The sequence below is a fragment of the Adiantum capillus-veneris genome, chromosome 16, assembly GCF_014529385.1.
Source record: "Adiantum capillus-veneris isolate H3 chromosome 16, ASM1452938v2, whole genome shotgun sequence".
Taxonomy (NCBI): domain Eukaryota; kingdom Viridiplantae; phylum Streptophyta; class Polypodiopsida; order Polypodiales; family Pteridaceae; genus Adiantum; species Adiantum capillus-veneris.
Genome location: NC_140946.1, coordinates 133,769,046 through 133,841,134, shown reverse-complemented (window position 1 = coordinate 133,841,134; position 72,089 = coordinate 133,769,046). Strand labels below are relative to the sequence as shown.

The 72,089-nt window shown below is 43.6% G+C and overlaps 2 protein-coding genes across 2 annotated transcripts; both read left to right on the top strand.

The window, feature by feature from the left end:
- Window positions 1-15,866: 15,866 nt before the first annotated feature.
- On the top strand, window positions 15,867-58,344 carry LOC147439902 (uncharacterized). The gene is made up of 7 exons (XM_086485630.1): window positions 15,867-17,071; window positions 56,469-56,534; window positions 56,624-56,768; window positions 56,945-57,163; window positions 57,246-57,444; window positions 57,544-57,742; window positions 57,843-58,344. The coding sequence occupies exons 1-7, from the start codon at window positions 15,918-15,920 to the stop codon at window positions 57,961-57,963; spliced, it is 2,103 nt and encodes a 700-aa protein (XP_086341756.1). The 5' UTR covers window positions 15,867-15,917; the 3' UTR covers window positions 57,964-58,344.
- On the top strand, window positions 57,994-58,749 carry LOC147439901 (uncharacterized). Its single transcript, XM_086485631.1, has 4 exons — window positions 57,994-58,122; window positions 58,221-58,278; window positions 58,475-58,487; window positions 58,613-58,749. Exons 1-4 carry the CDS (start codon window positions 57,994-57,996, stop codon window positions 58,677-58,679), a joined length of 267 nt encoding a protein of 88 aa, XP_086341757.1. The 3' UTR covers window positions 58,680-58,749.
- The last annotated feature ends 13,340 nt before the right edge of the window (window positions 58,750-72,089 follow it).

Sequence of the window (72,089 nt, the reverse complement as noted above, 5' to 3'; positions counted from 1 at the left end):
GCGCGCTTCTAATTAATCTATTGTGTGTGTGTGTGTGTTAGTGTATGGCAAAGAAATTAATCTAGTGTGTGTGTGTGTGTGTGTTGGACCTTAATCTACCGTTGGGCTTCTCAGTGACCATTGGGGTCTCAATCAACATTATCGCACACCCACACGGAGGTATGTTTTGGTATGCTTGTAACTCATGTACACTAATGCTTGCATTAGTGTGTGCTCGGGCAAGCATTAGTGTGAAAACACACTAATGCATGCACAAGCACACACTAATGCAAGTGTTAGTGTGTGCTTGTAACGCATGCACACACTAATGCTTGCATTACTGTGTGCTTGTGCACTAATTAGTGTGTGAAAACACACCAATGCATGCACACACACACACTAATGCAAGCATTAGTGTGTGCTAGAGAGGTATGCACACACTAACGCTTGCATTAGTGTGTGCATGGGCGCAAATTAGTGTGTGGAAACACACTAATGCAAGCATTAGTGTGTGGAAACACACTAATGCAAGCATTAGTGTGTGTGTGTTAAACACACTAATGCATGCACAAGCACACACTAATGCAAGCATTAGTGTGTGCTTGTAATGCATGCACGCACTAATGCGGGCATTAGTGTGTGATTGTGCACAAAATAGTGTGTGAAAACACATTAATTTATGCACAATCACACACTAATGCAAGCATTAGTGTGTGTATAATGCATGCATACACTAATGCTTGCATTAGTGTGTGATTGTGCACAAAATAGTGTGTGTGCGCGTGTGTGTACAATGTGTGTGTGCATGTTAGTGCATGTGTGTGTATGCATTGTGTGTGTGTGTGTGTGTGTGTGTGTGTGTGTGTGTGTGTGTGTGTGCAATGTGTATGCATTGTGTGTGTGTGTAGAAGAACGAGAAGAAAGAGAGAGAGTTTGAGCACTTACAGTCGTGACCTCGATCGCTTGGATATGGTGGGGATGGAGATGAAGAGAGTAATAGAGCTTGGAGATGGAGAGGGAGAAGGAGAGAGATCTTGGAGATGGAAAGGGAAACAGGCCCGCGCAGAGAAGGAGCTCGTTTTTGAATTTTTGGCATTCAATTTCGCGGGGGCACGTAGGTGCCCCCTTTACATAAATAACTTTGTTGGAAATTTTACCACGTCTTTTCCAGCGCATATTACTGCGTGCATTACCGCGAAAATCTCTGATTAGACATTAAGGTTCATCGACTGGATGACCTCTTGTACCCACCTCTTTATCTTACAGTCCCCTCTATCTTTAATGAGTGTCAGTCATGTCAGTACCAACATTCTTGCTTCTTCTTTTTCTTATTTTATTTTTTCTTATTTAGTGTGTGGTCGTGTGTGCAGGTCGATTGGGATGACGTGGATCCGTCGGTTGGCACGGAACAAACTTGATGGTTGAGCGAGCAACTACCATGTCCATGTACACGATGTAAGCATGTGATTGCACGGCTTCGGCGTATATGCTTGGCTCACGTGGATGATTATGGACTATGGGACGATCCGAGAAAACGCGCTCGAATGGAAACTAGTGATCCAAGGGTTTTGGCATCCATTGATGTCGCTCCCCATTGGAGTGTGATTAGGGGCGGAGGCGTGAGGAGGACAGAAGAGCGATTGCGCCAGGAAGCAGTCATGGGAGGGGGGTCACACCCGCCGTCCGATGTGGGTGGGTCCACACGAGCGCATGCGCATCCTACATCCACCACATATGGGGATCTCCCCACCACCCCGCCCCACATGGAGGTGGAGGAAGATCATTTGCACAATATTGTAACATTTAATGGCCTAATAACTTATGTGTAGCGGAAATTAGCATGAACATAGTGGGCACTTCATTAGAATAGATTCCTAATGAGAATTACAAGAGTGCTTGGGTGGAGAGAGCAACAAAAAGCATAACACCTAGTTAGATAGCATCAACAATACTTTCAAAAGAGAGAGAAATTAAGCTATGGACAACAGTTGAGGACCGGATTTGCATGGAGCCGGTCCCCCCTCCAAAAGGCTTTGTATTATGGTTTCTCCCATCAAGAGGGACATTGTACAATACAATTCTTTGTGTTCCTTCAAGACTAGCTAGTGCAATGAAGATGGAAACTTCATGCACTAAGCAAAACACTTAATAAACACAACTTGAATTATCCCCGTTCTCAGACCCAAGACCTCACACACCTTCGAAGATGGTGAGAGCTAGCAGGGTATGAGAGTAGATTGAGAGGAAGAAGGAGTATCTTACGAGAAAGATGTACATCTCCTCACATAATCACTCATATTAGCATAGCTTAGCTTAGTAATTAGCTTGGTAGAGGAGATGAGCATGCATTGAAGCTTGGCTCTTGGTTGGATTTGCATCCACATGCCAAGAGAGTGTTGATGTAGGCTTCTATCTCACAAGCTTGGAGTAGGTGATGAGTTCTCCATTAAAGCTTGGGAAGAGATAGTCTTCTCTTTCTTCACACATGAGCTTCTGTGAGTGTGTGTGTGTGTGTGTGTAATAATGCCTTGCAAAAATCAGCCCCCTCTCTCTCTTGGGCGAGCCCTCTTGCTATTTGCTCTTGCTGAAGGCTTATTGGCCCTCCCCAAGTCAAGCCAATCACAATTAAGTAGCATAAGTGATAGCCTTCTGACATGTGTCCCCCTTTCCCCTTTTGTGAGAGCTTTAGGTAATTAAATAATTAAACTAAACTCTCATTGGACCCCTTTGCCTCCTGGCCAATAGGAATCAGGCAAGCCATGAGGCTCCTGAATGCTCATTGGACCCCTTGGGAGACTGCCCAATAGTCTTCTAGGAGACTTAATTCTCATTGGTTTCTTTTATTAAATGTTTTTAAATTAATTAAACTAGATTTACTCTAGCTTAATTCTCATTGGTCCACTTCAAGGGTCATCCAATAGAAATTGGGCACACCTTGTGGGCATCTGGCCTAGGGAGCTGACATGTGTCCCTCATTCCCTTTGTGTAAAGGGAGCCTGTGTGTGTGTGTGTGGCTTTCTCTCTCATCCCCTACCTTTAGGGCTCGCCCCCTCCCATGTAGGGATTGCAAAGACTTTTTCAGTCACACACAAAGCATCCAATTTCCCCTAGGTTTGACCTTTGGACACAACCTTTGAATTTTGGAACCTTAGCATTTTGGAAGTCTTAATGGGCTGAACCTTAGGGTCTTTTTTAGCCCATTGTTTGCACATGGTTCTTTTGCAGATGGCCCCCCCTTTGGATCCCTATTTTCCCTCCTTTGGATCCCTACTGTGGCCGGTCTGCTAACTTAACCAATATTCTAGCTTTTTCTCCCCTGGCACTTCCCCACATTAAATGATCAGTTTAATATGAGAAAATCATTTAGGAGAATTAGATATTGATTATTATGACAATATGGTTGAGGATCTTCTTGCACGTGAGGCGGCGAATGAGTGTGAGCCTGAGTGTGCATGTGAAGAAGCCGCCCAGAAAACTAAAGATTCATTGCTAGAGGCAGCACACACTGCTCTTTACGAGGGATGCTCCTACTCCATATTACGAGCGTCTCTTGAGATCTTAAATATTCAAGCAATGTTTGGATGGAGCAATGCAAGGGTCGATGCACTATTGAGGTATGTTTAAGTGTAATAAGCGTTAGTTATGAGTTTTGTTCGTGGTTATATGCAATAACGAGTGTTCTTTAATTATGTCATAGGCTATTAGGCAAGATGATGCCTATAGGCAATCATCTTCCAGAAAATCGAAGGAAGGCACGACAGGTGGTGACAGGGCTTGGGATGGACTATGATCGCATACATGCATGTGTCAATGATTGCGTGCTATTCCGCAATGAACATGCAGGGCTTGATGCTTGCCCCGAGTGTGGAGAATCAAGGTACAAAGAGGGAATACAAGGGACCACAATACCTCACAAGGTTCTTCGTCATTTCCCCCTCATTCCCCGCATCAAGCACATGTTCAGCACCAAAGGAACAAGCGAGCTTCTTACATGGCATATGAAAAATCGCTCCACCGATGGGGTTATGAGAGTGCCGACTGACTCGCCGGCATGGCAACACATCAAGCAGACATGGCCGGAGTTTAGAGAAGAGCCTCGTCACTTGAGGCTTGGTCTGGCTAGTGATGGGGTAAACCCATCTGGGCATCGGTCTACCTCATGGAGTACTTGGCCAGTGGTTGTTGTGAACTACAACATTCCACCATGGGAGTCAACCAAGAAGGGGAACATTTTGCTCTCTCTTCTAGTCCCAGGAAAACACAAGGTGAAGAACATGGATGTATATTTAGCACCTTTGATTGAAGAGCTTCAAGAGCTATGGAACGGCATAGATGTTTTTGATGTATCAAGACCACTTCGTGATCGGCGCACAATGATCAAGTGCATTCTCATGTGGACCATGCGAGAGATTTCTGGTAAGCTTATACTTTGTGACGCTCTTTAATATCTTTGCATTGGTCACTTATATGCGGTTATGTCTTTTGTTTTTGTAGGACTATCAACATCTGGACATAGTGCATGCCCAACTTGTGGACCCTCACTCGTGACAGAGAGACCCGCTCTACTTGGTAAGGTCCTCTACCCCAATAACCATCGCTTCTTGCCGCCCACACATCGATCTTATGCTCCACCGTGCAATGGGATGGAGCCACTCCATTGTACCATGGCCGATTGGGCAAGACATTGGAACGAGCATCACAACACATTGCTTTCTCCCAATGATCCACTTAGGGGTATGTCTAAGTACTCTTATTTCTTATCACTACCCTATTGGGCTTCATTGAATCCAACACCTATTGGATCCAATGCATGTGTTCAAAAATGTTGGGCAAGCTATATGGGATCACATAGTAGGCAAGAAAGATTCATTAGGGGCTAGAGAGGACATGAGGGCCATAAGGAGGCTCCCTCCTTCGGCCACACCTCACATGGGTGGTCCTCAGGGGAAGATGGTTCTTCCAAAGGCACCTTGTATTCTATCAAGGGTGGATCAAGAGCGGATGAAACAAGTCATTGCATCCATCCGTACTCCAACAGGTTATATGCGTTCGTTCAAGGGTGCCTTCATTAAAACTAAGAAAGGAGGATCCACACAACTGTATGGGCTCAAATCCCATGATTGGTACAAGATTCTTCAGGTAATGTGTGTGTGTATATGTGTGTGTATGTGGTTTAGGATTCTGGATACTAATAAGTCTTTTTGTTTGTGCAATAGTTTGTGCTTCCAATTAGCATTAGTGGATTTGCGGACATGAAGGTAAAGGCTGCAATATTCAAGGTGGGAGAAGTTGTCAGGTATAGCACATTTGATCCTCCCTCCTAAACTTTACTTTGAAGACTAACTTTACTATGAATATTATGAAGGGTTTTTTGGTTACAGGTTTGTGCATTCCAAAGAAATCGAAGTTTCAGCCATTCCAACAGCTCGACTTCTAGCGATTGAAGCAACTTGTGCTATTGAGGATGCATTCCCACGTTCTATCCTTGTTAGCCAAGTTCACCTATTGCTCCATCTTGTTGAGAAGATATCCATTTGTGGTGTGGTTCACTCCAAGTGGATGTTCTTTCTTGAGAGGTTCTTAAAGACCTTGAAAGACTTTATAAGGCTATGGTCACAACCAGAGGTATTCATCGATCTTAAGCCTTAAACCTTATTAGGATTGGATTGTATTCACAACGCTTTTTATTCGTTACTTTAATCACTAATGGTTTCATGTGTTCAGGCAAGCATGGCAGAGGGTTGGATTGTACAAGAGGCTTTTGTGTATGTCTCTCAATATCTTTTCACAATAGACCCATCATTGCCTCGTTTAAAGACGGAGGAAGAGGATCCAAAAAAACACGCAAACATTCCAAGTGGGAAAGGTTCTCTCTTGATTTTGGATAGGGAATTTCAAGCCATAGTCAACAACCATTGTCTACTCAATGCTCCCATCATGGGCAAATGGGTGGATATGTATGTGGAGGTGCATACAACGAGAGAAAGGGAGAGGGAAGCATGGAAGAGGTCGCATGGCGGTAGGTGAGCACCTCCCTTTCCTAAAGAGCTTGCCAAATACCCTGATCTAATTCCAGTTGGGTGGATACACAATGCCATGACCAAGGCCAAGGCACAAGGAGAACAAATAAGCCCTAAAGAATGGGAGTACGCGCGAGGATGTCTACCAAGGGTAATATACTCAATGTGTTTAGTGTGTGTGTGTGTGCGACTGTGTGTATGTGTGTGGGTGTGTTTGTGTGTGTGTGTGTATGTGTGTCATCTCTCTCTCTCTCTCTCTCTCTCTCTCTCTCTCTCTCTCTCTCTCTCATCTATCCTGATTGGTTTTTGCAGGCCTTCACATTCAACTCTATGTGGTCCGAAGGACGTCATTTTCGAACCCGCAAGATAGATGAGCATCGAACCACTCACGATAGTGGAGTTATGGGCAACTTTGACACGACAACACAAGAGGTGAGGGGATGTGGAACAATAGAGATGATAATCAAAGTGGATTTCAGAACATTTCACAAATATCTCTTTGACTGCCGATGGTTTGCGGATGAGGTTAAGAGACATGAGAATGGGCTCTATATGGTAGACTCCGGGCAATTTCATCACGGGAAGACCGACAACTTGGTGCAACCTAGTAGTTGTGAGCAGGTAAAGTCCATGTGCAACTCACTAAAACATTATATGATACATATAAAACTACATTCATGTTGTTGTTTGCTCTATGACCTACATGTGTTTTATGTGCCTTGTATGTATCGAAAACGACTTTGGTATGTTGTTCCAGTCACACCATGGAGCAGATCTATCTTTGCAGATACGAACATAGAGACTTTGGTAGATCCCACCATACCATCTCAAGAAGACGCTAATGACGATGATGTAGTTGAGGTTGAGGAGAACCAACCATTCCCAATAACCAACCATAGTGAGAAGGAGGATGAGGATGGAGAGGATGATGATGATTCAATAGGAGAGGCTGTAGAGGATGAATCAATAGATTTATTTGTTGATTTAGCTACCATGGGGTTGGACATGGATGTAAGCACTTGTAGAGATCTCTTGGAGGATAAAAATTATAAATATATTTTGGATTTTGTCTTCTTTCTCTACTTATGTTGTACAAAAGGGCTATTTGTTTATGAACACAAGACAATACAATTTTGATCATCGTTCGCTTGCCATTTTCATATGAATGCATAGTTGACATAAGATTTTGAGGTGGAAACAAAATATTTTTTGATATAGAATCTCATGGAGTACAAATGAGTAGAGTAGGAGAATCATACCAGTAGGAGAATCATACCAATAGATGAGGCAAGCAAAGAGAAGAGAGGCACTAAAAATCCCAATGAGAATGGGATTTCTTTACACTCCATGCAAAATCTTTTTGATTTTGTCTTCTTTCTCTACTTATGCTATACAAAAAGGCTATTTGTTTATGAACGCAAGACAATACAATTTTGATCATCGTTCGCTTGCCATTTCCATATGAATGCATAGTTGACATAAGATTTTGAGGTGGAAACAAAATATTTTTTGATATAGAATCTCATGGAGTACAAATGAGTAGAGTAGGAGAATCGTACCAATAGATGAGGCAAGCAAAGAGAAGAGAGGCACTAAAAATCCCAATGAGAATGGGATTTCTTACCAGTAAATTGGATGCACCTTTGTCTAGTCGTACTCGTTCAGGCTCTTGCCATGCATCTTATGCATCAGATTGTTATGCTTTGGCTGTGTCTAGTTTACATGATGTTGAGGAGCCTCTGACTTTTGATGAAGCACAGAATTCAGAAAATTGGATGGTTGCCATGCAATCAGAATATGATGCACTTATAGAAAATGACACATGGACTTTATGTGATTTGCCTCCTGGAAAAAAGGCCATTGGTACGAAGTGGGTTTACAAGTTGAAACGCAAACCGGATGGTGAGATCGATCGCCATAAGGCTCGACTTGTTGCAAATGGTTATTCATAGCAAAAAGGCATAGATTATGAAGAGACTTTTGTTCCCACTTGTCGTATGACTACTGTACGTTTTCTATGTGCATTGGCAGCTCATTTTGGTTGGGATGTACATCAATCAGACATTGTTACTGCTTTCTTGAATGGTGACATATTTGAGGAAGTTTATGTAACGCAGCCTCGCGGTTTTGTCATAAAAGGACAAGAGGACAAAGTGTGCAAATGTAACAAGGCTTTGTATGGGTTGAAGCAATCTCCTCGTGCTTGGTATGAGAAAGCTGACACTCATTTGGTCAAACAAGGCTTTCATAACATTCCAACAAAAAGCACATTGTATTTAAAGCGTGAGGGTGATGTATTTCTCATCGTGGTTCTTTATGTTGATGATTTGCTGATCACTGGACCAAATGAGAGACATATTGCTGAATTTAAGGCTGATTTGAATGCTACTTTCAAGATGAAAGATTTGGGGTTGTTGCATCATTACTTGGGTATACAGTTTAAGCAGTGTGATGGTGGTATTGCCTTGTGTCAGAAAAGTTACATAGAGACATTGCTATGTAATTTTGGACTTGAGGATTGCAAACCTATTGCCACTCCCATGGAAACAGGTTTGAAGTTGAGTCTACATGATGCTGGCGATCTTGCTGATGTCACTCTTTACCAAACTGCTATTGGCTGCCTCATTTATGTATGCAACACGAGGCCGGATATTCAGTTTGCAGTCTCACAGGTCAGCAGATTTACGCATAGCCCATGGTCTAAGCATTGGCAGGCTGTCAAGAGGATTTTCCGCTACCTTAGTGGCACTTTACATCTTGGCTTGTTTTATCCCAAGGGGGGATCATTGCCGCCAGACTTACATGCTTTTTCGGACTCAGATTGGGCTGGTTGTTTTGGCACGCGAGTGTCCACATCAGGTTTTTGTTTCATGCTTGGAAGTTCATGTATATCATGGTTGAGCAAGAAGCAACCTACTGTGGCCACTTCAAGTTGTGAGGCTGAGTACAGGGCAGTCTTCACAGCTACGGTTGAGTGTGTATGGCTCAGACGCCTTATGGCTGATTTGGGTGTTGGACAGGACACTGCCAACACTATCTACACTGACAGTCAGAGCGCATTGGCAGTTACGAGGAACCCAGTTTTTCATGCTCGCACATAGCATTGAGGTGCATTACCACTATGTCAGGGAGAGGCTCTCAGTAGGAGAGATCAACTTGGCTTATGTGCCAACACAGGACAACCTTGCAGATCTTTTCACAAAGGCATTGTCTCGTGAGAAGCTTGAAGCTTTCCGCCAAGCTTTGGGCTTACTCCCCTTTGTGGATTGATCGTGTCCTCAGGGCATGGCACTTCCCTTTACTCATGTGCCAGCTCTCGTTCACCGCATCACTCCAGGGGGGGATTTGTTACCATATACATGTGGTAGTGATGTGTGTGAACACACTAGGACCGCCGGGGCATTTTTTCCCTCTTTAGGAGGTTTTTTCCCCCGTGCATTGTATATACGCCCATCACTCTAGGGCTATCAATCTTTCCATTGCACACTAAGTAACACACTCTCTGTTGTGTGCCTTGAGCTTCCTTCGTCTTCTCCAAGCTGTGTGCGTTTCTCTGCAACCCTAATTCCAACAAAAAGCCATTTTGATCCTTCTCTGTGATAATAATCCTAGATAGCCCTTTACAAACTATTGAAGGCTTATTTGTCATCTTTTAGTCCACATGTCTCATGGAAAGGCTAATTTTATTCTCAGTCATGGAAAAAAAACTTAATGCATACCTCTTGATCTCTTTTCACAACATCTTTTTCATTAGAAATCATATGTTGTGGTAATTTGCGACAAATGCACAATGCCTTCCTTTTGATCACCAAAGCTCGTAAGCTATACAAAGCAGCCATGATCCATAATACACAAAACCCTCTTCGGTAGACATTGAACAACTTAAGTTCCTATGGCTAGTGCCCTTTTGAAGAGCAAGGGTTTCTATAATGTCGATCACTCCTGCTTCGATCTCTACATTCATCATCATCGTCATTGCCAACATACCCATTGTATCTATCCCTGTCTGTGATCATCATGCTCTTAGTGAGTCATGTGATCCTCATCCTTGTGGCTACAGTCTCTTCATCGTACATACCTTCTCTCATGTACCACCATTCTACTACGGTCTCCATCTTGTGTCAATCATGTCTACTATGATATCCACCATCATTTCTTCTACGCCATCATGTCAACTGTCGCGTTCACTTCTGCTATCATGTCTACCATCACCACTATGAGTAAGATCTCTCTTCAAAGCAAGGGACTTACACGGTCCTATTGGCATCCTCACAAAAGCACAAAAATTTATTGATGAAGTTGACTAAAGCAGGAGATGGCTAGAAGGAGGAAAGGTAATTAGAAGGCAAAGCAAGGAAGGCATATGAGTCAATGCCAAAAAAGCATAGGAGTATTAGTTTATATATATATATATATATATATATATATATGTAGTGCATAAATACTATATACAGTGAAATACCTCAAAGGACTTTACACTCCGATAGAGTCACCTTAATAAAGCTTCATTGTTCATTCATTAATGGTTGACGTCCTCTGAATGTTCCATGAGTTTTTTAATGTTCTCATATCTATAGAACCGATTCTCGCACTCATCATCTCGAGATCCCCCTTGATTGTTCTTCAACTGGATGTAAGCAAGAAATGTGAGCAATTGTTTGAGATTGATTCATATCTCGTATAACCTTATACATGTTGCTTCTTACCTTTTCTTGAATTGTACAAGGTCCCACCCATTTATGGATGAACGTTTCGGAATTGTTTTTCCTTCGTCGCAAAAAGTAAATGTATACTTTTTTTCCTTCTGTGTACTTAGTAGAAATACGCCCTCCATCATAACAACGTTTGTAGCATTCTTGAGCTTTTGCAAAATTATTCTAAATTGCATGTTGCAATAGTTGTTGCTTAGCTTGTAAGTGAGCATACCATTGATTAGCATCATGATATTTCTTTTCAATCTGCAAGAATGGTAATTGTGGTGGAAATATCGGATCACGTCCATAAAGTGCACGAAAAGGGCTAATCCTTGTAGAACTTTGTACGGTGCATCTATAAGCAAGTAGTACATAAGGTAGCATTTCATCCCAATTGCTTCGAAGAGGGTCTACAAATGCCTTCAACATTTGCTTAATATTCTTATTTAAACACTCACACAGCCCATTAGTTTGAGGATGGTATGGTGATGCAAACTTTTGTTCAATACCTAAGCATTTCAAGACCACTTTGAGTACTTTAGATTTGAAATTTGTTCCCTAATATGACAAAAGTTTTGTCGGGCATTCATGCCGTGCTATGATTTCCTCTAAAAATTTTGTGACTGCACCTGCTGAAGCCTCAAGTAGAGCTTGTGCTTCACACCACTTTGTGAGATATTCAGTGGCTACTATAATATATTTGTTACCCCCTGCTGAAGTTGGAAAAGGTTCGGCAATGTCCCATGAGACCATTTCAAATGGATTTCCTACCTTGATAGGCTCAAGAAGCCCTTGTGGTTTTCAAGTGGGTTATTTTGTTGTTGCACATATTTCACATGAAGTGAGAACTTCATGTACCGTCAATCTCATTTTTGGCCAATAAAAACTTTGTCGCAACATTGACAGGCACATGTGGAAGCCTAGATGTCCATATAAAGGGTGGAAATGAAAATAACTATTTCCTTTTGTAATTTTATTCGGATTCAAGGACCAAGTAACTCTGTGTTTGCGGCAAAATATAAAATCCCATCCTTAATCAAATAGCATTGCATGCTTGGACATTTTTTGCATCTTTAATCTGTTGGACAATATCTTGGATAACAAAATCAGTCGACTATGCTTGTGCTAGCTTTATCTGATTCATATCTAATGGGAATGACTGATGTGCTGCTTGTACTTCCAACCTAGACAAGGAATTTTCTACGGTATTCTTTTTTCCCGACACGTATTGGAGTTTGAATCAATAATCTTGTAATGCCAGAATCCACCTTAAAAGCCGACCAGGGGGGTGTTGTTTTCTTTTAATTGCAATTAAGGGTTGATGGTCAATTTCTACTGTTAATTGCAATCCATGCACGTATGCGTGTAACTTTTGCAAAGACCATACCACTGCAAGTAGTTCTCTTTCTCTTGTTGAATAATTCTTTTCAAACTTTGGCAGATAAAAGCAATCGGCTGCCATGTTACTTGTGCATCCTATTGCATCAAAACTGATCCCAATCCAGAATTAGATGCGTCCGTTCTCAATAAAAATGGTTTCTTAAAATCTGCATTGGGGAAAAATTGGACTCTCAAAGGGGCCCTATAAGGAGTTTTGACTTTGCCTCTCTTGTCCAAAGTGTGCAACCTGGTGAAGTACATAAACGCTTTGTCAAAACCCTATCAACCAACATATCATTGGAAAGATCTTAGAAAGTAGGTTCTAAATCCCCAAAGTCCGATTGATTTGTAAAATTTATGGCCTCCCCACTGAAGTTGAAATGTGGGGAGAGATTCCATATATAAGACGGAGTTGTCACATAAAAAAATGGAATCTTCTAAAATATAAAAAATCTGATGGCATACTATATATCAATGGATAGATCTTGATGAGTACATTTTTTACCATATAGCCATTTTGGACAAGAGGAAAAAAGTCAAAGTCCTTATAGGGCCCATTTGAGAGTTCAAAATTTTCCTAATGGATGTCTCAAGATGACTTTTTCCATGATTTGAGATTTCAGCTTCTCGGATGCTTTTTGATGCTTGTCTTCTCATTGAAACGTAGTTTTTTTCTTCAATAGTTCATGTAAGGGGTTAGCTGTAGCAGCTAGTGTGTGTATAAATCTACATGAAAACTTTAGTAATCCCAAGAATTTTTGTACATCTTTAATATTTTGTGGTTAGGGAAACTTTTTATCACCATTACCTTCTTGGGGTCCACACTAATGCCTTCCTTAGACACTATGTATCTAAGAAATCTGAGTTTTGTCTTAACCCGTTTGCACTTATGCAGCTGAATATTGAGGCTGTACTTCTGTAGGCGATGGAGCACCTCTTCCACCACTTTTGCATGCTCTTCCCATGTCTTTGTATGGATTAGAATGTCGTCCAAATATACCACAAGTACTTTCATGCCAATCAAATAAGAGAAAATAAACTTTACCAAGTGTTGAAATGGCGCTGGAGCATCTGTAAGTCCAAATTCCATCACTATGAACTCATATAATCTTCTGCTCTTTCTGAACACTGTCTTTGCTCGATCTCTAACGTTGATAGGTATTAGCCAATATCCTGAAGCTAGGTCAAATGATGTAAAGTATGACGATCCCCCAAGTTGATCCTCGGGTAGGTCACCTAAGAAAAATGTAACGTATCACGTGAGTTCAACAGAAGGGTATTTAAAGTTCTTGAAACTTACATAAATATATATACAGAAGGGATACTATTTTTTAAATTTGAAAAAAACTCACAGATTTTAAAAGAAAAGGGTACATTTTATTCCTTAAAAAATTCACAGATAAGGGGTTTTACAAACATGTTTTGAACGCACGTGATATGGTGGTTTTAAACATAGTGAACCCCCCGAGAGTTGATCAAGCAGATCATCAATTCGTGGCATCGGAAAGACATCTTGTACTGTCACTTTGTTCAGCGATCGAAAGTCGATACAAAATCTGTATTCACCTATGTCTTTTTTTACTAGATGCGGTTCGGATGCCCAAGAACTTTGTGAAGGTTGAATCACTCCCTTGCATACACTTCTTCTTACTACCTTGTTTATTATGTCATTTTCCTTCGGGGATCTTCGACGTTGTGCCATTTTGATAGGTATGGCATTACCTGTTCGTATTTCATGTTGGACTGGAGCACTTGTGACTGAAAATTGTCTGTCTTTTGGGATTAATTATGGGTATTTCTGCAATATACTCATCAACTCTTGTTTTCGACTATCATCTATCTGGTTCAACACTTGCATACACTGGAACTGCTGTGTTTTTTCAAATTTCTTCAACGGAACATACTTTCTTCCTAGTAACTTCAAACACAAACTCGAAAAATCTAGAATGGCTTTAAATTTAGTGAACCAGCCACATCCTGAAGTTATTGGAAACAACTTTTTGGGCAATACATATTATGAATGACAATACTCATTGCATCCGATCTGTAACTTATGCTCTATCACCTCATCTGTTTTGTATACTTTTTGGTGGTCACCAAATAAAACTGAGATTAATGGTGCCTGATGTTTGCGAAGCTGCAGTCTTTGTACCAATTCTTCACTTATAGATGATATTGATGTACCAGAGTCCAACAAAACTTGAACTACTTCCCCACACTAATTATCTCCTTTTCTGGTACACTGTAGAGGCCTGCAAATGTGAGTGTGTGGCATCCAAAATCCACCCGCTCAAATGTTTTTCGAGACTGATGCCAAATTAGTTGCTTCATCTACAATTTGTGCATTTTGTATTTGTCTTCTAAGGGCGCCTACAATGTCGTGATATATGTCCAAACATATTGCAATTGAAGCATCTTGGTCTCCCTTGGGCGTCCTGAGTTGGAAGTCTTTGTTGAGCGTTTTGTACGTCAATATCCATGGAAACAACTTCATTTCTTTCCACAATCCGATTATGATCCAGTATGGTGTTCAAATCATAATTACTCCCCTCGATCCTTTGAGCAATTTTGATCGTGTCTGCAAATGTTGATGGACCTTGGTGTTTTGCTAGCGTACATATGTCATGCCGCAACTGTTGCCATTAAAAATGTAACTTCATATCTTTGCGGATAAATTCGTAACAAGATTTGTTTAAGACGAACAACAAATCATAACACTAGTTCATGTTGTGATTGTTTACACCTTTGTAATTGAGATAAGGCACTTTTTTGTTACATCTTCTTGTGCAAAATCTTTAATTAAATATTGTTTGAATGTTTCCCAGTCTTGTTTAACATAACCTTCTTGTTGAACATACATACCATGTAGCTGTCAATCCCTCCAGTACTTTACAGACCTCAATGATTTTTCGTGAATTATCCCATTCATGGTAGGTAGCCATATTCTCAAAGTGATCTAACCATGATAACATATCTTCTGTCTTCAACCCAGAGAAAGACTTTAGTTGCACCCAATTATCGCGATTGTGTTGTTTTGACAAGAATTTGTTGAGTTTGCATTTGTTGATTCGCCATTAATGTCATCAACATTTGATTGCTGTGTTGAAGTTGTTGAACTAGATTAAGCACTAGATTGTCACTTGTTACAATTGAAGTTGAAGGTGTGACACCCATGAACTCCGTAGGGAACTCGGTAGTCATTTTAATGATTTAAAGATAAATATGTGATCATGAATTTATCTTTGCTGATTTGTTTTGTTCTGGACTTGCCTTGTTGTGTATCTTCCATTTCGGATCCACCATTTGGAACGGTCTATAGCCCGCCATCTCCACCAATAACTCTCTCATGTGAAATACCTCAAAGGGCTTTACACTACTAACGTGATCAGGGAGAGACAGAGTAGAGAGTTAAGCAGAGGTGTGATTCTTATTTATTAAATTGACCAGGAGGTCGAGATGGGCAAAATTAGAGGGGTGTAGGTGTGAGAGAAACGGGTGTGGTGAAGCCGTCTGGCCATGGCGTGGTGTCGGCTACAGGTTGCTCCCTGGAGCGCTCGCTGGTGGCACTTTGATCACCTCCACAAAGATGCGGAGTTGTGTCTGGTGAAGCCTATAGCAGATACGAAGGGGCGTCATTGTTGGTGCTGATTGGACATCCACGTTGGCGTCCGCACGTCATGCACACATCAATATTATAAAATTAATATTGGTAAGAAATTTCTACACACCTGTGAAACGCTCGAAATTGTTGTCCATATGGTAACTCGCATCCTATGTTTAAGCCTATTATAGGCTATCGTTTAAATTTGGAGAAATCAATCTCTGTTCGTCGCAGCGAGGTGCCATGGCTTTCAAGGAGGCAGACCCTTCTTTAGGGTTTCTAACTCGCAAAGAAACGGAGGTAAAGCTTCCGCGTCCAACTCGAGTGAAAAACAAAACGCCAGCACAAATTCAGATAACTGCGGAACAGATTCTTAGAGAAGCGCGCGAGAGGCAAGAGGCTGAAATCCGGCCACCCAAGCAGAAAATCACTGACTCAGAAGAGCTTAGAGAGTATCGACTTCGTCGCAGAAAGGAATTCGAAGACCAAATTCGTCGGGTTCGATGGAATATTGGTGTTTGGGTGAAATATGCACAATGGGAAGAGTCTCAAAAGGATTTTGCAAGGGCACGATCCATATGGGAACGTGCTATCGATGTCGAGCACCGGAACACGGCTCTGTGGCTCAAGTATGCAGAGATGGAGATGAAGCATCGCTTTATCAACCATGCACGAAATGTGTGGGATCGTGCAGTGACACTTTTACCTCGTGTGGATCAGCTATGGTACAAATACATACATATGGAGGAGATGCTTGGAAATCATGCTGGTGCGCGCCAGATTTTTGAACGGTGGATGAAGTGGGAACCTGATCATCATGGGTGGGCCGCCTACATTAAGTTTGAGCTGCGATACAATGAGGTGGAAAGGGCTAGGAGGATATATGAGAGGTACGTCGAATGCTTACCCACTGTCAAAGCTTGGGTGAGGTATGCAAAGTTTGAGGTGAAGAATGGTGATATTGTAAAGGGTCGGGCCTGCTATGAGAGGGCCATCGAACAGCTTGGAGAGGATGGGCAGACAGAAGAACTCTTTGTTGCTTTTGCCCAGTTTGAGGAAAGGTGCAAAGAAACTGAAAGGGCACGTTGCATTTACAAGTATGCATTGGACCATATTCCTAAAGGACAAGCTGAGGATTTATACAGGAAGTTTGTTATTTTTGAGAAACAGTATGGGGATACAGAAGGAATTGAGGATGTGGTGCTGGGCAGAAAGAGATTCCAATATGAGGAGGAGGTGAAGAAAAACGGGCACAATTATGATGTGTGGTTTGACTACTCAAAGCTAGAAGAGACTGCTGGTAACAAGGAGCGAATTCGGGAGGTTTACGAGCGAGCTATTGCCAACATACCACCTGCACAAGAGAAACGTTATTGGCACCGCTACATTTACCTCTGGTATGGGCAGCTCCTGTGCACTGGTTTCGTCATTATTCATTTAAAGTTCTATTTTTTATCTTTATGTATTGCTTGTAAGCTAGCTTGCTCCTATTTTTTTCACAAAAGGTGCTAGAACCAGGTTTACTATTTGTAGCAAGGTTATTTGACATGGCTGGATTTGGAGGGTTTTGTTCTTGCAAGGACAGCCGAATTCTGATGTTGTTGAGAGTGTTGCTCTTTCATGTTCCTTCTTGTCACGCAAGAACCCTGTTGTTTTTGCACGTGATAGTCCTTGTTCGAAGAGCCACACTCTCCCTCCAATCTAGCTTGACTCCGATAGGACCCTTTGATACTAGAGAACACCTGCAATGCCATGTGCATATACAATGCAATTATGGAGAAGAGAGGTCACTTAGGTAAGAAGAGAGAGACAGACGCCAGAGATGTTGAAGAGGGGGCGATCAGCCCCCCATGACTACCATGAGCAGAAGACCCAATACAATCAGATGTGTGTGGAAGTGGGTACCCCCCTGGCCCCATAATAGGTGCCCAAGGGGAGGTAGGGCAAGGCCCGATAAAAATGCCCACGACCCAATAGAAAAATGATATATGGAAATATATGTGGGCGCCTGGACAAAAGTGGGCGGCCGGCCCCAAACTCGGGCTGCCGGACCAGGTACAACCTAGACTATGGGTGGCCAGCCTGGAGACATACTAGCCGTACAAGTATGCCCTAGACCTGTGAAGCAGCAGAGTGGTGTAAGTCTAACACCCCCTCTCAGCACCTGATCTTGAACAAACCGTGTGAAGCCGAAGATGTGAGGCAAATGATGAAGATGTCTGCTACAGTGTCCACTGAAGGACAATACTCCGACGAAATCCGCGAGTGTAGCAGCAGTCTGGGGTGTCACGACCGCCAAGAAATCTCCGTGGTAAAGTGCAGTCACGAGCAGTGTAGTAAACTGCTGTACTCCGCCGATACAGGGTGATGATGTTGCAGGAAGGTCCCGAACTGAGTGTGAAAACAACTCCTTGTCATGAAAGAAGTGCCAATAGATTTGCAAGTGTCCTGCCCGATAGGATCTGTGGTGTCTGTAGTCAAACTGTCTGGAGAAAATGGAGAAGCCTAGGAACCGTCATGGGCATGACCGGAAGCTTGTCATGCATGAACCTGCAACCCAGTGTGGCTAGGTGGCTAAGCGGTGAAAAACTCCAGGAAGGCCAGATGTAGCAATCTACGCTGTAAACGTCCTCCGAATCAAGGTAAGCGAGATCAAGCAGTCTGCATTGTAGAAGCTACCGTAAGTTGCAACAGTCACTTAGAGACCGCACGGACACCACCGGATGGTGTCCTGTCAGTAGGTAGGGCAATCCAAGATGAGGGAAAAACAGACTCAACAGTCTGCACTGTGAAGGGCGTCTGAGAAGAGGTGTGGTCAGACCAAGTTGTCTGCACCGTAATCATGCTGTAGAAGTAGGGAAGCCAGACTGAGACGTCTGTGCTAAGGAAAATCTGGGAATCAGTGGCCAGACCAAGATGTCTGCGCCGACTTGCTTGTAACTCCTGCCTCCAGTCCTCCGATGTAAATCAAAGCATAATCCCGCCAACAATGCCACTAGACATGGTCGGGTCGGTGTGGCTCTCAAGATGAATGAGCTGGGAGTGGTTTACTGTCCAGGTCGGGGGAGGAGTTTGCTATGAGGTTACCAAGGATGAGTATGAGCAAGGTAAAAATCCAAAGGATCAAGAGTGTGAAGGAGCAATTGCACTACCGTCCAAGCCAAGCTCTAGGTGACTCCGGAAGTAGTCGCATGAAGATACCCGATCTCCCACATCTCGTGGGTAAACCCTCCAAGAGAGTCCAAAACACTGAAGGACCACTCCAAGCTGTAGATCCAAGTAATGCACCTGTACAAGAAGAGATCCATGATCCTCTCCCTAAGTCCATGTAGATGCTCCTGTGTAAGCAAGTGATCTGACGTATCGAGGTCAAGTGGTAAGTGTTTGTCCACCCAAGATGCTGGTGTCTTCTCTGGGAATGTCGGAATCCCATATGCCATGAGCATGGCCATATCTCGTGTGGCAGGCTGTATGGATTTCCGCGTTTTGCGTTGCCTGATGACGTGGCAGGCTGTACGGATTTCCGTAAATTACACTGACAGCTTTTGGCATTGCTTTTTGGACCAGAAGCTTTTGAGTTTTAAAGGCTTTTTACTGTAACTGCTTTTCAGGCCAAGGGCCTTTAAAAGGCTTCCTGGAGAAGGTGCAGAGTCTCGAGTACCGGCTTGTATTGTGTTGATGCAATATAAAGAAATACCGAAAGGGGCGCCAAGGTTTGGGGCCAATACTCTCTGGGGTGGAATTTCGCCACTCCGTGTCGCGTGTCATCTCTCTCTCTCTCTCTCTCTCTCTCTTTCAATTCAGTTGTTATTGAATTGCTAAAAGTCTGTTCAGTCTGTTCTTTTCTATTGGCACATGGTGCTCGTCTTGTGACAGTGGTATCAGAGCATTAGGTGTGTGCTTTTCTGAAAGCATACTGGTCCTACAAAAGAGCAGACAGAGCTATTGGAGCTTTATTCGGCCTTTGACCCCATACTTATTAGCCACTCCCACGTTTACTTCATCGCGCATCGGGCGGGCTCCCGTCTTCACCGCTCCTGTCTTACAGGGCATAAGCCATTAAGATCACTTGCAAAAGAAGGATCCAAGATTTGTTTCGAGTCACTGTTTTTCTCAGAGGCAGTGTCATTATCATGTAGATGTTGATAGCTACCAAGCAGCATACTCCAAGTACTTGGCAAGCTTTCAAGAAAATTTTTGCCTGAAGTTATATGGTTTCTGACATCTTCCTTCAGAGTGCAACTTCTGGCAGAGTGGGGTATCTTGAAATGCTTGCCATGGAAACCCTAGCAGATTATAACTTGAAGTTTCTCGACATCTCCCAGTAGATGTCTCTTCACGATCAGATGACCTTGGAGGTCCAGTGCGATTGCTATCTTGGGACTACCATCGCCGCCAAAGAAACATTGTCTGTCCAAGAGCTGATGGACCGTGCTGTGCTCGGCTACGACCTTATGGAAGGAACCTAACCCTAATTTTTGATGCAGGTTTCAGGATGGAAAGTCAGTCGACTTTTCGAGCTTGACTGATGTCGAGATTGCTTTTTGAGTTTGACTTCTGTTTGAGAACTTGTTTGGTGATCTTGTTTGAAATAGATGGTATCTGTTTTGAACTTGTTTTGGTGCCGATTTGAATTGTTTGACTCTGGTTTAATACTGGTTTCATTGATTGGTGATTTTACTCCGGGTGGAGTAGTGAGAAATGATGTTTGAGAATGCTTGTTCGTACTCATGGCCCGGATCCTTGTGGTTATTTGCGGGGGGGAGTATTGAATGATTGAAAAGTGTTGTTTTTACTCATGGCCTGGAACCTTGTGGTTATTTGCGGGGGGAGTATTGAATGATTGAAAAGTGCTATTTTTTTACTCATGGCCCGGACCCTTGTGGTTATTTACAGGGGTAGTATTGTTGTTGTTACTCATGGCCCGGACCTGGATGGTTATGCGGGAGGAGTATTAAGAAGTCTGAGTAGTGGTTACTCTCAGCACCTCCAAACGACGCAGGTTGCGGTCTGGGGGGCGTTTGGTTGTAAAAGGCCTCTATATCTCATGGCCGGACCTTTTTAGGTTATTTGCGGGAGGAGTGATGAGGGAGTCGTTGAACAGCTCATGGCCCGGACCTTGATGGTAATTGGCGGGGGGAGTGTTCATCGGCGGCTTTATGTTTCTATGTCTTGTAACATGAATATGTAAGCATTTGTGTTGCATTGTGATGTGCCAACTACTGAAAATTCCTAATTGGATGAGATTGCCTGGGTATGTAATTTTAGTGCATCAGGACACCCGTGGAAGATGAGTACGGTCTCAGTGTGATGGCTACTTTTACTACGCCGGAATATCAAGAGTTCCGATCGGGAAGAAAGGAGAAGCTAACTCCTTGATCAAAAGAGCAAACTGATTGTCCCTCAGAAATTTTTCAGCTAACTTGAGTTGTTTTGCAGATATGCTGTAATCGCGGACGATTACTCTCTTTCAAGAAGGGCAGATGTAATAAACTGCTGACGTGTCAAAGCCTAAAGAATGGAGCCAACTTACAGATGCCGGCAAAGGGGGGCCTAAAGATCAAGTTACAGAAGAAGTCCTACCAACTTATGGGGACCCCGTTCGATGGGGCCCCAAGTGACATAAAGGATTAAAATGACATAAATTGCTGATGTGTCAAAGCCTAAAGAATGGAGCCAACTCACAGATGCCGGCCGAGGGGGCCGAAACCCTAAGAAGAACAAGTAACAAAAGAAGAAGTCCTACCAACTTATGGGGACCCCGTTCGATGGGGCCCCAAGTGACATAAAGGATTAAAATAAAGCAAGATCCGGACACACGCCAAAACTGATGACGCAGCAGATTTTCGAAAATTGCGCTGGCATGACGACGTGGCAGGCTGTACGGATTTTCGTGTTTTGCACTGGCTGATGACGTGGTAGGTTGTACGAATGTCACGTGACACATCCAACCCTATGTGTCCGTGGACAAGCTACACCATAACAGGGTTTCCGTTAAGTCCAGTCGGTTTAGATTAGAGGTGATCTGACACTTTTGTGAGTCTATTCGTAGACCGTGCATGCCCAGTCACTTAGCATAGATTCATATCCTCCGGTTGCACACAGCATGATCATCAGTATTCCCTTCAGAATCCAACAAATTTAGTCAGGGGAATTTTCCAGTGCATTTAGCCTATTTTCCCTATTTTTGGTATTTTCACTTATTATTTTTAAGTGACTTCCAACAAAAGTAGGTAGGGCAATTTTGCTAAGTTAATATATAAGCAAACCCAAGTTAGCACTTTCTGCAGATGAGGCAGCATGAGCTTCCCGCTCAACAGGCAACTTCTCAGCAGTACCCTCCCTCTCAGCACCCCTAGCGTTTTCAACCCTAGGCCATCCTCTACCATCCCTTGGCGCTTCCTTCCACAGCAAGCCATCGCCATCAACCATCAACACCCTAGCGACTGCAGGTTTCCATTACCGCCATCAGATCCAGCCTTACTAGCGTTTTTCCCAATTCAGCCATCAGCGTTTTTTGAGACTTCTAGCTAGTGTTTTTGCTAAGCAACAGGGCACATCACCGTTTTTGAGATTCAGCCCTAATCTGCAGCAGATACTCACGGTTTTCAGCCTATGACACAATAGCAGATCAGCCCAAGTTGGTTGTAGAAGTTCCCCCATCTTTAGCCAAGAAAACCAGCCAAAACAGTCATTTTCAGCCACCGAAACAGTCCCGAAATTCAGCGATTAGAAGATCTCAGATTTCAGCCATCAAGTCGTCGTCGTCACCACCGTCGTCGTCATCGGCATAGTCCAAGTTGCATCAGTCCATTGCATTCGCATTGTACACCTTTGTGCAATCAAAGTAGACCACTCTCGTCTTCGGAGGCGGGTTTTACAACCTCTCGGGTGTCGTATCTCTTCTCTCTCCTTGTCTCAGTCCTATTCACTTGCACGCACAATATCCACTCACTTTGTTCGTGATCATAGCACTTGCCATAAGACGGAAGGCTCTCTCCTTCCCTAAGAACTAAAAGGAACCTTGAGAAATAAAGATCACTAATCTTGAGAAAATACAACATTCATTCCGTTGCACCTTACATTGGTATCAGAGCTTTGGAAGTGTTCTGCATTACTCAAGGAAAGAACCACAAGAAATTTTTTTGCTTGTTGAGGTCGTAGAAACCCAAGTTTGCTTGGGCGTGTCGATTCCTAATCGTGTTTTGTTGAAGAGTGACAGGAATCCCAAGAAAGAAGGGCTTGTCCAGCCTCCCCTTGTGTCTCTTTTCACTCATTGAGAGCGGACCGTGCACTTAGCGGCCGGCCAATTGACGTGAGGTGGGAAAAAGCAACCTTGGTGTGAGCGCAAGGCCGCCAAGGGGTGCGCCCGCGGAAAAGAGTAGAACTCGGGTGAAGAGAAGATCCTTCTCCAACGCGATTTGCAAGCGAAAGAACACCTCAAGAACCCAAGAACCCAAGAACCAAGACCCTCAAGCACCAAGTTCCTCGTGAACTTAAGAACCAAAGATCCTAGTGCATGGTCGTCACCCGAAGCGGAATGGATACTTCGCATAGAGGTGATGAGCATGAGAGAGGCGACGAAGGATTCTCCCCACCTGGAGATTTTTCCAACCCTCCCTCTTCACCATCTACACCACGAGTTGTTCTAACTCCTATGGAGATGATGGTCAAGTCAATGATGGACATGATGCTGGCACAACAAGAAACGACTCGCATTACGATGGAACGAAATGAAAGAAATGTACTACAACTGTAACAGACTTGGACACTCCAAGTCAAGAATCAATCGCTACAGCACCAAATAACCACTTAAAAACAATTCACAGATCACAATAGATTTGCACTGGCCCAACGGAGTTCCGTGCCTAGAGATATTGGCCCCAAAGACTGGCGGCCCTTTTGGTATTTCTTTTTATATTAATCAGATCAAAGTACAAGAGAGTGGCTAGGGTTTCACTCTCAGACTCTACGTCCAGATGCTCTGAGAAGTTTGACCCTCACCACTTATTTAAAGGTTACAAGGGATGCCCAAAAGCAGAGCTCCAAAAGCTTTCCAATTAAAAGCATAAGAGCTCAAAAGCTCTTCTCTCTCAAGCTCTTCTCTTTTTTTTATTAAAAAAAAAGCATTCTCTTCCTTTCTCTTGCGTAGAGTAAAAAGCAAGATTCGCGTCGCTCATCATTAATTTAAAAAAAAAAAAAGCCTCTGCGATTTTCGAAAATTAGGGTTTGTGGCAGAAATTAGGGTTTGTTGGTTTTTTAGGGTTTGTGGCAGAAATTAGGGTTTTTGTTGTCCGCCACGTCATCACTGTGTGACATACCCCCCTCTTGAAAGCATTGTAATCGACCGCGATTATGCCTGCAAAATCGACAAAAGCCATAAACCGTCTTAGCAGACACTGACTGTTAGTACCTACGTACTAGGGACACACATCTAGCACATGTACCAAATCGACAGTCACATCACACGACATCACCGGACATCACAGGACATCACATGACATTCAACATTCATTCGGATCTTAGACCATGATTTATCGGCAATGTAGCTAGCAATCACATCTAGGTCGAATCGGGACCTCATCGATGTCCGATTGACTAACCGCTATTGCAACCATGTCTATTCGAGATCAATCAGACCAAAATGCTGCAGTCATTTCGTCTGTCAGTTCCTGCTCTCACAAGAAGTCAAGAACAAATCAGTATCATTATCAGGAATTCCATTTCATAAAGTCATCCAACAGAATACTGTCAGCTCTCTGAAGCTCAAAGAGACATCAGTGACTTTAGTATCAAAATCAAGACATCTGTTGACAAAGGAGCGGAGTGACTCCCCTCTTGTGCATCCCACTGCACCAGATCTCCGGCTAAGGTGAATTCTGGGTTTCGTTTGGAATAGACTATGCTAAACCAAAACATTGAGGTAAAGTTTCACAATCCGAGGAGTATCTGCTAGGTCCTCCTCCTCCATCCACTTCGCATCAAATGCAGGAAAGTTCTTGAACTTAACCAAGAACTGCCTTCGGACTTTACCTTTCTTCGTATCGTTATGTGCCAAAATCTGTTCAAGAACAAGGATCTCCTCGTTTTCTTCCACTTCGGGTTGCTCATCAGGCTCCCCATCATCAGACACATCACCCTTAACAGGTTTCAAGAGATTCACATGCAATGCATTGTGAATCCTCCAAGTATCTGGCAGTTTCAATCGGAAGGAGACATCATTTATCTTGTCAGTGATCTGGAAAGGTCCGTAGTATCGCATACTAAGCTTTGGAAAAAGCCTCTCCTTTTTCTTTTTCTTTCGTAGGCGTGCCTTCTCAAAACGTAAGAGCACCCAATCATCCTCCTTCAATTTCAAGTCGCGACGATGGCGATCCGCTGCTTTTTTCCGTCATTCTTGAGACTCCTGCAAAGTCTCGCGAACCTTGGCAAAAGCCGTATCCAAATCTCACGAATATTCATCCGCTTCCAATATCTAATCTTTCGTGCTCAGGAAGGATGGAACTTTCGCAGCACTTTCAACAATCTCACATGGCGTCTTCCCCGTCGAAGAGTGTATCGTGTTATTGTAGGCAAATTTCACCAAAGGTAAGTTCTTTTCCCATTGAGTCTTCTGATCCGAGATACAAGACTTCAATAAATCTAAAACCACTGAATTGGCAATCTCAGATTGCCCGTCAGTCTGCAAATGGAACGATGACGAGAACTGCAACCGCGTGCTAATGTTCTCCCAAATTGCCTTCCAAAACAAACTCATAAATCTGGGGTCTCTGTCGGAGACAATCGTCTTAGACGTGCCATGTAATTGGAAAATCATCGTGATCATTCTGTGTAATCAGGAGATCAAAAATGAAATCCATTTCAATACTTTCCCAGGGGCGGGTGGGTATGGGTAAAGGGTGTAACAATCCCTGTGCCTTATGCCTGTCAAACTTGACCTTCTGGCATACTGCGCACAACTCTCTCACGTCCTTTTTGAGTCACGGCCAAAAGAAGTATCTCTCTACCCCTTTCATGGTGGTAGCAATGCCGCGGTGACCCGTAAAAGGTGGACAGTGGCATTCAGTCATAACCTTTTCCCTCAATGGCTGTGTAACGCACAACATAGTCTTTTTCATCAAGTAGCCTTCCCGAAGGGAGTATCCAGCTACTGTCTCCCCATCCCGTATCCGTGTGAAAATGTCTGCAAAATCTGTATCTGTGGCGTACTGATCGACCATATCCTCGAAGCTCCTATGATGTATCGCGGAAATAGCCAGAACCAATGGTTTCCGAGACAAAGCATTTGCCACCACATTCTTCTGTCCCTGCACATGGACAATTTGGAAGTGGAACTGTGACAAGATGTTCGCCCACCGCATCTGCTTTTTCGAAAGCTGCTTCTGTGACAAGAAGTAGCGCAAACTCTGATGGTCTGTAAAGACAGTAAAATCCGCTCCGAGTAGGTAATGCCGCCACTGAGTAAGAGCATGGATAACCGCCAAAAGCTCTTTCTCATAAATCTGTGCTGTCATCTCCAGCCTAGAGAACAAACGGCTCTCGTAAGCTATGACATGGCCTTCTTGCATCAAGACCGTACCCAGACTACGACCACAAGCATCACAATATACTTCAAATGACTTCTGCAAGTCCGGCAAAGTCAAAATAGGTCCCATAGTCAATTTCTCTTTCAATGTCCGAAAGGCAGTCACCTCTGTGGGTCCCCACGAAAAAGTTACTCCTTTCTGTGTCAAGGTATGCAAAGGGGAAGCAACCTCTGCAAACTTTCGTATGAACCGCCTGTAGTACGAACACAGTCCCAAGAAGCTTCTAACTTCATGGACATTCCTCAAATCGGGCCAATCACGGATAGTCTCTATCTTGGCCGGGTCCATTTGCACTCTTGCTGCTTACACAATGTGTCCCAAAAAGTGTATCTCTGGTAGGAAAAATTCACTTTTCTTTGCATTAATCAACTAACGTGTGATCTCGTAATGCCTGAAAGACTTGAAGCAAATGATCTCTATGTTCTGCCTCATTCTTGGAGAAAACAATGATGTCGTCAAAGAAAGTGCCAACAAATAGCTTGTACTCTCGAAAAATCCTGTCCATCATCCGGTTAAATGTCGCAGGAGCATTGGTTAAGCCAAAAGGCATCACCAAAAACTCAAATAACCCAAAAGTCGTTCGAAAAGCTGTCTTGTAGACATCTCCTGGCGCTATCTTGATCTGATGATATCCACTCTTCAAGTCAATCTTGCTAAAGCACGAGGATCCCTGTAACCTGTCGAGTATATCATCGATCCTAGGAATCGGAAATGTGTTCTTGATGGTGATTTCGTTGAGAGTGCTATAATCGATGCACATTCTCCAAGATCTGTCTTTCTTCAAAACCAACAACATTGGAGAGCAATACGGTGAAGTACTAGGCTGGACAAGACCCTTTTCCAAGAGGTCTTTCACTGGGTTCATAATCTTTTCATTCTGTACTTGGCTCACACGGTAAGGTGGCCGATTCGGTGGCGTGCTTCCAGGTATCAGATCAATGGTTTGATCTTCAGGCCCTCTGAAAAGCAATCGGCATGAGTGTGGAGAAAAATCTTGGCTTTCTTTTGATCAGGTCAAAACATATTCAACCTTTATCCATCGTTCAGTTCTCTCCCAAAAGAATGAGTAAGAAACTGAAGTTCATCAAGTACAATCTCTAAGCCCTTCATTTATCAAAGTCGCTTTCTCGGCCCGGTAGTCAACCACGGTGTAGTTCTTGTGGTACCAAGGGATCCTGAGTAGAACGTCACTCGCGTGCCCTGAACACCCCTGTCATTGCAAACGAAGTTTGCCAATGCTCGGTGTAATGGCAACATCCCATCCGGGTGCCAGTCGAACTACCTCCGCCTGTGGCGTCAGTCTGTCGGGCGTAATTCCAAATCGAGCCGCCAATTCCAAGTGAAAAGAAGTTGGCCTTGGCTCCTTCAAAGGAGCTTCCTGATCCTTCACTTTGCCCCAAAAGCGGCAAAGTTTGTACTTTCATTCATTAGATTCGGTGTAGGTCCCACGCCATGTGGTACCAGTTCTGCTTTTCTATCTGCCTTTTCTGCCACATTCCTCAGGTGCTCTCGAACTCTCAGGCCTGTCGTCGTCTTTATCATTCTGTTCTTTCTGTGCCTTTTTAGGGCACTTTGCGGAGATATGTCCATGTTCCCCGCATCCAAAGCACTTCCCCTCTCTAATGAAGCGAGCTCTCTCCTCAGGAGTAAGCTTGGGTCGTGCATCCTTTTTCTCTGGGTTGCTCTTTCTTTTTCTACTCTCATTCCCAGAAGTCTGTTCGGCTCGTTGTGTCATGGCCTTATATGTGGGGTAGGTCAAACTGCCATAGTGAATGGCAAAGCCCCGCTTCGCATGACTCATCATCTCCTAAATAGAAGCTGACTTCTATTCCAAGCAGTGATCTCGGATCTCTGTAGGTAGACCCAAGGTAAACCGCTCAATCTGTTCTCTGAACGAGATCTTCTTGAATGAAGAGGCGGGTAGAAAAGAGCTCCAGAATCTTTCACAGTAAGCATTGATTGTATCTTTCTTGGTCATCCGAAGATGGTTCCAAGCAGCTTGTATATCTCATTCATATTCTTGCATCAACCAAGAAGAAATAAAAAGCTTCTTAAATTTCAGCCATTTAACTGGCCCAGTCTTGTTTAAAAGAAGCGTGGACCACCAAGTACGAGCATTCCTCTTAACGTAAGAGGCAGCTCTCCGAATCTTGGAGTGCTCTGAATAGCGTCCTCCCGCGAAAGCGATGTCAAACTGCTGAATAAAAGACAAAGCCTTCGAAGCATGTGAGTATCCTGAAAAAGTATCAAACTTGATCGAGTGGCCACCTTCCTTAAACTCTCGGACTTTCTTGCTTTTATCTTCGAGAAAGTCATACTGGTTGGCTTTGTAAAAATTCTTCTTGTTCGCATAAAAGTTTCAGTTGTCAGAGTCTGAACTGTCCGTAGACGAGTCCTCTGTAGAAGTGTCACTCATTGGGTGAGACTTACTTCCTTGCCTTTTTCTTGCCCTTTCCGAAGCGTTGTTTCTTGCTTCGCGTTTTGCTTTTCCTGTCTTCTTCGCTCGAGTCTGAAGAGCTAGAAGAACTGTCAGAAGAAGAAGAAGAAGAACTGGGTAGGTCTTCAAACTTGACGCGCTTCTTCAATTTCTTTGCCTTGTCAAATGTCGACCGACGACCCAAATATCCTGGGAAGTTAGTGCCTTTCTTCTGCTTTTTGCCGTGCTTTTTGCCTTTCTTTTGCACGTCGAAAAGCTGAGCAATCCGTGCATCAACCACGTTCTCCAGTTCCTTCTCCGTATATTTCTTGGAGGCAGAAGGTTTCTTGAGAGCGGGTTTCGGGAGTGGTGTTGTGGTTCTTTGCCACTCCATCTGTACCTCTTCCAAAGAGGTCTGGTTCATATATTTTGCCATCTTCGGGTCCTTGGCAAAATTGAGCATCATCTTTGTTGCATCATCAATCAATTTTCGACGCTCCATCTCTTGCTGCTCCGCTGGAGTAGGCCTGGGCGGGCCATACTCCGTGCCGGAATCTTCGTTGTGATCCCTGCCCGCATCTTCAGATGTAGAGGGAGTCGACTGATCATTGCCTGAAGCCATAGGTGCTGCGGGAAAAAATTTTCGGGGATCGGATTTCCCGTAGAAGAGAAATCGGCCGTTCTCTGATACCACTCTAACAGACTTGGACACTCCAAGTCAAGAATCAATCGCGACAACACCAAATAACCACTTCAAAACAACTGGCCCGGCGGAGTTCCGTGCCTAGAGATATTGGCCCCAAAGACTGGCGCCCCTTTCGGTATTTCTTTTTATATTAATCAGATCAAAGTACAAGAGAGTGGCTAGGGTTTCACTCTCAGACTCTGCGTCCAGATGCTCTGAGAAGTGAGACCCTCACCACTTATTTAAAGGTTACAAGGGATGCCCAAAAGCAGAGACCCAAAAGCTTTCCAGTTAAAAGCATAAGAGCTCAAAAGCTCTTCTCTCTCAAGCTCTTCTCTTTTTTTTATTAGCATTCTCTTCCTTTCTCTTGCGTAGAGTAAAAAGCAAGATTCGCGTCGCTCATCATTAAATTAAAAAGAAAAGAAAAAAAAAAAGCCTCCGCGATTTTCGGAAATTAGGGTTTGTGGCAAAAATTAGGGTTTCTGCTGTCCGCCACGTCATCACTTTGTGACAACAACAACAAGAAGCGACTCGCCTTACTTTAGAAGCGAATCGAGTTACGCTGGCACAACAAGAAGCCAATCGCCTTGCTTTTGAACGCGAGCGCGATGAACGAAATGAACGAAAAGCAAAAAGGGACGCTGAGCGTGAAGCTTAAAGGGAGCTACGCACTCAAGAATTTATTTCCCATGTGCTAGTCTCGAAGACCGAACCACCCAAAGATCGTGGGAGTTCACCAAGTGGCGCAAGCCACGATGCGGATTCCAACCATCTAGTCACAGAGAAGTTGACTTTCAGTAAATATGACGGTAAGATGGACGCTACAGTTATTCATTCTTGGTTGCATCAATTTAATGCTTATTTTGCGACAACTAAGAAGACAGGAAATAGCAAAGTTTTGACGGCAGCTATGTACCTTGCCGGTGATGCCATCAATTGGTACCACGCATGGCAAGAGGCACAGCTAGCCGCGCACCTAGAGGCAGCCGACGGATTCACGCCCCTTTCTTTCGATTAGGCTGATTTCCAAGACAAGCTCAAGGCGCAGTTTATGCCACCTCAGTACCTCGCACGATTGAAAGACGATTGGCGCTCTCTCAAGCAAAATGGTATGCCAGTCATGTATTTTTCTAATCGTGTTTTGCAGCTAGGCACTCAATTACGAAAATCGGATGATGAGCGCAAAGAGGCTTTTCTCTTTGGATTGGACGAGTATATCAAGTACGATGTCGAGGTACTCGATCCAATCGATCTCAACAAGGCGGTAGCGATTGCTCTCGCACAGGAGATGAAGCACAACAAGGGAAAGCCTAAGGAGAACAAGACTTCCACAAGTACCTCGCAGACTTCTCAGAACGGTAAGAATGATAACTCTTCTAACCAATCTTCCAATAGTCTCTCATCAAAGAATTCTTCCAATGAATCTAAGGGTAAGGCTAACACTATTGCTAAACCTAAGCTTACTCCAGATGAAAAAGTAGCATAAGGAATTGTAGGAGGATACATCACTTCGGAAGAACAAAGCACTTATTCTAAGGAAGGTTGTTGTTTTCATTGTCACATTAAGGGTCACATAAAAAGAACATGTCCTAAGCTTGAATCGAATGAATCTAAAGAACCCACAACACCTACTACATCTGTCAATGCAATGAATGATAACACGTTTGTGCCCAAAGTTTCTCAGGACCCTCCCATTGATGAGCAAATCCTTAAGACTCTACTCACGTTTTATTCACTTCAAAAACGTCGAGATTTTTTTGGCAGTACTCACAATAATAGTTCCTCTCTTGTTGAGAGAGCCCGCCTCGAAGTTAGTCCGAGATCTCCTATCGAGGTCTCTGGCTTTCCTCCTGGTATGGACGCTCTCATCACAGAGGAGTGCCTTGATGTGTTGTTTGCAATTCAACAGACTGCCTTCACTAGAAGATTTGTTGTTTCTCCTCTCTCAGGATATGATATGATTTTGGGCATTCGATGGTTTCGTGAGACTAACGCTCTCATTGATTTTGAGGCTAACACTTTAACTCTCAATGCCAAAAGTGATTCTCCTACCGTCTTTCATGGAGTGGACACTGCTCCTTCTCCATCTCTCATTGCTAATATGCAGGACAAGGTTGAAAGGATTCGGGATAAGGAGATTCTCTCAATCTCTTTTTCTCCACAGCATGACACACATGATTTGCATGATTATGAGAAGCATGATGATTTGAAGGATAATGATTTGCATGATGATTTGGATGACAATGACAAGCATGATGACTTGCATGAAAATGATGTGATTGTTCACAAGGATGATGTGTTAGTGGATGCTTTTTCTAGCGAAGCTAACCTCGTTGTAGATTCGAACAATCACGAAGAGCCGATCTTGGCTTTCGAGTCGAGGTCCAAAGAACCCCCACAGGACGATTCTCTCATTCAAGAAGAACCGATCTTGGCTCTCGAGCCTTGGTCCAAAGAACCCTCACAAGAAGTATTATGTGTTCGCATGATTGATACGCACGCATTGTTCGAGTGTTTCATTCGTGACGGTTTCCTGTATTTTAGTCAACATCGTTATGTAACCCCTTTTCTCTAGGCATGACATACTGTATGTTGAGCATGTTTCTCTCATGAATGAGCACGAATGTATGCGGATTGTTCATGAAAAGCTGCAAAGTTTGTATGTAAGGAAGTCGCATTCCATGTCTCTTCCTTGGCATGACACAGTACCCGAAAAAGCACATGATAGTATCAGCACCATGCATGGGCATTTCCATTGTGATTTGCCACAGTTGATTGATTTCGATCAAACAGAAAAGATTCGATCTCATTGTTTGCATATGTTTGATGAACGGGTTGTCACTCCGTCTCTATGTTCATCTACATTGCATACACAGTCTTTAACGAAGACAAGATCTTTTTCCTTCACTTTACATGGAATGGGTATGTTCATGGTTTTGTGTTGGAGATGGTTTTAGGAATTTTCAGCCATGGAGATTCTTGAAGATGGAAGAAGCAGGAATCTAGACGAAGTTGAAGCATCGAAGGAGCCATAGAAGACTTTGTGTCGCTTTCGGCGCGGCCCAAAGAAGTAAGCGTTGCAGACCTTTATGAAGTTCAAGTACCGCACGACCTACATATCAGAGTGGGCCGGCGAAGAGTCCCTTCCAGGATTCCAGATGCTGTTGGCGATCTCCCTCGATGCCATATAGTTCGGTACCAGTACCTCACTTTAAAAAGGAGGGGATGTCATGTGACACATCCAACCCTATGTGTCCGTGGACAAGCTACACCATAACAGGGTTTTCGTCAAGTCCAGTTGGTTTAGATTAGAGGTGATCTGGCACTTTTGTGAGTCTATTCGTAGACCGTGCATGCCCAATCACTTAGCATAGATGCATATTCTCCGGTTGCACACAACATGATCATCAGTATTCCCTTCAAAATCCAACAGATTCAGTCAGGGGAATTTTCCAGTGCATTTAGCCTATTTTCCCTATTTTTGGTATTTTCACTTATTATTTTTAAGTGACTTTCCAACAAAAGTAGGTAGGGCAATTTTGCTAAGTTAATATATAAGCAAACCCAAGTTAGCACTTTCTGGCAGAAGAGGCAGCAGGAGCTTCCGGCTCAACAGGCAACTTCTCAGCAGTACCCCCCCTCTCAGTACCCCTAGCGTTTTCAACCCTAGGCCATCCTCTCCCATCCCTTGGCGCTTCCTTCCACAGCAGGCCATCGCCATCAACCATCAACACCCTAGCGATTGCATGTTTCCATTACCGCCATCAGATCCAGCCTTGCTAGCGTTTTTCCCAATTCAGCCATCAACATTTTTGGAGACTTCTAGCTAGCGTTTTTGCTAAGCAACAGGGCACATCAGCGTTTTTGAGATTCAGCCCTAATCTGCACCCATTGGACTACCATCACCATTGCAAGAATATTGTCTATCCAAGCAAGTCTCTACCATGAAAGAACTTATGGACCATACCGTGGTTGGCTACAAACTGATGAAGGAAAAGCTAGAGTTTACCACAGAAGAATCTCTGGCCACTAACCACAACTCTCGGCAACAACGAACAAATTCTCGAGAGTCTCATGAAAGTCAACCACAAAGGCCTCGTTTGACACCTCAACAACGAGACACCTTACTACAAGAAGGCCGATGCTTTGGATGCTTTCAAACAAGACATAACTATTTTGGTTGTCCCCAACGCACTGACAGACCTGCGGAGCCGACTCCCATGGCGACGGTCGACAGAAACCGAGGACCATCTCCAGCCAAACGAGCTAAACCGGCCATTGGATTAGTACCTGACATCTATGGCATACGCCTTGAAAGTACAAATGAATTGTGTCGAGCATATGGCAAAGTCAACGGTTTGAAAGCCCTAATTTTCTTTGACCTAGGAGCTACAGAGAACTTCATCCATCCACAATTCTTGAAGCAGATGGACTTTGATTATGATGCAGAGGGTGGAGAAATTGAAGCTGAGCCAGCCACATCTCAAACTCAGAAAGTGGTACCACTCATTGGTGCTCTTCCAGTGACTATCCAAGATTATCATGGAAAAGCTGATTTCCACATTATGAAGTTGGGCAATTGTGACGTTCTATTAGGCATGCCTTGGCATGACAAGAACGATGCGACTCTCCAAGTTCGGAACCGAACTATCACCGTGATGCAGAAGGGCAAGCCAGTCCTCCTCAAAGTTTGGTTGTCCGAACAAAACCCTGAATGAACTCTCTAGTTGTTCTATAGTTAGATACTTTTGAACTTTGTTTGAGAAGTATTGTTTGAAGCTTTGTTTGAAATGGATGGTATCTGTTTTGAACCTGTCTTAGTGCCGATTTGAATTGTTTGACTCTGGTTTTAATACTGGTTTCAATGATTGGTGATTTTACTCTCCGATGGATAGTGAGAAAAGATGTTTGAGAATGCTTGTTCATACTCATGGCCCGGACCCTTGTGATTATTTGCGGGGGGAGTATTGAATGATTGAAAAGTGTTGTTTTTACTCATGGCACGGACCCTCGTGGTTATTTACGGGGGGAGTATTGTTGTTGTTACTCATGGCCCGGACCTGCATGGTATTTACGGGGGGAGTATTAAGAAGTCTGAGCAGTGGTTACTCTCAGCACCTCCAAACGACGCAGGCTGCGGTCTGGGGGGCGTTTGGTTGTAAAAGGCCTCTATATCTCATGGCCCGGACCTTTTTAGGTTATTTGCGGGAGGAGTGATGAGGGAGTCGTTGAACAGCTCATGGCCCGGACCTGGGTGGTTATTTGCGGGGGGAGTGTTCATCGACGGCTTTATGTTTCTATGTCTTGTAATATGCATATGTGAGCATTTGTGTTGCATTGTGATGTGCCAATTACTGAATATTCCTAATTGGATGAGATTACTTGGGTATGTAATTTTTTAGTGCATCAAGACACCGTGGAAGATCAGTACGGTATGGGTGTGATGGCTAATTTTACTACACCAGAATATCAAGAGTTCCGATCTGGACGAAAGGAGAAGCTAACTCCTTGATCAAAAGAGCAGAAAGGAGAAGCTAACTCCTTGATCAAAACAGCCGAAAGGAGAAGCTAACTCCTTGATCAAAAGAGCAGAAAGGAGAAGCTAACTCCTTAATAAAAAGAGCAAACTGATTGTCCCTCGGAATGTCCCTCGGAATGACCCTCGATTTTTTTTTTTTTGAGCCAACTTGAGTTGTATTGTAGATATGCTGTAATCGCGGACGATTACTCTCTTTCAAGAAGGGGAGATGTAACAAACTGCTGACGTGGCAAAACCCTAAAGAATGGAGCCAACTTACATATGCCGGCCGAGGGGCCTAAACCCTAAGAAGAACAAGTAGCAGAAGAAGAAGAAGTCCTATTAACTTATGGGGATCCCGTCCGATGGGGCCCCAAGTGACATAAAGGATTAAAATAAAGTAGGATCCGGACATACGACAAAACTGATGACGTGGCAAATTTTCAAAAATTGCGTTGACATGATGACGTGGCAGGTTGTATGGATTTTCGTAAATTGCGATGGCAGCTTTTGGCATTGCTTTTTGGACCAGAAGCTTTTGAGATTTAAAGGCTTTTCACTGTAATCGCTTTTCAGTCCAAGGGCCTTTAAATATGAGGCTAGGGCTCATTCTTTGGCATGCTTCCTGGCGAAGGTGCAGAGTTTGGAGTACCGGCTTGTATTGTGTTGATGCAATATAAAGAAATACCGAAAGGGGTGCCAAGGTTTGGGGCCAATACTCTCTGGGGTGGAATTTCGCCACTCCGTGTCGCATGTTGTCTCTCTCTCTCTCTCTCTCTCTCTCAGTTCAGTTGTTATTTGAAGTGCTTAAAGTTGTTCAGTCTGTTCTTTTCTTTTGGCACGTGGTGACCATCTTGTTGTCACAAAGTGATGACGTGGCGGACAACAGAAACCCTAAAATTCCTGCAAACCCTAATTTTTGCCAAAAACCCTAAATTCCGGAAATCGCGGAGGCGGATTATTATTATTATTATTATTATTTTTTTGGAAAATGATGAGCGACGCGAATTTTGCTTTTGCTTTTTTTTATAAAAAAAAGAGAAAAGACTCTCTAAGAGAGAGAGAGAACTGATGCTTTTGATTTTAAAAGCTTTTGGGGCTCTGCTTTTGGGCATCCCTTGTAACCTTTAAATTAGTGGTGAGGGCCTCACTTCTCAGAGCATCTGGACGTAGAGTCTGAGAGTGAAACCCTAACCGCTCTCTTGTACTTTGATGATTGATTAATACAAAAAGAAATACCGAAAGTGGCGCCAGTCTTTGGGGCCAATATCTCTAGGCACGGAACTCCGCCGGGCCAGTGCAAATCTATTGTGATCTGTGAATTGTTTTGAAGTGGTTATTTGGTGCTGTCGCGGTTGATTCTTGACTTGGAGTGTCCAAGTTTGTTACAGTGGTATTAGAGCACGGCCGATTTCTCTTCTACGGGAAATCCGATCCCCGAATTTTTTTTCCGCGGCACCTATGGCTTCAGGCAATGATTAGTCGACTCCCTCTGCATCTGGAGATGCGGGCTGGGATCACAACGAAGATTCTGACAGAGAGTATGGCCCGCCTCGGCCTACTCAGGCGGAGCAAAGAGAGATGGAGCGTCGTCAATTGATTGGCGATGCAACAAAGTTGATGCTCAATTTTGCCAAGGACCCGAAGATGGCAAAATATATGAACCAGACCTCTTTGAAAGAGGTACAAATGGAGTGACAGAGAACCACAACACCACTCCCGAAACCCGCTCTCAAGAAACCTTCTGCCTCCAAGAAAATATACGGAGCAGGAACTGGAGAACGTGGTTGATGCACGGATTGCTCAGCTTTTCGACGTGCAAAAGAAAGACAAAAAGTAGAAGAAAGGCATTGACTTCCCGGGATATTTGGGTCGTCAGTTGACATTTGACAAGGCAAAGAAACGGAAGAAGCGTGTTCGATTTGAAGGAGTACCCAGTTCTTCTTCTTCTTCTTCTGACAGTTCTTCTAGCTCCTCGGATTAGAGCGAAGAAGACAGAAAAAAGCAAAAAGCGAAGCAAGACACAAAGCTTCGGAACGGGCAAGAAAAAGGCAAAGAAGGCTATATCTCGCCCAGAGACTGACAGTTCTACTGAGGACTCGTCTACAGACAGCTCAGATTCCGATGACGGAAAGTTTTATGCGAACAAGAAGAATTTTTACAAAGCCAACCAGTATGACTTTCTCGAAGATAAAAGCAAGAAAGTCCGAGAGTTTAAGGAAGGTGGCCACTCGATCAAGTTTGATACTTTTCAGGATACTCAGATGCTTCGAAGGCTTTGTCTTTTATACAGCAGTTTGACATCGCTTTCGCGGGAGGACGCTATTCAGAGCACTCCAAGATTCAGAGAGCTGCCTCTTACTTTAAGGGGAATGCTCGTACTTGGTGGTCCACGCTTCTATTAAGGAAGACTGTGCCAGTTACATGGCTGAAATTCAAGAGGCTTTTTATTTCTTCTTGGTTGACTCAAGAGTTTGAGCGAGATATACGAGCTGCTTGGAACCATCTCCGGATGACCAAGAGCGATACAGTGAATTCTTATTGTGAAAGATTCTGGAGCTCTTTTCTACCCGCCTCTTCATTCAAGAAGATCTCATTCAGAGAACAGATTGAGCGGTTTACCTTGGGTCTACCTACAGAGATCCGAGATCACTGCTTGGAACAGAAGTCAGCTTCTATTCAGGAGTTGATGAGTCATGCGAAGCGGGGCTTTGCCATTCACTCTGGCAGTTTGACCTACCCCACAGACGAGGTCACGACACAACGAACCGGACAGACTTCTAGGAATGAAAGTAGAAAAAGAAAGAGCAACCCAGAGAAAAAGGATGCACGACCCAGACTTACTCCTCAGGAGCGGACTCGCTACATCAGGGAGGGGAAGTGCTTTGGATGCGGGGAAACTGGACATATCTCCGCGAAGTGCCCTAAAAAGGCACAGAAAGAACAGAATGATAAAGACAACGACAGGCCTAAGAGTTTGAGAGCAGCTGAGGAATGTGGCAGAAAAGGCAGATAGAAAAGCAGAACTGGTACCACATGGCATGGGACCTGCACCGAATCTAATGAATGAAAGTACAAACTTTGCCGCTTTCGGGGCAAAGTGAAGGATCAGGAAGCTCTTTTGAAGGAGCCAAGGCCAACTTCTTTTCACTTGGAATTGGCGGCTCGATTTGGAACTACGCCCGACAGACTGACGCCACAGGCGGAGGTAGTTCGACTGGCACCCGGATGGGATGTTGCCATTACACCGAGCATTGGCAAACTTTGTTTGCAATGACTGGGGTGTTCAAGGCACGCGAGTGACGTTCTACTCGGGATCCCTTGGTACCACAAGAACTACGCCGTGGTTGACTACCAGGCCGAGAAAGCGACTTTGATAAATGAAGTGCTTAGAGATTGTACTTGAAGAACTTCAGTTTTCTTACTCATTCTTTTGGGAGAACTGAACGATAAAAAAAAAATTAAATATGTTTTGACCTGAAGAAAAGAACGCCAAGATTTTTTTCTCCACGCTCATGCCGATTGCTTTTGAGAGGGCCTGAAGATCATACCATTGATCTGATATCTGGAAGCACGCCACCGAATCGGCCACCTTATCGTGTGAGCCGAGTACAGAATGAAAAGATTATGAACTCAGTGAAAGACCTCTTGGAAAAGGGTCTTGTCCAGCCTAGTACTTCACCGTATTGCTCTCCAGTGTTGTTGGTTTTGAAGAAAGACGGATCTTGGAGAATGTGCATCGATTATAGCACTCTCAATGAAATCACCATCAAGAACAGATTTCCGATTCCTAGGATCGATGATATACTCGACAGGTTACAGGGATCCTCGTGCTTTAGCAAGATTGACTTGAAGAGTGGATATCATCAGATCAGGATAGCGCCAGGAGATGTCTACAAGACAGCTTTTCGGACGACTTTTGGGTTATTTGAGTTTTTGGTGATGCCTTTTGGCTTAACCAATGCTCCTGCGACATTTAACCAGATGATGCATAGGATTTTTCGAGAGTACAGGCTATTTGTTGGCACTTTCTTTGACGACATCATTGTTTTCTCCAAGACTGAGGCAGAACACAGAGATCATTTGCTTCAAGTCTTTCAGGCATTACGAGATCACACATTAGTGATTAATGCTAAGAAAAGTGAATTTTTCCTACCAGAGATACATTTTTTGGGACACATTGTGTCAACAGCAGGAGTGCAAATGAACCCGGCCAAGATGGAGACTATCCGTGATTGGCCCGATTTGAGGAATGTCCATGAAGTTAGAAGCTTCTGGGGACTGTGTTCGTACTACAGGCGGTTCATACGAAAGTTTGCAGAGGTTGCTTCCCCTTTGCATACCTTGACACAGAAAGGAGTACCTTTTTCGTGGGGACCCACAGAGGTGACTGCCTTTCGGACATTGAAAGAGAAATTGACTACGGGACCAGATTTGACTTTGCCGGACTTGCAGAAGTCATTTGAAGTATTTTGTGATGCTTGTGGTCGTAGTTCGGGTGCGGTCTTGATGCAAGAAGGCCATGTCATAGCTTACGAGAGCCGTTTGTTCTCTAGGCCGGAGATGACAGCACAGATCTATGGGAAAGAGCTTTTGGGGGTTATCCACGCTCTTACTCAGTGGCGGCATTACCTACTCGAAGCGGATTTTACCGTCTTTACAGACCATCAGAGTTTGCGCTACTTCTTGTCACAGAAGCAGCTTTCGGAAAAGCAGATGCGGTGGGTGAACATCTTGTCACAGTTCCACTTCCAGATTGTCCATGTGCAGGGACAGAAGAATGTGGTGGCAGATGCTTTGTCTCGAAAACCGTTGGTTCTGGCTATTTCCGCGATACATCATAGGAGCTTCGAGGATATGGTCGATCAATGTGCCACAGATATAGATTTTGCAGATATTTTCACACGGATATGGGATGGGGAGACAGTAGCTGGATACTCCCTTCGGGAAGGCTACTTGATGAAAAAGACTATGTTGTGCGTTACACAGCCATTGAGGGAAAAGGTTATGACTGATTGCCACTGTCCACCTTTTACGGGTCACCGCGGCATTGCTACCACCATGAAAGGGGTAGAGAGAGATTTCTTTTGGCGGAGACTGAAGAAGGATGTGGAAGAGTTTGTGCGCAGTTGCTTGGTATGCCAGAAGGTCAAGTTTGACAGGCATAAGGCACAGGGATTGTTACAGCCTTTACCCATACCCACCCGCCCCTAGGAAAATATTGAAATGGATTTCATTTTTTTTTGATCTCCCGAGAATACAGAATGATCACGATGATTTTCCGATTACATGGCACGCCTGAGACGATTGTCTCCGACAGAGACCCCAGATTTATGAGTTTGTTTTGGAAGGCAATTTGGGAGAACATTGGCACGCGGTTGCAGTTTTCGTCATCGTTCCACTTGCAGACTGACGGGCAATCTAAGATTGCCAATTCAATGATTTTAGATTTATTGAAGTCTTGTATCTCGCCTCAGAAGACTCAATGGGAAAAGAACTTACCTTTGGTGGAATTTGCCTACAATAACACGATACTCTTCGACGGGGAAGACGCCATGAGAGATTGTTGAAACTGCTGCGAAGGTTCCATTCTTCCTGAGCACGAAAGATTAGAAATTTGAAGCGGATGAATATTTGCGAGATTTGGATACGGCTTTTGCTAAGGTTCGCGAGACTTTGCAGGAGTCTCAAGAACGACAGAAAAAGGCAGCGGATTGCCATCGTCGCGACTGGAAACTGAAGGAGGATGATTGGGTGCTCTTACTTTTGAGAAGGCACGCCTAAGAAAGAAAAAGGGAAAGGAGAGGCTTTTTCCAAAGCTTAGTATGTGATACTACGGACCTTTCCAGATTACTGACAAGATAAATGATGTCTCCTTCCGATTGAAACTGCCAGATACTTGGAGGATTCACAATGCATTTCATGTGAATCTCTTGAAACCTTTTAAAGGTGATGTGCCTGATGATGGGGAGCTTGATGAGCAACCCGAAGTGGAAGAAAACGAGGAGATCCTTGTTCCTGAACAGATTTTGGCACATAATGATACGAAGAAAGGTAAAGTTCGAAGGCGGTTCTTGGTTAAGTTCAAGAACTTTCCTGCATTTGATGCGAAGTGGATGGAGGAGGAGGACCTAGCAGATACTCCTCGGATTGTGAAACTTTACCTCGATGTTTTGGTTTAGCGTAGTCTACTCCAAACGGAACCTAGAATTCAGCTTGGCCGAATATCTGGTGCAGTGGGATGCACAAGAGGGGAGTCACTCCACTCCTTTGTCAACAGATGCCTCGATTTTGATACTAAAGTCACTGATGTCTCTTTGAGCTTCAGGGATACTGAGAGCTGACAGTATTCTGCTGGATGACTTTATGAAATGGAATTCCTGATTATGATACTGATTTGTTCTTGACTTCTTGTGAGTGCAGAAACTGATAGCCGAAATGACTGCAGCATTTTGGTCTGATTGATCTCGAATAGACATGGTTGCAATAGGGGTTAGTCAATCGGACATCGATGAGGTCCCGATTGGACCTAGATGTGATTGCTAGCTACATTGCCGATAAATCATGGTCTAAGATCCGAATGAATGTTGAATGTCATGTGATGTCCTGTGATGTCGTGTGATGTGACTGTCGATTTTGTACAGGTGCTAGATGTGCGTTCCTAGTACGTAGGTACTAACAGTCAGTGTCTGCTAAGACGGTTTATGGCTTTTGTCGGTTTTGCAGGCGTAATCGCGGTCGATTACAATGCTTTCAAGAGGGGGGTATGTCCAAAGTGATGACGTGGCGGACAACAGAAACCCTAATTTCTGCCAGAAACCCTAAAATTCCTGCAAACCCTAATTTTTGCCAAAAACCCTAAATTCCGGAAATCGCGGAGGCGGATTATTAAATTTTTTTTTTTTTGGAAAATGATGAGCGACGCGAATTTTGCTTTTGCTTTTTTAAAAAAAAAAAAGAGAAAAGACTCTCTAAGAGAGAGAGAGAACTGATGCTTTTGATTTTAAAAGCTTTTGGGGCTCTGCTTTTGGGCATCCCTTGTAACCTTTAAATTAGTGGTGAGGGCCTCACTTCTCAGAGCATCTGGACGTAGAGTCTGAGAGTGAAACCCTAACCGCTCTCTTGTACTTTGATGATTGATTAATACAAAAAGAAATACCGAAAGGGGCGCCAGTCTTGGGGGCCAATATCTCTAGGCACGGAACTCCGCCGGGCCAGTGCAAATCTATTGTGATCTGTGAATTGTTTTGAAGTGGTTATTGGGTGCTGTCGCGGTTGATTCTTGACTTGGAGTGTCCAAGTTTGTTACACTTGTGACAACTTCCTGTGGGGGTTCTTTGGACCTAGGCTCAAGAGCCAAGATCGATTCGTCATGTTTGATCGAATCTGCCTGGGGGGTTGCTGTGGACCTCGACTCAAAAGCCAAGATCAATTCTTCGTGATTGATCGAATCTGCAACGAGGTTAGGTTTGCTAGAAAAAGTATCAACGAACACATCATCCTTGTGAACAATCACATTATCTTTATGCAAATCATCATGCTTGTGAAAAATCACATCTTGATCATCATGCAAATCATCATGCTTGTCCTTAGCATCCAAATCATCATGCTTGTCATTGTCATGCAATTCTTCATGCTTATCATCATGCAAATCCTGTGTGTCATGCTTTGGAGAAGACAAGACTGAGAGAGTCTCCTTCTCTTGAATCCTTTCAATCTTCGCCTGCACATTAGAAATGAGAGATGAAGAATGAACAACTTGCTCTCCACAAAAGACAATGGGAGAGTCACTTTTGACATTGAAAGTGAATGTATTTTCCGCCCAATCAATGAGAGGGTCATGCTCACAAAACCATCGAATGCCCAAAATCATATCACATCCTGAGAGAGGAGAGACTAAAAATTTTCTACGGAAAGCAACTTGTTGAACTGTAAACAACACATCAAGGCACTCTTTCATGATGAGAGAGTCCATACCGGGAGCGAAGCCAGAGACCTCAAGAGGAGATTTCTGACTAACCTCTAGGCGGGCTCTCTCAACAAGAGAGGGACTAATCACATCATGCATACTGCCTGGGTCAAACAATATGACAAAACGCTTCCCCGTCATATGACCATAACATTTAATGAGAGACTCATCCATGGGAGGGTCATGAGAAACTTGGAGCACACTCGTGTTCTCATTTATTGCATTGACAGAGAAAGTGGGTTCTGTGGATTCTTTAGATTCATTAGAGACAAGCTTAGGACATGTTCTTTTTATGTGACCCTTAATGTGTCAATGAAAACAACGACCTTCCTTAGAATAAGTGCTTTGCTCTTATGTATCCTTCTAAAATTCCTTGTGCTACCTTTCTATGTGGAGTGAGCTTAGCTTTAGCAATTGTGTTAGCTTTACCCTTAGGTTCATTGGAAGAGTTCTTTTTGAGAGACTATTGGAAGATTGGTTAGAAGAGCTGCCGTTCTTACCATTCTTACCGTTCTGAGGTTTTGAGAGGTACTTGTCGAAGTCTTGTTTTCCTTAGGCTTTCCCTTGTTGTGCTTCATCTCTTGTGCGAGAGCAATCGCTACCGCCTTGTTGAGATCGATTGGATCGAGCACCTCAACATCATACTTGATATACTCGTCCAATCCATAAAGGAATGCCTCCTTGCGCTCCGCTTCCGATTTGCGTAATTGAGTGCCGAGCTGCAAAACACGATTAGAGAAAGACATAACGGGCATACTATTTTGCTTGAGACCGCGCTAATCGTCCTTCAATCGTGCGAGATACTGAGGTGACATAAACCGTGCCTTGAGCTTGTCTTGGAAATTGGCCCAATTGAAGGAAAGGGGTGTGAATTCGTCGGCTTCCTCTAGGTGCGCGGCTAACTGTGCCTCTTGCCATGCGTGGTACCAATTGATGGCATCACCGGCAAGGTACGTAGCTGTCGTCAAAACTTTGCTAGTTCTTGTCTTCTTAGTTGTTGCAAAATAAGCATTAAATTGATGCAACCAAGAATGAATAACCGTAGCATCCATCTTACCATCATACATACTGAACTGGATCTTCTCTGTGACTGGAGTTCGAATCTCAGCTTGCGCCACTTGATGAACTACCAACATCTTTGGCTGGCTCGAAGTTTGAGGCGAGAACCTGTCGAACCAATTCTTGCGTGCGTAGTTCTCTCTGTGCCTCACAATTGGCCTCCAAGGCCACTCGTCTTTCTTCGGCCGCCAAGCGCGCATCATCGCGCTCACGCTCCAAAGCTGCCTTTCTTTCTTCTCGTTCCTTGTCCGCCAAGCACGCTTGTTCACGCTCGCGAATCATCCGTTCCTCGAAGGCTGTGAAACCGGCCTGTTCAATCCAAAAAGGGCGGTAGACTTTACTTTAAACCTTGATTTAGCTTTCACCCATTATTAGTCGTCTATTTTACCTGTACTTTCAAGACACAACAAAGGGGAGAGGGATACAGGCTGCTAGATTGCACCTGTATGAGTAGACGGACACCAGATTGGCCCCTAACTTAGGCGCCCCTTTCGGTATTTCTTTATTGTTCAAAAGAGGGAATAAACGCTGTGGTTCCCTACAAGCTGCCCCGCACAAACTCGGCTGAATTTCCACTGTTCCAGCCTGATTTCGGCAGCATAACTGTACTAGAACCCTTCACGGTCAGTATTCCCACGCATTGACCGACTTTCCCGAAGCATACGGGCACTTTGCAAAACCTGGCGAGAATCTGCAGCACGCTGAATTCTCTGTTTTCAGCCCTGAAAATGCGCCAGATCGCCTGTACAGCGGTTCCCTTGCGTCCCCGAACCTCCTGGGGGTATTAGGGTCCGTTTAGGGCCAAAACCCTAAACCTGCAAAAATACACAGCAGGCTGTAATTCACTGTTTCGGGCTCCGTTCCGCGTGCCGGTCGCATCCCTAGCAAGTCCTCGAGCTCCCGCACCTGTAGGGCTACTTGCCCTTTGAATCGGACGAGATTTCTGGCGTGAAACCTCTCCGAATTCACCTGTACCTGCGGGGGGATTAGCCGCTAGCTAATCCAGTACCTGTGCAAGAGGCTCTTGCCTCGGCAATCGCGCATGAACCCACACAACTGTACATTGGTCAAATGAAAAGCCCACTAGAGGGGCATAACATACTGCCAAAGGGGAGAGAGAGGGCAGTGCGTAGCGTGCAGGGCATCACTCCTGGCACCGCACTGTGCATAAGAGGGAAAGCAAGCACTCCATAGCTCTTAACCTGTGACCGAGACTTGCAAAATGAGCCTCCCAGCTATAAATCACGTTTTTGCCTTCTCTATAAGTAGTAAACTGGCCTCAGAGTGCCAAGTGTCACTCATTTGTGCATTTTCCCGCTTTAGACCCTCGGGTCTAAAAATATCTCACCTGCAGCCTCTGTTGACTTGGCCACAGAGTAACAAAATGATCCCCATGTCAAACTGCACGTAATGACGCGAAGACATTTTCAGGTCCCAAAATAGCAGTTCCCTAAATTTTAGGAGATGCTGCCATTGTATCTTTCTAGGTCATCCGACCCTCTTTGTACACTGCGGCCACATCCAAAACTGAAATGTAGCCTCTGTAGCAAAGGATTCCACTTTGGCTAGTCAATGACCCCACTTGGCTAACCATAGTCCTTGTCCAACCTTAGTGCTCTCTTGCCCTCAGGCCTGGACTCCCTCTGGACAATTCCACACTAGCTATGCAATGCAGGGCAGTTAGATTTCCCGAGGGGTGTTTCCAAAAAGTGAAAGTAAATAGATAATAAGAAAGAAATCAACAAAAAGGATAGATAGTAGTCACACGCTGGTGACATACCCCCCTCCTGAAATCTCAAACGTCCTCGTTTGCATCTATGTCGTACATGCTTACTGTCAACACCTGTCGACACATATACGACACATACATGCTCATTGTCAACCCTGGTGTATTCAACACCTCGTCGACTCATGTATTGCCTGCGTGTGAACCCTGTCCCAATGACATAGTGGTAGCTTCGCACTCTGCCATTGCTTTGAGTCACTAACTTTCCAATGACAAAATGGTAGCTGCACATTTTGCCACTGTCTTATAGTACACGTTGGATCCCGTAACACTTTCGAGCATACCCAAACCGACAGTTTAAGAATGCAGTTACACATGTACTCTTCAATAGAAGCAATCACTGTATCCTTGACAAACTGACAAGAAATACTCACTTCTATAGCACTAACCAAACTTTTGGACATTCCATAAGAGCAATTGCCAAACTGACAATCTGTACAGCTCTAACATTCATGTAACAGGTATTTCATTTGAGCTCACTTTAAATACCATGTACATCATTTGTTTCAGAAGCCATTGTCACACTGACAATCCATGTAGCTTTGAAACTCAAGGGGTCAAGGTAGGTTGCAAATCGAAGGCTTCCAGGTAGAGTGATAACACAGTTGGTGACTCTGCAAGTTCACCTTCTTCCATCCACTTAGCATCCATTGGTGGATAGTTTCTGAACTTTACCAAGTAACGCCTAGCAACCTTGCCTTTCACTTTCCTTTCTTTGTGTGCCAAAATCTGTTCAGGGACCAAGATCTCGTCAAGTTCCTCGACTTCCGGCTGATCTTCAGCTGGCATATCTTCTGGCACATCACCCACATAGGGTCTGAGAAGACTCACATGAAACGCATTGTGAATCTTCCAACTGTCAGGCAATTTCAGCCTATATGCAACATCACTGATTATGTCGCACACTTGAAAAGGCCCATAGTAACGCATGCTGAGCTTTGGAAACACTCTTTCCTTGCCCTTCATCTTCTTTAACCTTGCCTTTTCAAAGCGTAAAAGCACCCAATCACCAAGTGAATATACCACTTCACGACGGTGACGATCAGCTGCTTTCTTTTGCTTTGCCTGAGTCCTTTCTAAGGCCACTTTGACCTTCTTGTACATTTCATCCATGTCTTGAACATACTTATCTGCTTCAAATATCTTGTCCTTTGTATGCAGTATGGGAGGAACTTTCTTGCCACCTTCAACTATCTCAAAGGGTGCCTTGCCAGTTGATGAATGCACTGTATTATTGTATGCATACTCCACCAATGGCAAATACTGCTCCCACCTTCCTTTATGCTCTGACACATAGCACTTCAGCAGATCTAGGACAGTAGAATTTGCCTCTTCTGACTGCCCATCTGTTTGAGGATGAAATGACGAAGAGAATTTGAGCGTGGTACCCATATTCTCAAACAAGCCTTTCCAGAACAAACTAGTCATGCGTGGATCACGGTCGCTAATAATCGACTGTGGCATGCCATGATACTTGAAAATATTGCTCATAAACAAGCGTGCCATCTGATCTGGCTTTATCTTCTTCCTGACAGGAATAAAATGAGCCTGTTTGCTGAATCTGCAAATAATGGTCCAAATACCATCATTTCCTGTCTGCGTTCTCGGAAGATCAAAGATAAAATCCATAGCAATACTTTGCCATGGTTTATCTGGAATAGGTAGTGGTTGCAATAACCCTGGTGCCTTTTGCCTGTCAAACTTGACCTTTTGGCATATTAGGCATTCTCGCACAAAGGCATCCACATCCCTTCTCAATGTAGGCCAATAGAAGAATGTCTCTACCGCTTTAACTGTAGCATCGATACCACGATGCCCTGCATACGGTGGGACATGACTCTCTTCCATAACTTTGCGTCGCAATGGCTTTGTGACACACAATCTGCCATGCATCATCATGAACCCATCTTTAAGAAGATAGTGTTCATGACGTTGTCCATCCATTAGTTGCTCGAAGACCCTTGCAAAATCTTCATCATTTGCATACTGTTCTCTCATATCATCAAGTTCATGATGATAAGGAATCGACACAGCTGAAATTTGTGGCTTCCTTGACAAGGCATCAGCCACAACGTTCTTCTTGCCTTCCACATGCACAATCTGAAAATGGAACATGGACAAGATATTTGCCCATCGCATATGCTTCTCAGATAACTTTGTTTGTGTCAAGAAGTATCGCAAGGTCTGATGGTCCGTTTGGACAACGAAATCTGCACCTAGCAGGTAGTGTTTCCAACTTAAGAGCGCATGAATCACAGCCAGTAACTCTTTCTCATAGACCTGCATGGTCATCTCTGGCCCTTGCAAAATTCTGCTCTCATAGGCTACTACCCTGCCATCTTGCATTAGCACTGCACCAATGCTACTACCGCAGGCATCACACTGGACCACAAATGACTTCCTAAGATCCGGCAACACAATGACTGGATCTGAAGTCATCTTTTCCTTTAAGAGATTAAAAGCTGAAATCTCTTTCTGTGTCCATCTGAAGGTGACTGCCTTCTTTTGAAGAGCATGTAAAGGTGAAGCAATCTCAGCGAAATTTCGAATAAACCTTCTGTAATAGGAGCATAGTCCCAAAAAGCTTCGGACATCATGCACCGTCTTCAAATTTGGCCATGACTTGATCGCTTCAACTTTTGCAGGATCCATTCTGACACCATCCTTTGAGACAATGTGTCCCAGAAAGTGAATCTCTTCCAGAAAAAACTCACTTTTCTTTGCATTGATGAGCAACCTATGACTGCGTAGCTCTTTGAACACAATGGCCAAGTGATGCCTATGCTCCTCTTCATTCTTTGAGTAGACTATCATGTCATCAAAGAACGTACCAACAAACTGCTGGTGTGGACGGAAAATTCTGTCCATCATCCTATTAAACGTAGCAGGAGCATTTGTGAGACCAAAGGGCATCACTAAAAATTCGTAAAGGCCAAACGTTGTTCTAAAAGCAGTCTTGTGCACATCCTCTGATCTAATGCGGATCTGATGATACCCACTCTTTAGATCTATCCTGCTAAACATAGCTGCTCCTTCTAATTTGTCCATAATATCATCAATTCTAGGTATAGGGAACCTATTCTTGATGGTATTCTTGTTCAGTGCACGGTAGTCGATGCACATACGCCATGAGCCATCTTTTTTCTGCACCAACAATACTGGAGAACAGAATGGAGATGAACTGGGCTGAATCAGCCCCTTTTCTAACAGCTCCTGTACTTGGCCCATTATCTCTTTCTGCTGAGCCGCACTAACCCTGTACGGAGGCTTATTTGGTGGGCTACAGCCTGGCACCAAATCTATCGCATGGTCCTCGGGTCTCTCTGGCGGTAATTGAGACGGTAATGAATCGGAAAAACAGTCACTATACTGTTGTAAAAACATTGACCTTTCTTTATCTAGCACAGATAAATTTGATTCATCACAATCTGACACTTCACGTGCAAAAACCAAGTACGCAGAAAGATGCTTTTTCATTACAGAAGTAATAGCAGAAGCTGATATAGTAGGAATAGACTCCCCTTTAAGCTTTACATCCAGAATGTGAGTCTTTCCCCTGCTCTGTACAGTGATCTTTTTGTTGTAGGCATCCATGATTCCCTGTACACGAAACAACCAAGGAATACCTAACAACACATCACATCCGTCCAGTGGCATGATGTAAAATTCTTCAGCATCTACATAGGACTGGATATGTAGACGCAACTTTCCAATGATGGGTGTGACAGCCTCTGTATGGCCAGGACATGCCAAACCTGCCTCTGCTGTATACCCCATCTCTTCAGGTCTGATTCCCAACTTTGAAGCCAATTCTGGGGAAATGAAGTTGGCTTTGGCACCTGGATCAAAGAAGATAAGCACTGTTTGATCCCTAACCTTTCCCCATGCTCTGCAAAGCTCACTTGCATCTGAATTTGGCTTGTCGCCCACCATATCTGGCACTAGACCAGCCATGGGCTTCTTTCCTTTCCTGTCCTCCTTGTCTTCAGAATCAGCTGGCCTTTTCTTTGTAGGACAGTTGTAAGCAATGTGGCCAGGCTGCTCACATATAAAGCATTTGTTCTCTGTCCTTAGGACCTTCTTTTGCTCTTCTGACTTGCGAGGAAAACGTCTTTTCCATTTCTTTGCTGGTCCTTTTTCTGATTCAGCCGTAGCTTTGTCTTTCCCTGCATTGGCCAACTCCTGAGTCCCTTTAGGAGCCTCATTGGGAACGTGCTTCTTGGCTGAATTTTTCTTGCCTGATCCTGCCTTGACGCCAGTGTTAAATTCACAATCTTCTCCCTTGAGCAAACCATTGCCAGTGTTTGCTACCTCGATGAGCTGCGTCAAAGTAGTGACTTTTGTCTTCGTGCAGTATTTTCTCAATCCTTTGGGTAGGCCACAACAGTATTTTTCAATCTGTTCTGTCAATGGCACAAACCTATAGGGAGTTACTGGAAGTAGAGCTTTCCAAAACTTCCGATTGTAATCATCCAGATTTCTGCAAGTGGCAGCATTAAGCTGGTGCCATTCTGTCATGACATCTGCTTCAAAATCATCAGATAACCATGCTGCTGCAAAAATCTGCTTGAAGTAAATCCATGTGGACGGAGCTTGCCCTTGAAGCAATAAAGTTGTCCACCATTGTCCCGCATTCCCTGTCAAGAAAGTGGCTACCTTGCGGACCTTTGAAGCCTCGGTAAAGTTTCCCCCTGCATAGGCCTTGTCAAACTGCTGGAGGAATGAAAGAGCCTTCTTCCTGTCATCAAACCCTGTAAAGGTCGTGAATGACACTCCTTTGCCACCTTCTTTGTACGGAGTTGGCCTCTCCAGCGGCGTTAAATTGTCATATGGAAGTGACTGAAACATGGGAACACTAATAGGGTTCATCTGTGTTCCTTGGCCGCTATTAACTTGACCTGGAAATGCCATATTTGGCTGCTGATTTGTAATTCCAGCCATACCAAAATTTGCTTGTGGCATCCCAAATTGTCCCTGAGTGCTTTGAAACCCTGGTTGCATACCCATGACACTGTACATGGGGTTAGGCATCATCGTTTGAGCACCCGCAAACACTGTTCCTGGCGTATAAAACTGATTTCCAGGTGCATGACCAGCCATGCTCTGAAATACCGATCCACCTCCAAAATAGCCAGGGTGTACTGAAGGTGGTGGGAAGACCTGTTGCATAGCCTGTAAGTTGCTTCCCTGCCCATTAGAACCAGCTATAGGCTGCTGAAAGGTGGCGGGCTGAATTGGTACAGCTTGAAAGACTGGCATCTCAGCCACCTGTTCTTGCACCTTAGGCATACGTTGTGGAGACTGCATGTTCTCCGTCAAGTGTACAGGTGTTTCCATTGACTGTGCGGTATGAATCACCTGTGTTCGAGCCTTAACAGGCTTTTGAATATGATCCAGTGACCCAACTTGCTGAGACGGAACAGGAGGTTGCAGAAAGGCTAAAAACCTTGGGTTCTGCATTACTTGTGTGAACATAGCCACAGCAGTAGCCAACTGGGTCCTGAATATATCATCATCAGTCTGTGGTGGTCTTGAGGACTCACCCACTTCATGTGTCTGTTGACCCTGTGAAGAGGAAACCTCTTCAGTCACATCATCTGGTCTGTCAGCCATAATTGCAATTCCTTGTGTCTGGTCTATGATCCCCTGTGTCTTCAAGTCCAAAACTGACCAAGGCTCACTTCTATGGGAAAAAGTGATTTAATCCCGTCGATGGAACCATGAAACCGGCCTGTTCAATCCAAAAAGGGCGGTAGACTTTACTTTAAACCTTGATTTAGCTTTCACCCATTATTAGTCGTCTATTTTACCTGTACTTTCAAGACACAACAAAGGGGAGAGGGATACAGGCTGCTAGATTGCACCTGTATGAGTAGACGGACACCAGATTGGCCCCTAACTTAGGCGCCCCTTTCGGTATTTCTTTATTGTTCAAAAGAGGGAATTAACGCTGTGGTTCCCTACAAGCTGCCCCGCACAAACTCGGCTGAATTTCCACTGTTCCAGCCTGATTTCGGCAGCATAACTGTACTAGAACCCTTCACGGTCAGTATTCCCACGCATTGACCGACTTTCCCGAAGCATACGGGCACTTTGCAAAACCTGGCGAGAATCTGCAGCACGCTGAATTCTCTGTTTTCAGCCCTGAAAATGCGCCAGATCGCCTGTACAGCGGTTCCCTTGCGTCCCCGAACCTCCTGGGGGTATTAGGGTCCGTTTAGGGCCAAAACCCTAAACCTGCAAAAATACACAGCAGGCTGTAATTCACTGTTTCGGGCTCCGTTCCGCGTGCCGGTCGCATCCCTAGCAAGTCCTCGAGCTCCCGCACCTGTAGGGCTACTTGCCCTTTGAATCGGACGAGATTTCTGGCGTGAAACCTCTCCGAATTCACCTGTACCTGCGGGGGGATTAGCCGCTAGCTAATCCAGTACCTGTGCAAGAGGCTCTTGCCTCGGCAATCGCGCATGAACCCACACAACTGTACATTGGTCAAATGAAAAGCCCACTAGAGGGGCATAACATACTGCCAAAGGGGAGAGAGAGGGCAGTGCGTAGCGTGCAGGGCATCACTCCTGGCACCGCACTGTGCATAAGAGGGAAAGCAAGCACTCCATAGCTCTTAACCTGTGACCGAGACTTGCAAAATGAGCCTCCCAGCTATAAATCACGTTTTTGCCTTCTCTATAAGTAGTAAACTGGCCTCAGAGTGCCAAGTGTCACTCATTTGTGCATTTTCCCGCTTTAGACCCTCGGGTCTAAAAATATCTCACCTGCAGCCTCTGTTGACTTGGCCACAGAGTAACAAAATGATCCCCATGTCAAACTGCACGTAATGACGCGAAGACATTTTCAGGTCCCAAAATAGCAGTTCCCTAAATTTTAGGAGATGCTGCCATTGTATCTTTCTAGGTCATCCGACTCTCTTTGTACACTGCGGCCACATCCAAAACTGAAATGTAGCCTCTGTAGCAAAGGATTCCACTTTGGCTAGTCAATGACCCCACTTGGCTAACCATAGTCCTTGTCCAACCTTAGTGCTCTCTTGCCCTCAGGCCTGGACTCCCTCTGGACAATTCCACACTAGCTATGCAATGCAGGGCAGTTAGATTTCCCGAGGGGTGTTTCCAAAAAGTGAAAGTAAATAGATAATAAGAAAGAAATCAACAAAAAGGATAGATAGTAGTCACACGCTGGTGACAGGCTGCCTGTCGTTCTTGGCGCTCACGCTCCAAGATAATGGGCTGCGCTTCTTGTTGAGCCATCGCAACGCGATTCGCTTCTTGTTGTTGTGCCATCATGTCCATCATCGTCTTGACCAAAGCCTCCATAGGATTTGGTGCAATAATTGGCGTAGATGGCGAAGGGGGAGGGTCAGGAAAACCTCCATGGTGAGGAAATTCTTCTTCACTACTTTCATGCCCATCACCTCCATGCAAAGTATCCATTCCGCTTCGGGTGATGACTATACACTGTGATCTTTGGTTCTTAAGTTCACGAGGAACTTGGGTTCTTGCGGGTCTTGGGTTCTTGAGGTTCTTGGGGGTCTTGAGGTGCTTCTTTCGCTTGCAATTTGTGTTAGAGAAGGATCTTCTTTTCACCCGAGTTTTGCTCTTTCCCGCGGGCGCACCCCTTAGCGGCCTTGCGCTCACACCAAGGTTGCTTTTTCCCACCTCACGTTGATTGGCCGGCCACTAAGTGCACGGTCCGCCCTCAATGAGTGAAAAGAGGCACAAGGGGAGGCTGGACAAGCCCTTCTGTCTTGGGATTCCTGTCACTCTTCAAAAACACGATTAGGAATCGACACGCCCAAAAGATCTTGGGTTATGTGCGACCGCAACAAGCAAAAAAAATTCTGTGGTTCTATCCTTGAGTGATATAGAACACTGCCAAAGCTCTAATACCAATGTAAGGTGCAGTGGAAGTGAATGTTGAACTTTGCTCAAGATGAGTGCTCTGAACTGTGCTCAAGGTTCCCTTTTCTTAGGGAAGGGAGAGCCTTCCGTGCTTTAGTGAGAGAGTGCAAGTGATCACAAACAAAGTGAATAGACATTGTGCGTGAAGGTGCTGAGACTGAGAGATAGAGAGAGAAGAGAATACGACACCGGGAAGTTGTCAAACCCTCCTCCAAGGGCCCCACTCTCGATGGCGAGAGTGGTCTACTATTGATTGCACAATCTGGTACAAGATGCTGATGCAAATTATAAAGGTGCTATGTCGAGGCCGACGGTGGTGCCGACGATGAGGAGACTATGGCTGAAAACTGAATGCTGTGGATTGGTTCTTGTCGCAACCAGTCGGGGCGGATCTGTGTGCTTAGTGCCTTGCCGAAGACGCTTGCGACGCTATCTCTGCTGTCCTACCAAAAACGCTGGCCTAGTGCTTGTAAAAACGCTGGTCTGCTGGTCATTTAAACGCTGATTTGCTGACTGTATTGCTTAGGAAAAAATGCTCATCTTGATGCTGTTTTGTCGCTGAATTCCTGCTGCAAAACACTGGCCCGATGGGGCTGAAAACGCTGCTGCAAATGGTATCTATGGCTGCTGCAAAAATGCTAAGTGTAGGGCTGAATCTGCAAGCGATACTGAGTGGCTGATGGTGATGGAGTTCTACTGATTTGGAAAACATTGAAGTGCTGAAGAAACACCAGGCTTCCAATGTCGAAAACGCTAGTGTCCTTGGGAGAGTTGAGCAATGCTCCTGCTGCCTCTTCTGCCAGAAAGTGCTAGCTTTGGTTTGCTTATATATTTCATTAGCAAAATTGCCCTATCTAGTTCCCAACAAAAGTCACTTAATAAATAAGTGAAAAATGTCAAAAATAGGGAAAATAGGTTTTAATGCACTGGAAAATTCCCCTGATGGATTCTGATGGGAATGCTGATGATCATGCTGTGTGCAACCGGAGGATATGCATCTACTCTACGTGTCTGGTCATGCATGGTCTTCAAACAGATTCACAAAAGTGCCATATCACTTCCTATTCTAGACTGACTTGACTGATCTGAACCTTGGTCATGCTGTAGCTTGTCCACGGACACATAGGGTTGGATGTGTCACGTGACAGATGGATTGTTGAGACAAAAATTTGCAAATTGAGGATCCTTCACAAATTTTATCATCTGCTTGGAGCACTCGTCAACCTGTTGTCAACGTTCCATCTCTTGAAGCTCGTACTGAGTAGGCCGAGGTGGCCCATACTCTTCCTCTGTTAAATCATCAAAATCTTCTTCATGATCTCCTCCCGCATTAGCAGACTTGGTTACAAGGAATGGCCCTTTTTAGGTCGCCGTTCCCCGTTCCAAATCTAGCTTCCCGTTCCGAATCCTTGTCCGTGCTTCAGACGCGAGTGTCTGAAACAAGGAATGGTATTTTATACCGGTTGCCGTTCAGACTCCACCACCTCTATGTATCCACGTGCAGCCATAAAGAGTGGACTGCCCTGGAAGTATGAAAGATCATGACGTTGGTTTTCCCAAGGTTCAATGTCAGCCCTCTCTGTGTACAAAAGTCATCAAGAGCCTTGAGGTGTCGTTGTAAGCCCTCCTATGATTCAGAGATCAAAACATTGTTGTCAGCATAAGTGTACTCGGGTACCTCACCCTCGTTACCAGCTCACAATATATAATCTGAGATCTCATGTATATAGATCCCAAAGGGGGTCGGGGAGAGTGGGCATCCTTGCTTCACACCAATGGTGCTAGTAACAGGGTCTGATAAGTCTCTGGGGCATCGTAGTCTCCCCATCACCTGCTCATATAAAGCATATTTAGCTTAGGTCATTTGTGAAGGTACACCCAAGCTTTGGAGGTGTTGAAACTTGAAAGAGCCTCTCACGCGGAACTGTAATCTGTATCAAATGGTTTGCGGAAAGTCCACATATTAGCAGTGTAGTCTCTTCTTTCAAGTTTTTGCCCCATCAATGAGGCAGCGCAAAACAAAGATGTGATCTTTAGTAGAGAAGGCTTGTCTGAAACTTGCCTCCCTCCTCCCTATGTGAATATGAGCTGAGCTCTCCCTGAAGTATTGCTCCATATAGTTTGGCCATGGTGTGGCCAATCATGATGGTCGTTTAATTCCCTGGATCCAGGGTGTCACCAGCCTTGTGGATAGGCACAATTGTGTGTCTAGTCCACTCCTCTGGGAAGCCCTCCGCCATAGCCTTCTTAAGATGTGTGCGGGCTATGGTGCTGGTTGTGTAAATGAGATGCTCACTTTCTAGGCTTGTGTGGTGTCAGCAGATCTGCGGTGCTGTAGTCAATGTATGGCTCGTGTTACCATGTCTGTGGTAAAGAAAGTGGAGATGGTAGGCTGTGGCTTGAGTGGCTCTGGGATAGTCTTGAATCGGTGACATCTTGGTGCCACGCTGCAAAGCACTCTTTAAAAAGAACCTTGCTTTTTGTGAATGGTTTGGAAATCCCAACCGACCAAAGTTGCAGAATATTTCCAGGAGGACATGCACTACCATATAAACTTCGTACCCGGGTACTTGTAGTGGCAGTTCACCCCTTTGCCGTCTTGCTCAGTTCAGTTATTTCAAGTTGCAATGTGCTAGTTATTAGGTCGTTCTAGCTTACAATGTTTATTACTTTGTATATGCCGTACCTGATGAAGACAGTATCAGCTGTAAAGGGTGGAAAGTATTGTTCCTCTAGACATACAACTACAATCGGGCACGTCTATTATATTCCATGATGAGAGAGTAGTTGTTTTGATGCGTGGGAACCTCCACATTCAACTGATAAGTTTAACGTGCTGACAACTTTTTCTTCTGTCTACAGGGTCAATTATGCCCTGTTTGAAGAACTGGAGGCACAAGATGTGGAGAGGACCAGAGAAGTTTACAGGTAAAAGATTATATATGATTGGTTTGCTCAGAGTGATTGTGGAATTTTTCTTTTAGTTTGGGTTTTTACGTCTTTACTTTTAATTTTAGGGAATGCTTGAAGCTTATACCCCACAAAAAGTTCTCTTTTGCAAAAATATGGATTTTAGCAGCTCAGTTTGAAATAAGGCAGAAGGATATGAACGCAGCCAGGCGGATCTTGGGAAATGCCATTGGAATGGCTCCCAAAGACAAGGTGGGGACAGCTTTTTAGTCTTGTTTCAATGAAGTTTTCACATGGCTGCTTGCAAATAGCATAACTAAATAGACGTACCAACTTCTTATTTGTTTCTAGCTACTTGTGCATGAACAATCTTAAAATTGACTGCGCATTTGTGTCATCACTTGCTGATTTTTATCCTCCGCACTCAGATATTCAAAACATACATTGAGATCGAACTTCAGCTCTGCAACGTAGACAGGTGCAGGACACTATATGAGAAGTACCTTGAATGGGCACCTGCAAACTGTTATGCTTGGAGTAAGTTTGCTGAGCTAGAAAGGTCTCTAGGAGAAACAGACAGGGGCAGAGCCATCTTTGAACTAGCAATTGCGCAACCTGTTCTTGACATGCCTGAATCGCTTTGGAAGGTACCTAGGATTCCAAAGTACTTTTTGCATGCCAATTCACAGATTACGGTCTTGCATGTAATTAAACCATGATCTCATGCAGGCATACATAGATTTTGAGATTTCAGAAGGAGAACATGAGAGAACTCGACAGCTTTATGAGCGCTTACTTGACCGAACAAAGCATTTTAAAGTATGGGTGAGCTATGCTAAATTTGAAGCCACAATTCCCGGGGTTGATGATGGTTCTGAAGAGCAGGAGGACAGTTCTCAACGTCAAGAAGCTCTTCTTCGATCTCGGGGTATTTTAAGTTACCTGTTGTCTTCTTTAGAATCAAATAAAACAGTGCTTCTTCTGTAGCTCTTGCCGTTATAGCCTCTGTCCTTCATTGTACTCACAGGTGTCTTTGAAAGGGCCTTTGATTCACTCAGAACTTCTGCTCCAGAGCAGAAAGAGGAAAGAACAATGCTTCTTGAGGAATGGCGTGGAATTGAGAACAGCTTTGGCGAACTCGGTGATGTTTCTATTGTACAGAAGAAAATGCCCAGAAGAGTAAAGAGAAAGCGTGCTGTCTTCAATGAGGATGGCTCCTCTGCTGGGTATGTGCTCGTCACTCCCACTTGATTTTTGTTTCCGTCACGTAATGCTGTTGTGGGTTGCTTGTGCAGTAGTACGTTGTTGACTTTTTTTTCTTTGCAGATTTGAGGAATACACAGACTACATTTTCCCAGAGGAGACTGGTATGCAACCCAACCTTAAAATTCTGGAGGCTGCTTACAAATGGAAGAAACAGAAGACAGTTGAAGATGAAGACGAGTGATTTACAGCTTGAATTCTTCGACATCGTATCATGGTTAAGGCATCTTTCCAAGTTGTAAAGACCCCAAGTTATACAAGCATTCAGAGAATCTTCCCAAAAGGTGCGTGGAAGGATTACAGTAGCAATGTAATGCAAGAGAGAAATCAAGCAAATGCACAGGTCCTTTCTCCGTTACCCATACCAGGCTGTCTCTGTACTATACAATCAACAGTGTATGCTTTAACTGGAGGTGAGTTGGATTTTTTGCGTCGTTTCAGTGTTGGAGAAGACACCAGTTTCGGAAGCTTGTGGTGCTATTGAGTCATCAAATGTCACGTTCTTAATTCAGACTCAAATTGTCTCTCTTTAATCTGGAATATAAGAGACACCCATGTACTTGTACTTGACCCTTCGGGGTAAATGGTTCAGAGGGCTTTTCCAATGATGCTTGTGGCCTTGCAAAGCCTAGCTATAATGCAGAAGGGATAGCTTCGGGGTTTTGGTGGTAATTCCTGTTAATATCCAAGTTTAGTTTCTCGAAACAAGTGAGTGCATCTTCAGAGGTTTATTGAAAAGCCTTCAGGCACATCAGAAAGTCTCTGCAATGTGATTCTGCATAATAATTTGTAAGGGACCATGACACTCTTATATATTTGTTTTTGATCCTCAGATGTTCGTATTCAAGGTTGCAGACTTCCAACTTGCAGCTAGTATTTTTCACAGAGGAGTACTCCTAATCGAACTGTAACCAGCTTTGGGGTGCAGCTTGAAGCTGATAGGTCAATGAGAGCTAGTGCTTGGAATCCACTTTACAAATTTTGGTAGATTTTACGGCAAAAGTCGTTATGCAGAATAGCATCAACTTACTTTTGAGCAGTATCACAATAGTATGAACTGGTTAGGGCTCTATTTAATGATAAATGAATGCACATGGCATACATACAATTTCGACCCATCACCCTTGAAGTTTCTACCAATGCTTCCCTTGCTCCCACCCACCCACCCCCTTGAATTTTCCTCGTTTTAGCACCCCTTTGCTCGGCCTATCTACCAATGCTTCCCTTGCTCCCACCCACCCTTTCCCTATCTTCTTTCATCTGAACCGCCTTCCCCCTCTTCTAGCCGGCAATGTGGATAGGGACATTCAAAGTGGCATGCTTGTGTGACTAACCTAATGGAAGCAATGCCAATTCTTTCCTTATACAAGCATTCATGTTTACATAGAGTCGATTAGTGGTGTGTGTGTAAGTTCCGTGCAGACAACATGAGTCTAATCTTTGTTTTTGTGCTTGTTGAAGACAATTGTGTGGTGAGTAGACTAGAGACTGCATGCATTGTTATGTGTGTGGCTGAGTGTGTTGGATTGAGCCACAGGACTGTTGCCTCTCCCCACGAAGGTCACACGCACAGTACTTTTGTTAGAAATTGATGACACAATGTGCACAACGTTGGAGTTTAGGCAACAATACACTTAGTGGTGCTAATTGTTCAATTTCGAAGAAGGTGCTAATTGCTCAATTTTGTGCTTAATTATTGAATGTGTGCTCTTTATTAGTTGCTGTGCAGGCTACTTTTATGTTAATTGCTTGTATGCACCAATTGAGGAAATGCGGGAATTGTAGTTTCATTTGGTTTAGAATGGACTTTTTGTGCATGTGACAGTCTAATTGCATGATTTTTGGGTGGCTGTACATAATAATTGTCTTTTTGAGCTTACTAATTGGCTTGTCTCTTACGTTAAAAGGCTTTCGCTTATATGGTGTAATTTGTTCTCAATTAATTAAAATTTCTCTTTTTTGTTTTTCTAGTGTGCCAATTTTTTTTTTTTGGCAAAACTCACAATTTTGAGTGAATTATATTGATCAACCCAAAGAAAACAAGGTCTTTCCATGCTCGTGTTGAGCCATGACATCATCCAGGGACCATAATTACATCGGCTATCTGAGCAGCCGAGACCCATCGCCTTATCCTTGAAACACAAGGTCAATTATCATGTTCTTCTGAGATCTTCTATTTTCCAATGGCCAATATTTTCCCCCTTCCTAGGCATTTCATCTGTTGACAACAAGGCACAAGTAGTCCTAGACCAATCCTTTGAGTTTTGCTTGCGCCCGAGCGTCCATATTAGCACTTTGCTTTCTTGTATAATTTCTGTGAAGCTTGCCACCTTAGAATCTCCTTCAAAACATACGATTGTTCCTTGTTTGCCATACATTATGTAAGAAGAAGTATTTAACGCTTTGAGTGCTGATGAGGAGGGCAGGACTACCTGAACTCTTACCTCCAAGGAATGAATCAGTCTTGAAAAAATCAATTTTCCATGTTCTTTGGATGCACTTGCATATTTTCCCTGTGAGGCCTTTGATAGTTGGGCATTTCATGAATAGGCGGGCCTGATCTTCACTAGCCAACCTGCACCCCAAGCATCGATCTGATCCAATCCCTCTCTCTTGAATCTTTACCCCCGTCGGTAGAGCACCCCAAATTACCTTCCATAAAAATACCTTCATGTGCTGCGGAACCTTTGGCTTCCAGATGCTCTCCATTACTTGCTTCCACCTTTCTTCCGACCATTGTTTTTTCCATATCTTGTTAAGGGGGACTAGACTAATTCTTCTTATGCATCATTGTATGATAAATGCCTTTAGGATGGGGTTTCCATAAGAGTTGCTTTCGGGCTATTTCTAGACATTCCAATCAAACTCCGAATCACAGATTGGCATCACCATATTGTCAAGCTCTTTCATCACTTTGTTGACAAGCAAGACCTCCAAGCTATTAAGTTGGTACTAGAAGGTCAATGGTTTTCCAGCTCTTGGTGTCACTGTTCCACGATTCAGACCCTTATTATTCAGTTTCCTGGCTGTTTCTATCTAATAGGGATTTTGTGGCGGATCTACAACTTTGGAAAGCAAGACCTCCAAGCTATTAAGTTGGTACTAGAAGGTCAATGGTTTTCCAGCTCTTGCTGTCACTGTCCCAAAAGTACCCAAGTCGATTCAGACCCTTATTATTCAGTTTCCTGGCTGTTTCTATCCAACAGGGATTTTGTGGTTGATCTACAACTTTGGAAAGCCAGGGGGACCAATGCAAAATGGAGTTCTTGAAGTATCTGGTTTCTTCCCCCACTTTGAGACTCCATTGCATTTTCTTACCAATTCTCTTGAGCTGCCCCCCAGTCTTAGGGTAGACCATGTCGGGGCTAATGAACCTCTACCCCTCTCCACTTTCCACCTTTCTAGCCAAGTTTAGCTGCTTCTATCATATCTCTGATCATGACAACCCAATCTTGATCTTATTTAGCCAAGGAGACAACAAATTTGGCGCAACAAGCTTCTGCATGGGCCACAGGGTTGAGAATTTCGAGGCCTCCTTGATTCATCGGCCGAGCGACTGATTCCCAACAGGCCCATTGCCATGGCTTGGAGGATTTTGTGTTGTTTTTCCATAAAAACCTTTTTACTGGTTTTCAGAACTCTTTCTAGTGACACTTAGCCATCTTGAGAAGCGGGCTAGTGAAGGCAATATAAGGGATCATAAAGGAATCAATCACTTTGACCGGACTTGGGAATGGGAGAAGAGCATACTCCCACCTACTCATTTTTGTTTTGATTTTTTCAAGCACCCACTCAAATCTTTGCTTGTGAGTTACGTCCACCCTCAAGGGGACTCCCAAATGTCTGAAAATATTCCCTATTGTGACAATCTCCCCCGACCAGTCAAGTTCAAATGAGTCGTTTTCCGATAGGGAGATCAATCTTGACTTCTCTATATTACACTGGGACCCCGAAGCTATTGAGAATATTTGTACAATCTCCAGAGCTTTCTTGATGACCTGGAGGCACGCCTTCAAGAAGAGGAGAGAATCGTCTACAAATAGTTTCGCTAGTAGTTGGCTATTTCCTGGTAAAGCCACGCCTTGCAACTCCCCTCGTTCCGCACTAGCTTCGAGCGTCGTGATTAGAGGATGTGATCCTATGGCAAAAAGCAGGTGGCCAGCGGGCATCCCTGCTTAATAGACCTTTTGACCTCAAAAGAGCCCACAATTCTATCGTTAAATAGGAGCTCTGACTGGCTTCCAGCCCCCAATACATGTACCAGACAATACATGTACCAGACGACATAGGCGAGGCCCAAAGCCCAGAGCTTCCATGACGGCTTCTATATATGTCATTGTTATTTTGATAAGTCTTATCAAGGTCAAACTGCAACAGAATGCACTCTTGCTTTGTGAAAGTTGCATATTCGATGCCCACCATTGCTGCCAAGATGTTATCGTAAATGGACCTTCCTTTGATGAACCCATGTTGATGGGGAGAGATGATCTTGTTTAGTAAGAGGGCTAGTATGAGGGATACTCCTTTAGAATAATTTTGTAGGCTACCGACATCATCGTTATAAGGCGCCAATGTTTGAGTTGAGAACAACAAAACTGTTTTGGGATGGGTTTGATAAGCCTCTCTTTACACTTATCTCCAACGACCCTTCGACAATGGATTTATTGGCCAACCTTGTGACTGGGACCTTGAGATCATCCCAAAATTCTCTAAAGAATTCCACCGTCATCTCATCCCAACCAGGGGACTTTTCCTTGCCAAGGGCTTGCAATGCTAGTGAACATTCATCTTTGGAAAATGCCCCTTCCAAGCTATTAGCTTTTGAGTGGGGAATCTTCTTCTTGACACTCTGAAGTAAGGTCCCTCTGGCTTCTTCCACTTCCTGGGACTGGATCTCTGGCCGTCCAATGATTTGACTAAGATAGCTCAACATCAGACCAGCCATCTCATCTTGGTTATGAACTGCTATCCCTTTCTCATCATAGAGCGAGCGGACGTGGCCCTGGCTCTTCTTGATTTTGAAAGCCCTAAAAAACTGAGCTTGATGAGAGGCTCCAGGTTGTAGGAAAGTCTCCTTGGAGAGAAGCCTTGCCTTTCTGATATCATCTAGCTGCTCATTAGCAAGGTCAGATTTGGCTTCGAGCCATCGTTTGTGCTCATCCTCAGTAGCAAGCCCATTGGCTTTAATGGAGGTAAGCAATTGTACCTCCATTGTAAGATGCAAAAGGTGCATCTCCCTAGCTTTTTTGATTCGTGGGTCCGAGGTTTTGATTGCTTTCTGAATGCTCCGAGCAAATAGGTCCCACTCATTGTGTTTGTTGAGGTCGACATCTTTTTTGAGCTTACCTAGTGCTTTCTTGGTTAGATTCCTGAAGAGAAGGTCTTTGAATAGGTGTGCCCCTGTTACTAATAGTTTTTTCCCACCTCTTGGGGTCTGCTCCTCCCCTTTATTCTTCTTAAATTGTATGTGCAGAGGTAAGTGATCCGAAAGGCTTTTTGTTGGGACTACCTTCATCTCCATCAACAACGGTATCTAGTCAGCTTGGTGTGAGCAATAACATCTGTCCAGCCTTGAGGCACTGCGGGCATACTGGAGACTTGTGTAGGTGAAACCAGGCGTGCTATTACATGGGCCGACTTTCCATAAGTCGATCATCGCCCACTTTTCGCACAGACTTTGCCATTTAGTCCTTTCCGAGCCAGCCAACATATTGGAGGATGCTGTTCTATCCCTGCTCTTTTCTACCATATTGAAGTCGCCAACCAACAACCACTCACCTTCAATAGGAGTATCTCTAAGATGCATCCATAATTTAGCTCTATCTTTTGAGTCTCTCGAAAGGTTAGGAAAAAAAAACTTATCACCTAATCTAATTGAAACTAATAATGCATAAGATTAATGATGGGTAGCCAAATTCTCATACAATTGAAGATAATGTCTAGGATCAATAGATTAGACCGGGAGGTGCTAGCCTTCTCCATGCTCTAATACCACATGTAGGGATTAGGTTAGGGTGGATGGGTTTTCGTGGCGTTCATGGACGATTAGTGTACTGGACATACAAGGTAGATACCAAGTGAGCGTGATTGGAGTGCGAATGAAGAGCAAAAACATTAGATTCATAATGAAATATGTACACAATGATTTTATAGCCAAAGGCTAAGATGCTAAAGGATAAAGATCATGGACTCTATTAGTCCCAGTCTTTGTGGACATCTTTTTAATTGGGTCTTCATGGGTCATGGATGTATGTATGCATGTATGCATGCATGTATGCCTTATACATTTTGTGTCATAGGAAAGAGATGGTTCCCATGAGGAGGTTTACCCTAACACTCCCCGTTGCACACGCTAGTGGAGCCTTTATCACCTCCACGGAGATGCGAAGCGTCACCTCCGATGAAGCCTACAGGAGATACGATGGGGCGGCTTTTGTGGCGCTAATTAGGCAACCCTGCTTGCATCCACACGTACTACATATGTCAATATATATAAATATATATATGTGTGTGCATGTGCGCGTATATATATATATTCTCTCTCTCTCTCTCACTCACTCTCTCACACACACACACATATATAAATACCTACACACACACACACATATATGTATGTATATATATACATGTATGTATATAGGTATTTAGATACATGTATGTATATATGTATATAGATATATGTATTTACACACACACACACACACACACACACACACACACACATACACATGATTTACCCTTGTTAAGCTAGCACTCACTTACTGGCTCGTGCTAAACTTTTTACCATGCCTAACCTGATTGCATGACTTAATAGCTTACATGAACATAACTGCTTGATTGATTACCATGTGTGTTTAATTTCCTATTGCTTCTATGGGAGAATATTGCTCTTTTGTGCATGATGGAGCTGATGGGTATGATTGCTTCACTTGACTTTGATTGCCACATCCCTCTATGGGAGGTTCTTGTGTCTGCTAGGCATAAATGAGATGAGGAATATAAGGTCTTATATATGGTTACCATGTGTCGGTCCTTAGTATGGTGTCTGGGTTTGCATGCGCACGTGCACGCACACGTGCACACACACACACACACACAAACACAAACACACAAATGAGACGATGAATATAAGGTCTTATATGTGGTTACCATGTATTGATCCTTAGAATGGTGCCTGGGTTTGGTGGGCGTGCGTACACACACACAAAGAGAGAGAGAGAGAGAGAGAGAGAGAGAGAGAGAGAGAGAGAGAGAGAGAGAGAGAGAGAGATTCTTCTGCCCTTTACTTAGATTTATTGGTCTAGTGCCTTTGTAACACTAATATAAAGATGAGATGATGGATATAAGGTCTTATATGTGGTTACCATGTGTCGGTTCTTTGTATGGTGCCTAGGTTTGGGCAGGCATGTGCGTGCGTGCGCGTGCACGCACACATGCACACGCACACGCACACGTGCACACACACACACACACACACACACACACACGTCACTTATATCTTTGGATTACTGGCGAAATTTGTCCCCTAAAAATTCTTCCGCCCTTTACTTAGATTTGTTGATCTAGTGCCTTTGTAACACTAATACTTCAACAAGTCTATGCGATTACTTCCCACTTTGAGGATTTATTTGTAATTTTTCCTAAGCCTAAAAACCTTAAACTGTTATAACCTCGTCCCTAGACTCCGAGGGCGAGACCTCTTCCTTATACAATTTTGCCTGGCCATATTGTTATAATATATGGTTGATGGATCGAGGGGGGGGGGGGGTTTGACTCTGGTGGGACCTCACCCTTGGTGCCAAAATGGTAATGGGGTAATCACCCCACCACCTAACTTATTGTGAGTGGTACATGGCCTTTGTGTTGCTTTTAATTTCTCCTTCTTTCAAGCAAGGATTCTTTCCTGCAGATTTTTTGGCTGCAACTCCTACCCGCCTATTGCTTTTTCGCTTTCTCTGTGCCTCTCTCTATCTCCCCCCCCCCCCCCCCCCCCCCCCCCCAGTGTTAGAAAAAGACCGGGGTCTAGTGTATTTTAAACGGTTGAAATTATAAAATCCCGGTTAGATTTTGAGGTTGCCTTTAAGAAAACCGGCAAATTTACACAATTTTTAGTGTAATTATCGGCAAAAGCTTCAAATTTTGACCTAAAAAATGGGAGAATTTCAAGTTTCCCCTTATTTTGATTGGTTAGGAAAAATGTATTTTTCTAGCCCCCCCCCCCCTTCCATCATAGAGGATGCCTATTGTGCATTCCCGTAGAGCTCATAGAGCTGCAATGCTTGTAGACTTGGATTGCGGGCTGATTTTGTAAGCGAAAAAGGAGGATTTCACTAGTCGAGGGTTGCTGATTGGAATTCTATGTGCAACCATACTACCTATTTAACACCTGGTGAGGGACTCTCTTCTCCCTCATTTAGCCTTGCTCTTCGTGCGGTGTGTGTATTTTAAAGTGAGTGAGGGATGTGGCTGGGGATAAATTTTGAGCGCTCCTCCACGCTGGTAGGAGAGCGCCCGTTGCCACCTCAACAATAAACCAGCGTGGTGAGCCGCTCGTGCCCAGAAAAAGCTGCGGAATTCAATCTGCAGGCGATTGTACCGTGCCGCAGCCTCTGTCGGAGGCGCTGCAACCTGTTGCTCGAAGCACGTACGATGCACTGGACCGGTACGCAGCTCACAAATGTCACTGGCTGGCAACATCGAGCCTCTTGTTCCGCCCTCAGGCCCTCCTTTAAAGCCCGCTGCCCTTCTTTATTTAGAGAGAGAGAGAGAGAGAGAGAGAGAGAGAGAGAGAGAGAGAGAGAGAGAACCTGAAAAGCTTAATGGAGAAAAATAGTGTAAATGCCAAAAACCCTCAGGCCCTCCTTTAAAGCCCACAACTCTCCTCTCCCACTAACCCCTTTTTCATTAGCTTCTCTTAGGTCCATATATCTTCTTCATCTTTACATGCTATTGTAGTCTCACTTAACCTCTATGCAACTCATGTCCAAAGTAATGATTCTCGGGTATGAATAATACCTTCTCTTGGCGCATTGGCGGAGGAACCTATTGTTCTAAAAGCAAGCATGCTAATGTCGATTTTATGTGTGTGTGTAGCAATGGAGACCCAAATTGAACTCCAACATCCACCTAGTGGTCGCTTCAATGCAAATGAACTCAAAAGGGTAGAGAAGAAGTGTGATAAGTCTATTCTTGGATATATTCCTGTTTCATACTTTCCTTGGAATCGCTTGGGGGATTTTCTCAAGGGGGAAGAGACTCTTGCAAACATGGGAATTAATTTTAGGCACCATTCGGTTAGAAGAAATCAAATCATTGAGAGCTATTTAGAAGAAGTCTTATTTTGGTGTGGTTATGGTCCTAAAAATATTCGTGGAAAGCAAACAATGATTCCACGCACCGAGAAGAGACCAAAGATAGGGAAAGGAAGCCGACCACACTATTTAAAAGGAAATTGAATGTGTGGTTTTGCCAATGCCACTTCTTCAGAAAGAGATTGTATCTTCTTGAAGATGTCACTTGCATTTGCTACATTCAGATGCATCATGTTGATGAGATAACGAGCTTTGCCATAAAGAAGGCATGGTGACAAGCTTAGGTCAAAATCTATGCTTTGCACCTTGGCTTTCTTTAGAAATCAAATCATGGATCTTCAACATGTTATGCAAAGGATACACTCCATCCAGGTTCATGAAGCACATATCCACCAAGTAGCTCATGAGAAAAAGGTGAACAATTCAAATTACACATTGGCACGGAATGATTTTCTTTCAGTTAGAGATATCCTCAATATTGCAAGAAAGCATGCAAGTACTACATATGAACTACATTCTAGTGATGCCCAAAGTGTTTGAATATGGACTCAAAACATGCCCACAATGTATTCTACTATGAGGAGATGGACGCTACACATAAAAAACCCTTTGTACTTGGCATCCAAACACATTGGCAACTTGAGAGGTTTGATCTCTATGGCAACAATGGAATAATTTCTATGGACTCGACTTTCGGGACAAAATTTTATAAGGTAAACTCTATATGCCAAAGCGATGTTTTTAGAGAAGATATGTTTATTATCTCTCTCTAATTTTAAATTTCATTCTGTAGTTTCAACTCTACACCTTATCAAAATGGAGTTCCAATTGCATGGGTCATCACATCGAGCTCAGAAACAAGTAGTATTGTGCAATGGCTTACATGCCTTCGGAATAGGGCTCTTGATTACAATAGGAGATGGGAGCCAAATGCATTTCTTGTTGACGATACAATTGCTGAGATAAATGCTATAAGGTAACTCATTCTCATGTTATTGAAATTCTCACTTGTTCCTCTTTTTTGGTTTCACAAGTGGCGCTTATGAATGTTTTTAACCATTGTCATTTGTTTCAAATAGGGCGGTCTTCAATATTCCAATATATTTGTGCTTATAGCATGTCCGACGTAGTTAGCTAAAAGTTTTGGTAAAGAAAGTCAAAGATTGGACAACAAGAGCTCTAATGTTTAGGCGCTTTGGTGCAATCATGAACATGCGTGTTGAAGGTGGAGCTTCAGAGGCTATTGCACTATATAGCATAAGAGATAGTGTTGTAGATTTCTTAAGGAATTTGGCACATGAGAATTCCTTCATTGAATATTTTTGTACTTATTGGGTGGGAAAAGTTGGTAAGTTGAATTTCTAACTTAAGCACTTGATATCTACCAAACAATACTATTGTTCTCTAGTACTTATGTGAAATCATTTTCTATGCTTGTGTAGAGATGTGGGCAAAGAAAGGTGGATTTGTTAGAAACAAAGAGACACAAAAATGGATTGAGCATTCAATTGAAAGGGCTCAACTATTCCAGATGATGATGTGGCCTTTTTTCAAGAGGGATCTAGAGTTATGGAAAAAGTCAAGAGCCAATCTTCTCGTGGTGGGGTGCATTACCTTGTGTACAATGCCGATTGTGATTGGGGATGTTGTAATTGCCTATGGGCAATGAAGGGTAATATGTGCACGCACTGAGTCAAAGTTATGCTACTCAAAGGTTTTAATTTGACACTATTGTGGGCAAGTGCCTTAACTGGTATCATGATGGACATGACAATATTATTGCTTCTACTAGAAACTCACCCATAATGGCTCATAGGGATGAGGAGATAGATTTATGTCAAATTGGTATGAAAGAGCAACCATAAAAAAGCCAAATGCGGACCGATGCTATGCACATGCTCTTGATATGGTGAAAGAAAATCCAGGTTTAGAAGCACATTTTGATGTTTTGATGCAAAGACTCTTGCTCCATTTGCAAGAGGTGCAAGCAAGGGGACTGGATGGAGTTTTACATCCCGCCAAAGACTTTCAACCAATACAAGATGGTTACAACGCCTACGACAGGTTGGGGCATGGTACAATCGCATTGCAGATTGAGTTCTGCAGCTTTTTTTTGGCCATGGGTGGCTCACCACGCTAGTTTATTGTTGAGGTGGCAAAGTGCGCTCTCTTGCCATCATGGAGGAGCACTCAAAATTTTTCCCTAGCCGAGGGATGTGGCATTATCACCGTTCAATCAGTATTTGGCATTATGGATATTGTGGGGCAGCCTTCGGTTTCTCAGGTGCTCTTCTCTTTTCGTTTTGAGTATGTTAATGCTGTCGCTGCTTGGTAAAATTTGTCATAAACTTGGTTTAATAAGTGATTCACCAAGCTAAGTGGTTAAATGAATCTATGTTGTGGGAATCAATGTTGATGCCCTCTAGTTAATATATAAAAAATAATGATGCTCAATGCTTAGCATGTGGTAAATTATGACTGGCGCTTTGAACGCGTCAGATCTCTATATATTGATGGCTTGAATGGAGCACATCTGAGTTGTATGTGGCATAAAATTGGGAAATTGCTTTCAACGCCATATATTGCATGGAATTACTGATGAATCCTATTACTACTGGTTATTGGGGTTTTTGCCGAAATGGAATGTATTGCTATATTTGATTCCATAACTCAAGCATGGGAACACTCATGCTTGCATTTGTAAAATCTGCTTTATTTTTGGTATTTGAAAATGGGCTTCAAGACATGTTATGATACTAAAGGAATTTGATTTGTTGGCTATAGTTTTGATTAGGTGGGGTTGTGACTTGAATTTTGGACTTTGGCTAGTACTGGTATTTTGACTGTTATTGGTCTCCCTTGCATGTTTTGGCCGAAATCCTGGCTCTTTGTAGCCTGTCGTAATGACAAGTTGGCACTACCTGACTTTTGAGATGTGGACTAATCCACAAATTGTTAATTCTTATTGGCTACTTAGATCGGGTTTTTTTCCTCTAATAGAATTGAAGCTGAGGGTCTAGTTGTAATTTTTCAAGCATTAAAATGCTAGGATGATCCAGTGAGATAACGATCGTTTACATCGGATTTCAGGATGTGTGGAAAACTAGGAATTGCTTTTCATAACAAAGTACCTTACTTGTATGCTGTTGGTATGGGTTGTTCCCCTTTTATGTGATTCTAATACGTGCTATGGCAGTTTAAAAAATATGTGGGTTTGCCTAGCAGATAATTTTCTTACAATATTTTTTTGGGTACACTAAGCTAAAAAGGCTAAAACTACTGATGATAACATTATCCTACCATTAGATGATTGATACATGGGGGATTTTTAAAGCTAGAATGGTTTGAATAAGTTATGGTTAATTAACCTAAAATTGGCCAGAATCACTGATATTTTACCTATATACCTGCCTCTCATTGCTATATAGTACTTTGCCGGTGGTAATCGAACATAGTTAAAAACCCACTTCACATTTGACTGACTCACTGATGGTTATTTGATTTGAATGACCAAGCAATTATCGGTGTAGTTTATTGAAATTAACCTAAAATTATGAAGAAATTATTGTCTAGGTTTGATATTATGCTAAACCCTCTCAAAATATTGTATTGCCTTTGGGGAGGATAATGGATAGCTAAAACTTGGTAGTTTGGCCATTAAAATGGATTAATTGGAAAACTTACTGGTCATCTTTCAAATATCTTAAAAAATTTACATCAAAAACATAAATGCTAGTCATTCTTGGGTTGAGAAATTTAAAAGCTCAACCAGTTGGGACGATGAACAAAATTTTAAAAAATGATTTCTTAATCTAACTACCCGGATCTAAGATGCATCAAAAGGGGTCATGCCCTCTTCTTGGATAATTAAAGAAAATGAGAAGGTGTGTCTACTTTTTAATGGTATCTTATGTTGGATACTTTACACTTTAGATAATTTTTTTCAAAAAAATGAAACCTAAAAGTGAAAACAAGAAATACAGATTCTAAATAGTGTTCAATTAACACTTGGATGAAAAGGGGTGGTGGCCTCTGATCATGATAAAATCACCTGGAAAAATATGGCTTTCGGCTTTAATCACTTACTTTTGTAGGGATATTGATACTTTGCACTATGTGATGCTCTAATTTATTTAAAGAATGGTAGATTTAAGCTAAAAAGTTTTTAAGTAGGACATGGATAACAACTGATAGGCGTGTAATAAATATCCAAGGCTAACAAATCTGCTGTGTTGTTTATATGGATGCATGTGAGAATTCTATCTTAAGAGTTTTTAAGCTTTGCTACTGTTTGTCAACTTAGAAGAACCTTGCTGATTCAACTTGGATGACCTCCACAACCCTATTGTCTTGTATAGGATCATTGGAATGATGCCTCATTTACAACAATGAATCTAAGACTAAGTCGTTCTTGTACAAATATCTATATTGTTATCTAAAGCCAATGATGATTTGAACATCATGTTATTTTGTGTATATGTATTAAGTTTAATATAGCAACACGCACGTCCTAAACACAAGGACCTCCCATGTAATTGGGTGGATCGGGACACTGGCTTTACCGTTCTCACAAGGAGAGGTTGACGAAGCTCTTGAACAAAAGATTAACAATTGAAGAAAAGTACAAAGAATTCTCGAAAGCGAAGCGATCAATCTTGATGATAAACTGCTTGGCACTAGATGGTCCTAGGGGGCGATGGATAAACCAATTCAACTCCACCTTCAACAATATCAATTCATCATTGGACCCGAATGAGATGACCATTATACTCCTTGGTGGAGAGGCTAGTGGGAAACTTATACCCTCTTGGGTAGACTATGATTCATACTCAAGGAATGGAGCTGCAGGGGACGTCCCTATAGCGAAGTTCCTCAGTGAGGCTGTACCCAGATACTTGAGTGCTTTGCATAGGCAAATGGAGGAATAATGCCTTCTTATCTATGGTTTAAACTTTTATTCCGATCCCTCTTGAGTCAAATGACCTTATTTTCCCAAAGC

Coding starts and splice junctions, on each gene's coding strand:
- LOC147439902 (XM_086485630.1), top strand. CDS start 15,918: ATGGCTTTCAAGGAGGCAGACCCTTCTTTAGGGTTTCTAACTCGCAAA. Junction 17,072..56,468: donor CACCGCTACATTTACCTCTG/GTATGGGCAGCT, acceptor TTCTGTCTACAG/GGTCAATTATGCCCTGTTTG. Junction 57,164..57,245: donor TGCCTGAATCGCTTTGGAAG/GTACCTAGGATT, acceptor GATCTCATGCAG/GCATACATAGATTTTGAGAT.
- LOC147439901 (XM_086485631.1), top strand. CDS start 57,994: ATGGTTAAGGCATCTTTCCAAGTTGTAAAGACCCCAAGTTATACAAGC. Junction 58,123..58,220: donor GAAATCAAGCAAATGCACAG/GTCCTTTCTCCG, acceptor GCGTCGTTTCAG/TGTTGGAGAAGACACCAGTT.